The sequence below is a fragment of the Cornus florida genome, unplaced genomic scaffold (genome assembly GCF_030987335.1).
Source record: "Cornus florida cultivar Cherokee Brave unplaced genomic scaffold, ASM3098733v1 CherokeeBrave_3.0.0_Hap2_Chr07, whole genome shotgun sequence".
In the NCBI taxonomy this organism is placed as follows: Eukaryota; Viridiplantae; Streptophyta; class Magnoliopsida; order Cornales; family Cornaceae; genus Cornus; species Cornus florida.
Window position 1 is genome coordinate 72,784,554 of NW_026775577.1, and position 72,089 is coordinate 72,856,642.

A 72,089-nucleotide genomic window follows, 5' to 3' on the forward strand; every position below is an offset into this window, starting at 1 on the left:
ATTTAAACCCCTTAAGCTTAGGTATTTTAGGACCTTTATCTATCTTATTTTTCCGTCCTATACTAATTTCATGTTATTGCCCTTTTTAGGTACTTATCTCAAAAATAAGTTAATTAAGCCAAATAAGAGCTTAAAAGAAGCAATCTCAAGTTGAGTGGAAGAAAGGAGCAAAGTAGAAGGAAAATGAAGTAAAGTGTGGAAAGTCAACAAGTTCGATCGATCTCAACAATTCTTCGATCGATCTAGATGTGGTCGATCTGGACACTTCAAGATGGATCCAAGCCCTTGTCCTTATCAAAAAGATTCCACTATGTTCGATCGATCTAACTTCTCTTTGATTGATCGAAAATATTCAATCTTATCCCCACCTACCACTTTTGTCTCTTTCTAAAAATATCTCAGAGATTTGTCTTTATTCAAAAAGGCGACGCCAATCATGATCGATCTCTACAGCATTCGATGGATCTCACCTTAGTTCGATCGATCTCACCAAAGTTCGATCGATCGAACCTCCTTAAGTTCAAATTAAAACAAATTCTAGCTCATTAAAAGATGGCTCATGGTGTAATCATTGCAAGGACCCTAGTGCACAAATCCAGACCATTGGGTATGACACTTGAGCCTCCTATGTAAGGATTTTGAGCCATTCATATCAAAGGGGGGATTGAATATATCTTCATTACACATATCATATCTCATATCTTGGAGAGGAGGCTTGTAACGACCTTGGATTTTTCAACCCAGTGTGTTCTGTGACGACCTGAACTGGATCCAAGATGCGGAAGTAAAAAAAATGAGACAACGGTCTTCTAAGGCCCAACACATCTCTAAGACATTTTGATGACCTTCCATGAGGTCATGGAACATAAATGAACCAAGAAATGAAGCAAGAATGCCAAACCGAAAAGAAATGAACCAAGGGAAAAATGGCCATTTCACACTGAAATGGGTGCCGCCGTGCACACCATTAGAAAGACAATGAAAAATGAATGAAGTTAGACTCAAAAATCATTTGATTTGGAGTCTGGACAAAAAGGTTATGAAATAAAACAAAGTGGCCTCCTCCGTTTAGAGTTACCACGAACCTATCTCGCTAGAACTAGAATAACTCTCACTATAGGTGGAGTTTTGATGAGTGGTTAGTACCATTGGAAGGCTAACTTCAAGCTCTTGAAGTTAGGCTCAAGAATGAGCTGAATTGGATCAGAAATGAAGGAAATTATGACTTTCTGAAGTCGAAGTAACAAAGCTGACCAAGAAAACTAGAAGGAGAATGTCCCAGGGAGAATCGGTCGACCAAATTGCAACCATCAGCAGGCTGAAACTCAACCATTGGTCTGCCGAACCTCAATTGTTAGCCGGCTGAAACAAGGTTTTTCCTAAAACAACCTACTAGAATGGTCTCGAGGGAATCGTCAGCCGGCTGAACCTCAATGGTCAGCCGACCAAAACCTCTGCTGCTGCTATAAAAAAATTGCTGCAATGGTGTGCTAGGTTCATTTCTAAGGCTCTACATGTTTTCCACATAACCCGAACACGTTTCAAAACACTTTCTAGCCCCGTTCATACATCTAAGACATGCCAAGACAAAGAGGAACTTCAAATGACACCCTATGGATAAATTTTTTTTTAATAAAAAATCATAAAAAAAATTACCCAAAAATAAGTAAAAAGTTGAAACTCAAGAGTTTCATGAAATATGGACACGCACGCAAATGTAAAAAGACATTTAAGACGCGTCCCAATGGTCCGCAGCTTCAAAATGTCAAGAATGCAAAATCTGACCTCTCAATGGCCAAAAATGTCTAAAAATGCAATAAATGGAACCATAATACAAAACCTTGAATGAAATGGTGTTTGGCCCTTGGCCATACCTCGAACATGATCATAGAGACCCTTTGAAAGAAAAAGAATGGAATTCCCACGCCCGATGCAAAAGTTATGAAGCAATGACTTAGCATTTTTCAATACTTTTATATAAAACCTTGGAAACGAAAGTGCATAGAATACAAGATACATGTCATTGGTCTCTGGCCTCATCTTATACATGTTGAATACAATGAAAAGGGTGTACTTATGTACATATTACATATTTAGAATCAAAGAATACAAGTTTGATACATAAGGCTACCAAATGATATTTCATGCTAACACTTGCATGAAATGGAAACTCAAAGCTACAAGCCATCCCAAGGAACGACAAACATCACGAACCAAGTCTTCATACCTGAAAAAATCTCCCAGTAACTTTGGGGTGAGTAAACAAGTTTACTTATAGAGAATGAGCATGCATCGACTTGATTTCTTTCAGATTTTTATATTAACATGAAACAATTCAAAAGGGATCATGCCACCTAATGTCTATGTCAAAGGTTAGACCCAGGGATCATCCTAAGCTACTCATGCAATTGAGATGGGATACACGACATACAAGCATACCGGTTACAAGTGTACTAAGTGAAGATGCAACATGCTATGTAAGTATGCAAAACACAAGTGTACTAAACAAGATCGGAAACACACAACGCAAGTATACAAGACAAGAGTATACTAAACGGAATCGAGGTACAAGAAACAAGTGTACAGTTCCAAGTATGCTAAATAAGATCTAAATACACGAACCAAGCATAATGTCTACGCAAATTAAACAAGGTTAGAAATACTCCATATAACATGACAAGGTCCTTATATCTTCAAGAGATAACATTTGAGATCTAAGAGTTTAGAGAGTTTGCATGTTGGTATAAATCATTACATGTGGACCATGCCACCTAGAATCTAAGTCAAGTTACATGTATAGAATCATTCCTAAGTCATGATAGCATAAAGTAACACGGAACGAGATAACTAAGAAAATTAACGAGATTAAAACAATTCAATTAACACGACCAAGACAAGGCGTGAAATCAAGGAGAATGCATAATATCAATGCGAGTAAATAAGGATGGAACATTTCAAATAATATGAAAAGGGTTATACGCGAAATCAAGAACAAGGCATAATATCTATGCAAGTAAACAAGATTGGAGCATTTCACATAATATGACAAGTTTTAATTCTTCAAGGAATAGCAACTTGAAATTTAAAAAGTGAAATCAACCAATGTGGATACTCAGATATTGCCCGGATTAAAATCGTACTCTTGGGATCACTTTAGGGCTACTAACCCATAGGTACCTTCCCCTTGTGCGCACCATAGAAAACTGTTCTTTTGGGATCACTTTAGGGCTACTAACCCAAGGGTACCTTCCCCTAGTGCGCACGATAGTGTAGGGAGCTCTCTATCTCCCATATTAGAACCAAGTCCTAGCCATGTCATTTCTTGATTGATATCCCTAAGTTTCTAAAAATCAACATGTTGTGCAAGTCAAGATAGCATCAAGATACAAGTAATGCATTAAACACATTTCATGCACAACCGAGATTTTGGAAACACACAAGTCATGCCCTAATTCTCAACTATCATGGCATGTGAAATGTCAAGAAATCATAGTATACATTTACATAGACTACGAACTAGGATTTAAAACACATGGAATCCATTGATGTAAACATACCACTAGTACAAGATTAATGATTTAATGATTTGTTTAACAACACTTGAACAATTAAATCATTCTAATGTAAGGGTGCAAGTTCATCAACTACATTAATGAATCCAAGTTGTAACAAGTCATGATGCATGTTCAAAAGATAAAAGTCCCATGGAATACAAGTTTAACTCATTAGAACCCTAAGTAGAAATTAATTAATTTCTCTAGAAATCAAAGTCGTCCAAAAATTCTCAAAATAATATATGTGAAAGCATATGACATGCGTATCAAGAATATCAAGTCGGAAGTCCAATGGAGTGAATAGTGCACATGGAATAAATTAATTAATCAAATTAATTAAATATTCTCTAAATTTTAAAACATCTCAGATTATTCTCAAATTTACCTATGTTGAAGGGCATGCTAGGGCCTAATATAATATGGTAAAACATATTGATTTCAAGTTAGTTAAGGCCACATGAATTAATTATTTATTCAAGATAAATATTAAATAAAATCTTTTTTACTTATCCAAAAGCTCTAAATTTAATATATGTCAATGAAAAAATCAAGGGGTAATATACTATCATGCCACAAGTTTAAAATATGCTGTAACCCACCGGGAAAATCAAATCTCACACATGAAAATTAAGTAAATAAAAATTTTAGATTTGATATCCAAGCATGTATATAAGTTGTGTAAGCATCCATATCATGTAATACAACAACAAAATAAATTACAACACCCCCTACCTCAATTTGAGATGAAAATCTCAAAAGCCCACCGAAATAAAAGTGCTCCGAATCCGACGATACCGAAGGGTTTTGTCGGGGACAACACGGTGAACAAGAATCCGAAGGAAGCCCCATGAAAATACAACTTGACTTCAAATCAGAACTCAAGAAATGGTCAGAAATGAATTCTAATAAGGGGGAAAGGTAGAGCACGTCGAGGGGAACGATAAACGTTAAGGTCGAAGAGTTTTCACTAAGGAAATCAAGTGGCGGAGAAGAAGGAATGAAGGCAGCCCCTTGGGCTCCCATGACTGCCGGCCAAGAGAGGGGAGAAGATGATGGAATTCTGATTTTTTTTTTGACTTAAGACCCCCTATTTATAGAAAATCTCAAAAAGTGCCCCGAAAGGGCCCCACCAGGTCCGGAAAAGTGAAATTTGAGCAAACGCGCTTAAACAACAAAAATCTTTGAACAAAAAAGATTCAAAATGAGAAAATATGAACAACGGAAAAAACGGCGTCGAAAACTGAGACTCGAGCAGAGAGATATGCCCCGAACAAGTTCGGCGGCAACCGGGTCCAGAAACTCTGAAACTGGAGAAAAATGACCAGAAAGAAATTCTAAGAGTACATGACTCAACGAAATATGAAAATAAATCCCATACTAGGATCCGGGCTCCAGACGAGGCATTTTACAATAACTTTTGTTAATTGCACAGTGGCCCCCTACAAAGAGGGTTAACTACGAAACTGCCCCAAAATGAAAATATCTTCCAAAAGATATTTTCTTAGATACCCCTGAAATAAAATATCTTCAAAAGATATTTATGAAAACACCTTAAGAAAAGAAAAAGATTCTGAAAAATTGTGCATCCATGCCCCTATGGACAACTAGAGCAACCAGAGTACTTTCTTGTAAAAGTAAAGATACGTATTTCGAGAAAACCACTGAAGATGAAGACACGTGAAGTCAAAAACCAAGTCCGAGCAAGAAAAGTGAGGTTGTACCAAAAAGTGACAAACGGGGAAAAGACAGAATAGGGAAAAGGACGAAATAGGCAAAAGGTCAAAAAGTAAATAGTGTCGAAAAACGAAAAACGTGGAAATGACTCGGTCCTCAAAGGAAGTTGTCAATCCGAATGAAAGAGTCTCAGAAACCATTTCCGAGCACTCAAGATGACACTAAGAGATGAGAAACTGAACTCAGAAAAGAAAATTAAACGGAAAAAAAATTTATCCGTAAAATTTCAGAAAAAGGAAAAGGAGGCAAATGACCGGGTCATTACAAGGCTAGAGACTAGAGAGCTTTTACACATATTTGGGAGTTCTTCCATTCTTCTAGGGTTTTCATCAAGAAGGAAGTCATTCCTACAATGAGGATAGCCCTTGAGGGTTGGATGACTACTTTAATGAGTGGCTAGACGTCTACTTGGAGCTAGAGTAGCTCTTAAGTTTGTTTCGTAAACCTAGTGCTTTGCATATTTTTAGGGATTTACTTGTAATAAATGTTTTGATCTTGGATTTTTATATATATATCTAGTGGTTTCTACTTGATGTGTATGGATTAATGCTTCCAATTGATTATCTATTTCTAATCATATGTTTATATATGCTAGAATGGATGATTCATGTGCTTTTCTCTAGATTTAATGGAATTTATGCATGTCTATATGTATAGATGAGTTAATCTAGTGATGATCAAAACATAGTGCTTAATTGAATACTCTTGTAATTTATTTGATGGTTCACACTTGTTTCTTGATGGATTGTGCCACACCTTTAGCTTACTTAGTTTAATTTCCATGTCTTTAGTGTAGATGCAGTGTAGTTGCTTTAGATTCATAGATAGGTGGACAATCTTTTCTTGTTCCATAGTGTTCCATACTTATGAATGCAAAGGGTGTATATTTTTAGATAGTTATGTGTGCATAAATTGTGGTTTCATTGAATGGATTTTGGTCTCATTTGATAGGTTTTGCTTTCCGTTTGAATTGGTTAGACAATCTATATTTATTTGCCATCCATGCTTAGTTCCAATTAATGTCACACACACACACAAGTTACAATTCAATTTCCCCATTGATATACAATTGCTAGTATCTAGTGAAGTCAAGCTTAGTGGTGAGCTCTAGTACCCCAAGTCCTCTCCTCTATATCTTTTTCCCTATTTTCTAAATTGTTACCTTTTACTTGCTTTAATTTCAATTGCATTGTAGTTTAATCAACCAAACAAACCATCTCTTGATCACTCGACCTACTAACCCTATACATTGTCTCCATTGCAAACACGCCCACAATCCCTTGGGACGATCCCTACTTACCCTAGCTATATTATTTTTAGTTAGAGGTAGTAGTGGTATTTATAAATTTAAAACTTGACCATATTGCACATTCACTATCTTTTGTATAAATTTGGAGTCATCGCGACGGACTGCACTAGATTATATTTCAATTTGGGGATTCTTATTGTATATATTCAGTTTCATAAATTAGAAGTGTTTACATTTAATGGATGTAGTTTACATTGAACTGATGTATTTGATTATCATTTGAATATATAATTTTGTTGATTTTTTTTTATCTTGTCTTAGAAATCATATTGACACAATTATACATTTGATTTCCTATAGTGACAATGGGAAAGAATTTATAGAATGGTTATATTGGCATGTAATTGAGTATTTATATAGGTTATGCTTAAGGAAGATGGACCATGTAACACCTTAGATTAATGTAGTCAGGTAGATGGTCCATACCAACTGAAGATAATCTATGATATTTAATTGATTTCATGTGCTGCAACATTCCATTGAAGGACCTTGATAGGCCATGCCTAGGGAAGATGGTTCATACCATAACCTAGTTTAGGTGGATGAACCATGCTAACCAAAGATAGGTTTTTCTTAGTCCTGAAATGTATGATCTTCTTGACGATGTTGTGGTAGTTTTATACTTCTACACATCATTTTATATATATGATTGTCTATCCCCAAGTTGAGTGCAATTTACCATGTTTATGAGGTTGAGGTAAAGTCAATTCCTTAGCCTACTTTCTATAAGTTCAATCCATTCTAATCACATTATTTACTGTTTTATGAAATATAAATTTGTAGGTTAAGTGACAAACCAATCGAACTATCATATCTGTTATTAAATTAGGAAGTAATTTTACAATTCTCTTTGCCATAAACTAGCAATCCTTGTGGTTCAACAACCCTATACAATATCATTAATCTACAATAATGAATGTGCTATTGTTATAAATAGTATTTTTAAGTGGTACACATTTGTGCGCATCAACTTTTGGCACCGTTGCCAAGGATTGCATACGGTTTTGTAATCTGAATTTAAAAATTGCTTTATTGTTTGATTGTATATATATTTTTATGTTTTTGATGTTTTTGTGTAATAGGGACTAAGGACTTTTCAGGAAATTTAATTGCGAAATTTGAAGTCTTAAGGACTTTGGGTAAGTTTTTAAAGTTCCTAGTTTATTCCTTGTTTGGCCCTTGTCGAGGCTATTGCAATTTCTTGTTTTATTTAGAGCATAGGTCCTTGTCGTGGCCAATTTAATCTGTTTTCATTATTGTTGAATTAAGGAGAAAGGGATCAATGTATGTAGATGTATTGGTGAAGGGTTGTTGTGATTGTTGTGTTTGATAGTTGATGGTACGTCGTAAATCATCATCTTTATCACATCTTGAGGAACCAATTTATATTGCGTTACTTGAAAAAACTCTTAGGCAGCAAAGAAATAACCTTAAGGATCCCAAAATTTTAAGAGAATTTGAAATTGAAGTAGACAATATGGCTAATCTCGAAAATGTTAATTCTGAAAATGAAAATTTAGCACCAATGACTCTTAGGGATCATTTTGTACCTTTTACATATTGTGACGACCCTAGTTTTTTAGGCCAGCGTGTCCTATGATGAACCGTAAGGATGATCCGATAACGGATCCGAATGCTAAAGCGAAAATAGAAAACAAGACTCTAAGAAGTTAAAGTGACTTTCCATGAGGTCGAGGAACTCAACAAGAACTGATGCGGAAACAAAAGATCGAAAATATGACAAATAAGCCACCAGGGGCAAAATAGTCATTTCTAAAAACTGTAGATTCGGGTGCCACCGAGCACACCGCTGGAAGGATAACAAAAAACTAATTAAGATGGACTCAAGAATCGCATGATTCGGAGTCCGAACGAAGGAGAAACGGCATGACGAAGAAAAACGAGCACTTAAAGCAAAAAGGGTAAACTGATAATTATCCAGGAAGAACCGAGCACACCGTTGGAAAGACAGCGAAAAATTAGTCAAGTTCAAAAAAAAATTCACTTGAATTGGAGTCCGGACGAAGGAGAAAAGCCCAAAAGAAGAATTGACGTCGCGGCGGCCAGACGAGGGGCCATGGTGCACACAGTGCCTATGCGCGAGCCCACCGGCGTGCGTGCCGGCACCCAAAGACATGGCTGGTGGCAGCCCTTGGCTGTTGCTACATTTTTTTTTTGATCTGCACAGAACTAAGGCTTGAAACGGAGGTCAAGACGAGTGTTCCTGGAAAAACACGAATAAAAAAGCCCCCTAAAATCAAGTTTTCTACCCGACATCGAGGATGGAATCGAAAAAAAATCACTGTGAAATGCCCAAAATGCCCCTAGATCAGAACTGAACAAGAGGGTCATAAAGCTGCTAAATGAAAACTGGAAGGTGAAACTTCACGAGGGATTTCCGGTACCAAGATGACATTTTATGGAAAAACACAAAGAAGAAACCCCCCCTAAAATCATGTTTTCTATTCAACCATGTCAAAAGAAGAAAATAAAACTGATGTGAAAGGTCCATAATGCCCCTAGATTAGAATATGCAAAAAAAATTGCGAAATGAATTCACAAGAGGCTCAAAACACAAACGATAAGGTTTTGCCCGGAAACGACCATGCACGTAAACGTAACTTACCTATTTGGATGTGCTGCAATGGTCCATGACTTAAAAATACCACCGATACAAAATCTGACCCCCCAACGGGCAAAAAGGCAAAAATGGAACTTGGAATGAAAACTCGGAATCCAAAAATACAAAACGGGATCAAATGACCGTTTGGCCCTTGGCCACACTTCATACAAGATTAATAAGAACTTATAAAAGAATGAAAATGGAATTCCCACACCCGATGCAACCATGGTGAAGCAATGACTTGCGATTTTTCAAGATTTTCACAAATATTTCATGAAGTTAAAAAGTACATAGAACACAATATACATGTCATTGGCCTCCGACCTCATCTCATACATATCAATTACATTGAAAGGAGTGTACTTAAGTACACATTACATATATGGAATCAAATATACTTATTTTGACATATAAATCTACAAAATGACATTTCATGCTAACATTTGCATGAAATGGAAACTTGAAAGCTACACGACATCCAAGGAATGCTAGGTTTCACGAACCAAGTCTTCGTACCAGAAATATGCCCCAGTATCGTAGGGGTGAGTAATATAAAGCTACTCATAGGAGATGAGCATACATCGACCTAGCATTTTACAAATTTATCACCTTAAGGTGAAACATGTTAAAGGGGCTCATGCCACCTAATGTCTATGTCCAAGTGAGACTCGGGGAGCATCCTAAGCTACCTTAGAGTCTAAGCAACAAGAATCATGATATACATACGTGTATGAAACGAATCATGGTTGGGATAATCCAAAGAACACGACAAGAAGAATGCTTGAGCATAGATTAACATGAATTGCATTTTCAATACAATTAAACTAGGTCTTGAGTAATCCATACAACATGACAAAAGCATATTTGAATACAAGTTAACAAGAATCACATTATCCATGCAATTCAACAACAAAAGAGCATGTTATACAATGCAACAAGGTTTAAGTTCTCAAAGCCATCAACTTAGAATCTAAAGCACAAAATAATAGTAGTGGTTCATGCCACCTAGCGTCTATGTTATAAATGAATCAATAGGATCAATCCTAAGCTTTATTAGAACGTTAAAACATGATTTTCAATATTGATGTATTTTAACCAACATTGGAACTTCCAATACAACGCATAAAGCATAATTTCGCAAAGTTAACATCGTGTAACTTAAAATGGAACGACAAATAAGAAACAACAAGTTACAACATCATCTAGTTATCAACTTGAAAATGAAATGCGAAATCAAACAAAGTGGATACTCGGACGTCACGCCGGATCAGACCGACAACATAGTTACTTTAGGGTTACTAGCCCATGGGTAACCTCCCTATGTGCGCACTAGACTATATATAGAGGGATTATCCCCCGTACTAGAACCACGTCCCAACCATTGATAAGCGCCGAATATTGTATATTCAAGCGCCCTAAATTACATTAACAAAGTCCAGTTATTAATTATTTTATGTAGATTAACTCCATTTGCATGTTTTTATGCATTTTCAGGTTAAAGTGCAAAAAGGAAGCAAAAATGATGCCTTGTGGAATTTTGAACAAAAAGGATGCCATTTCTGAATTTCTGGCAGCAGTGATCCTGACTTTTGTCGCCATTTTCGACCTAGCAAACTCAAGAACTAATCTTCCATCATAACATGAAAGATTTAGATCTCTGAATCAGCTTTCCAAATCTTCAAGTGGTTCATCATTCGAAGTTCGGAGCAGAGAGTTATGATCTTCGTAACAGAGGTGCGCAGAACTGCCTGGCAGCACTGAAGTACTGTCTTTCTCCCCATTTTCGACCAACCATACTTGAGAATTGGGTCTTCATCAAAACATGAAGTTTTTAAAGCACTGAATCAGCTCTCCAAATCTTCAAACAGATCATCATTCGGAGTTCGGGGCACAAAGGTATAGTAGTTTTCCCAAAATAGGTCAGCGTTGAGCAAGAGGAACATGTTGCACATTGCACTAAGTTAGAGTGCTCGAGATCGCTTTTCGAGTGCTCGAAAATCAGGCAGATTGCACTCGGAAATGGCTCAATTTCAGCCACTTGCACATTGGTTTCCTCAATGCCATCTTCCTTCTTTATGAAGTGGTTGGAGGTGTTCCTTGGAGGAGAGAGAGAGGGTGTGTTGGAGAATAAAAAGCTACCAAAGGCCACACATTTGCTATCTTTGATCTTTAGCAAGATAGAGGAGAGAGAAGAGAGCAAGGAGGAAGGTGTTCTTGAGTGCTACAGTAGGAGCTCAAAAATGGAGATGGAGTCTTCTTCTTCCTCTTCCATTTTTGTATCCATGGATAACTAAACCTCCATCTAGGGAGGTGATGAAACTCCTCCTTGTAAGCATGTCTAGTTTTTGATTTATTTTGGGGAATGAAATGTGTATTTGACTAGTTCCATAATCTAGAGCATGTTACATAATGTAATGGATGTTTTAATGTTCTAAAGATCTTGTTGCATTAAATACTCTTGTCTTAGATGATTTAATCTCATGGTTGTATGGCTTGTAGTTTCATAGTGACAATGAAGCTAAGACTATGGAATGGTTTTAATGGCATGATTTTGAGTAGCTTGTTAATTCATTGCTTAAGAATTTCTTTTGATGGATTAACCTTGTGACTTGTTATCATGTGCTCTCATCAATTGGTTACTTGTTTGACAATCTCTAGCTTAGTGAGCATGTTGAGGATTGCACCATAGTTTAGGTAATTTAAGCATGTGGAGCTTTGATAGGTTGTTCTTACATTTTAATTAATTGAATTTCTTGAAGATGATATAGTAGTCATGAATTGATATTCATCAAGGTCATTTCTACATTAATTCCCCAAATCAATCATATAATTCGCTTGTGTAGAGGTTTGGAGTGGATTCACTTCCCTAGACTTCCTTCTCTAAATCTTCTCTTTTAATCTCCTTCAATTTATTGTTGTATGCATTCTGAATTTGTAGTTAAGTGACAACAAACACAACCTCTATGAACACCCCTTCATCATCCTAAGAATGACTCTAAACACTTAGGTTGCCTTAGACTAGCACAGTCCCAGTGGTTCGACTTACCCGACCAATAGCCCTATTTTACAATGATTTGTGCTATTGCGAAGGTTGATGTATAGTTGATCAACCGATCAATTTTTGGCGCCGTTGCCGGGGACTGCAAACGGTTTATCGACCAAAGTTCTAGGGTTAAATTTAGTTTGATTGTGCATATTGTGTCTTGTGAATATTCCTTGTGTGTTTTGATCATCTTCGTGTTGTAAGATTCTAGGGACTCGAAGCTCGCCGTGGGATAGCTAGCAAATTGTAAGTCTAGAGGACCCCAGGTAAGTCTCGTGACTTCTAGTTTCAAATTGTGAATATCGTGCATGTGTTAAGCTTAGAAGTAGATAAATTGCAAGCCCTTGTCGAGGCTTTTTCAATTGTGTATTTTCAATTCCAAGCATCGGTCCTTGTCGTGGCCATTTATTTTCTGTCTTGATAATTGAGGAGAAAGGAAACATCGTATGTGGAGTTGATGATAAAGATTTGTTGTGATGATGTTGTTGTGAATTGTTGATGTTTGGCCGTAGGTCACTCTCTCTTCCCACACTTGACTCGCCTATTGATATAAATTCACTTGAAAGAACTCTTAGACGGAACCTTAGGGAACCCACTCTTACAAGGGACCTTGAAACTGAATTCAATATAATGGGGGATAACGTAGGAAATCCAGGGAATGAAAGGGCTGAAATTCCTAATGTAGAACCAATGACTCTTAGAGATCATTTCATTCCTACCACCTATGCTTCTCCTTCTTGTATAGTGATGCCAAACATCGATGCAGCTCAATATGAGATCAAGTCTAGTACCATTCAAATGCTTCCATCATTTCAAGGCTTTGATAATGAAGATCCATATAAGCACCTTGATGAGTTCCTTGAAATCTGTTCGACCATCCGGTTGAGAGGTTTTCCGGACAATGCACTTCATCTCCATCTTTTCCCATTCTCCCTAAAGGATAGGGCAAAATATTGGTTGAACTCCCTCGCTCCCAACTCTATTACTTCTTGGGCTCAATTGCAACAAGAATTTCTTAAGAAGTACTATCCGGTGAGTAAAACCAACCAAATGAGGCGTTCCATTCTAAGCTTTTCTCAAGTTGATGGAGAACAACTCCACGAGACTTGGGAAAGGCTACAAGATCTTCTTCGAAAATGTCCTCATCATTTGATCCCAAAATGGCAATTAGTGCAAGCTTTCTATGCTGGCTTGACCGAAACCCATAGATTCATGGTTGATTCTTCTTGTGGTGGGATGTTCATGTCCAAGAATGCGGATGAGGCTTGGACCTTACTTGAGAATTTGAGTGAAAATTTACTTCAACACAATTCTCGTAGGGCTCCGACCGCAACCACTCCAAACAACACCAACCCTTGTCAACCAAAGTCAATAAGGGAGGAATCATCTCAAGTGGATGCCATCGCTCATAAATTCTACCAATTGATGGCACCACATCTTCCTCCTTCATTGTCTCAAAATTCGGCAAGTTCAGTTTGTGCTTCATGTACTAGTCCATTCCATCTCTCGGAAGATTGCCCCACACCGGAGCAATTTCCTAGTCCCAACCAAGAGCAAGCTAATGCCATGTTCTCGCGGCCCGGGAACAATCCATATTCCAACACCTACAATCCGGGTTGGCGAGATCATCCGAATTTCTCGTGGCGGCAACAAGCCCCACAGAATTCCCAATTCTAAAACCAAGGGCGGCAAAATCAGCCCTCTTCTCAATATCAAGGTAGACCTTTCCAAGCCTCTTCAAGCTACCGTCCTCCTTACAATCCAAATGTCTCCAATCAACCTCCTGTGTGTCCAACTGACGAGATAGTAGCTGCAAACAAGCAAATGATGGAATCATTAAATAAGCAAATAATGGATGCCAATAAGCAACTCTTGACATCCTTGCAGCCTACTCTCCAAATGGTTCACTCTCATACTCAATCCATAGCTAATCTCGAAAATCAAGTGGGCCAAATAGCTAACTCGGTGAATCAATTGCTTCAAAAGGACAAGGGCAAGCTTCCCTCTCAACCTTTTGAAAATCCTAGAGGAATGCATGTGATTGACGAAACCCCTCCTCCGAGTGGGCCGACTCATGAACAAGTTCAAGCTATCACCACCCTTCGGAGTGGTAGAGTGGTTGACAACAAGGTCGATGGAGACAAAAGTGAGGAAGTTTCTCCTTTGAAAAATCCAAATTCAAGCTCTTCTAATCCAAATTCTTGTCTAAATACCATTCACGGAAATCCCACACATGTCTCCCCAAATGTGGAAACTACTTATGAGCCAAAAGCTCCGTTTCCTCAACGTCTTCAAGAGTCGACACATTTTGGGAACAAGAATTGTAAAATTCAAGACATGTGGGAAGTTTTCAAGCAAGTGAAGATTAACTTGCCCATCTTGGATGCTATCAAGCAAATCCCTCCCTATGCAAAATTTCTCAAAGATTTGTGCACTCAAAAGCGCACTTCTAAAAATCATTTGCCAAAAAAAGTGAGGTTGACTGAAAATGTTAGTGCTATCATTCAGCACAGCACTCCCCCGAAGTATAAGGATCCGGGTGCCCCCACAATCTCGTGCGTCATTGGTGACAGCAAAATCGAGAGGGCCCTCCTTCACTTAGGAGATAGTGTGAATTTAATTCCATACTCGGTCTACCTACAACTTGGTTTGGGAGATCTTAAGCCGACTTCCGTGGTTTTGCAACTTGCCGATAGATCGGTCAAGCATCCACGAGGTATTCTCGAGGACGTTATCATCAAAGTGGACAAATTCTACTTCCCGGTAGATTTTGTGGTTCTTGATACGGAACCGGTCCATGACCCAAAAAAGCACATTCCCGTGATCCTTGGTAGGCCATTTTTAGCCACGGCTAATGCATCAATTAATTGCCGAACCGGGGTGATGGACATTGTTTTTGGAAACATGCAAGTCAAACTCCACATCTTTCATGCAACTCAACATCCCTCCAATGAGGATGATTGTTTTCTTGTGGATGTCATCGATGAAGTGGTCGAAGAATCTCTCCCCTTCATCCTAAGCAAAGATCCCCTTGAAACTTGCATGTCCCATTTTGACTTCTCAAACTTTGATGTTGATCAAGCCATTCAAGAAGTCAATTCCTTGCTTGATATTAATGCTATCATGGATGTACCTCCTTGGAAAATTCCAAAAGAACCACTTCCCCAACTTTCCACCACTCCTCCAGTCCCATCATTGTTATCTCTGCCACAACTTGAGCTTAAGCCGCTCCCGGCCCATCTCAAGTATGTGTTCCTTGGTCCAAAGCAAACCCTTCCAGTCATTATTGCCTTGGACCTTCGAAAAGACCAAGAGACCAACCTTTTAGCGGTGCTCCAAGAGCATAAAGAAACTATTGGTTGGACAGTGGCAGATTTGAAAGGAATTGACCCCTCCATTTGTATGCACCGCATACATATGGAGGATGACGCAAAGCCTACTAGAGAGGTCCAGCGCCGGTTAAATCCAAACATGAAGGAAGTGGTCATGAAAGAGGTGATCAAATTGCTAGATGCGGGAATCATCTATCCTATCTCTGATAGCAAGTGGGTGAGCCCCACACAAGTTGTCCCCAAGAAATCCAGGCTCACCGTTGTTGAAAATTCAGCGGGCGAGCTCGTGCCACAACGAACCACCACCGGGTGGCGTGTGTGCATTGACTATCGTAAACTCAACTCATCAACTAGGAAGGATCATTTCCCACTCCCATTTATTGATCAAATCCTAGAAAGGTTAGCCGGCCAAAGCTTCTATTGTTTTCTTGATGGTTATTCCGACTATAACCAAGTGGCAATCGCCCCCCAAGATCAAGAGAAAACAACATTCACATGTCCCTTTGGTACTTTTGCCTATCGACGCATGCCTTTTGGTCTATTCAATGCACCGGCAACGTTCCAAAGGTGCATGATGTCCATATTCTCCGATATGGTTGAAAGGTTCTTGGAAGTTTTCATGGATGATTTTTCCGTATTTGGCTCCTCCTTTGACTCGTGTCTCAAAAATTTATCTCTTGTGCTCCAAAGATGCAAAGAGACGAATCTCATTCTAAGTTGGGAGAAAAGCCACTTTATGGTCCAAGAAGGCATTGTTTTAGGACATGTCATTTCTAAGCGGGGAATCGAGGTAGACAAGGCAAAAGTTGAGTTAATCTCTAATCTTCCTCCTCCAAATTCCGTCCGTCAAATCCGTTCTTTTCTTGGCCATGCCGGATTCTATCGTCGCTTCATCAAAGATTTTAGCAAAATCTCATGGCCCTTGTGTAATCTCTTAGCCAAGGATGTTCCGTTCAATTTTGATGACGCTTGTATGGAAGCTTTGATCAAACTTCGCATTCTCCTCTCCTCTGCCCCGATCATGAAACCCCCTAATTGGTCTCTTCCCTTTGAGATCATGTGTGATGCATCCGACTATGCATTAGGGGCGGTTTTGGGCCAACGTGTGGATAAACTTCCGCATGTCATTTATTATGCTAGCAAAACTCTCTGCGATGCCCAATTGAACTACACCACCACTGAAAAAGAATTGCTAGCTGTGGTGTACGCCTTGGATAAATTTCGCTCTTATCTTCTTGGCTCCAAGGTCATCGTCTTTTCAGATCATGCCGCTCTTAGGCATTTGTTAGCGAAAAAAGAGACAAAACCCCGCTTAATTCGATGGATCCTCTTACTTCAAGAGTTTGACATTGACATCCGGGACAAAAAAGGGACCGACAATGTTGTCGCCGATCATCTCTCTCGCTTACTTATTGAGAAATCTTCAGAATTTGCAGCCATCCGTGATTCCTTTCTGGATGAGCAACTTCTTCAAGTTTCACATTCTACTCTTCCATGGTTTGCGGATATTGTCAATTATCTTGCGGTTGGCAAAATTCCAGCTCATTGGTCCAAACAAGAGAGGGACCGGTTTTTCTCCCAGGTCAAGCATTTCTTTTGGGAAGATCCGGAACTATTCAAGTATTGCCCGGACCAAATCATCCGGCGATGTATTCCTGAAACCGAGGCCACAAGCATTTTAAATTTTTGCCATACTCTTGCTTGTGGAGGCCATTTCAGTGCCAAAAAGACCGCTAACAAAGTCTTTCAAAGCGGATTCTTTTGGCCTACCTTGTTCCGGGATGCATACAATTTTTGCAAATCGTGTGAACGATGTCAAAAACTTGGATCCATGTCCCGAAGAGACATGATGCCCCTCACCAACATTTTAATTGTTGAAATTTTTGATGTGTGGGGGATTGACTTCATGGGACCATTTCCATCTTCTTATGGCTATGAGTACATCCTTGTAGCGGTGGATTATGTGTCTAAATGGGTTGAAGCCGAGGCTACCAAAACCAATGATCATAAAGTCGTGATCCATTTCATTCAGTCTCACATCTTTAGTCGTTTTGGTACGCCCCGAGCAATCATTAGTGATGGCGGATCTCATTTCCAAAATCGTTATCTAAAATCCGTCCTTGCTAGGTATTCCGTCATTCATAAGGTTGCTACACCTTACCACCCTCAAACGAGTGGTCAAGTAGAGATTTCTAACCGGGAGATTAAGCACATTTTGGAAAAAACGGTTAGACCGGACCGCAAAGATTGGTTCGTAAGGCTAAACGATGCGCTTTGGGCTTACCGGACAGCTTATAAGACACCCATTGGCATGTCACCATATCGACTTGTCTTTGGCAAAGCATGTCATCTCCCGGTAGAATTAGAGCACCATGCTTATTGGGCCATAAAAAGGTTCAATTTTGATCTCAAACAAGCCGGCTCTAATCGTGCGTTGCAATTAAATGAACTTGAGCAATTGCGTAATGACGCGTATGAAAGCGCAAAAATTTACAAGGCAAAGACTAAAGCTTTTCATGACAAACATATCGTCAAAACGTCTTTTGCCCCGGGACAAAAGGTCTGGCTTTTCAATTCCCGCTTGAAACTCTTTCCCGGTAAACTTCGGTCAAGATGGGATGGTCCATACATTGTCACTACCGTCTTTCCTCATGGAGCAATCGAACTTCATGATCCTGCAAGTGGATCACTCTTCAAGGTAAATGGCCAAAGGCTTAAGCCTTGCATTGACGGCACAATTCTAACCCGAAAAGTTGAGGAAGTCCTCTTGACGGATCCAATTTATGAGGATTAGTGCCTGCTCTAGCTTGGTCTAGCTATCGACATTAAATTTAGCAAAACAAAGGAAGCATTTCTTTCAATTTCCAAGCTTCCTTCTCTTTGAAATTGCTCGTGCCTTGCAAAAATTTCCATGCAAAATTGTCCCATGCAAAATTTCAATTTCTTTCCATGCATGCAAAGCTTCAAAAATCCATCCATGCATTAGATTGGAATAATGTGCAAAGTTTTAAAATTTTCCATGCATGACTTGAATTGAAGCTGCTGCTTGCAATGATTTTTCAATGCATGGGAATGACATGAAAAATTTTCGATGCATAGGAATGGCATGCCAAGTTTAAAAATTTTCCATCCATGCATTGGATTGAGGTTGACAAGTTTTTTTTTTTAAAAAAAAAAAAAAAAAAAAAAAAAACAAAAAATTCCATGCATTAGAGAAAAGTTGCCAAGTTTAAAAATTTTCTACATTCATCCAAGCATTGGCGCACAATTGCAAAGTTTGAAGAATTCTCAAAAATTAATCCATGCATTGGATTGACATTGCAAGTTTTAAAAAAAATTTCCATGAATTGTGTGATGTTGCATTGAAGAGATATTCAAAAATTCCAAAATTTTCAAATTCATTCAAAGTCCGGAAATTTTCCAAAGATGATGCAATTTGAAAATTTTCTTCAGTTCATTCAAGCATTATGAGACAATTTGAAAATTTTCAGAAATTCTTCCATTCCATGGGAATGACATGCAAATTTTTTTTTTTTTTTGTTTTTTTGTTTTTTTGTTTCCAAGTCGCCAACTTGCAAAATTCCTGGAATGATGTTGCAAATACATCAAAATGCATGAAAATGCATGCAATAGTGCTCACTGTCTCCCATGGAATGAGATTGCAAATGCAAATGCATGGAATTTCCATGCATGGACTCCATTTTGAACAGCTTCCATTTCCATGTTGCTCACATTCCATATTCCATTGCAACAAATTCAACTTCCATGGTGCTCACTGTCTTGCATGTTGTCCCTTTCACTCCTTGCTTCAGTCCTCACAGTCGAGCTCACCCCCTAGCCTACTGAGCCATTTTCGAGCACTCTAAATTCTAGTTTGAGTGCTCGAATTTCATGCCCCAACCCACCCACCTCACCTCTCAGCCACCATGGAGGTGCATGCATGTATGCAAGCCCCATGCATGCATCCACCACCTTTCTTCCTCCAGCAACCAACCTCCTCAACTTCTCCAAACCTCTCTCTATCTCGGCATCCAACCCTCATACCCACTTCCACCCTCCCATGCTCGAACCTCCTCTCAACCCCAACCCACAAACCAACTAACCAACCTCCCAACCCCACCTCCACTCTCAGCCACCCTGCAGCCATGCATGTCACAACCATGCACCCCACACCATGCCAACCATCTCCACAACAAACCATCCACCCCATCAAGCTCACCACCCTCACACACCATACCACCATCGATCAACATCATACACCACATCAACCCAACCTCACTCTCTCATGCCACCCTCTCGGCATCTCCAGACCAACCCCAGCATGCATAAAAACCATGCTTGCCACCTATGCAACCACCTTTCTCTCTCTACCCAAACCAAACATCCACCTCACCTCTCTGTAATAATTTCGAGCACTCAAAGCCAAGCTTCGAGTGCTCGAAAATGCTCAACCTCTCAAACCCATGCGTCCAACTCACTGACCCCATTTCGAGTGCTCGAAGTCCAGCTTCGAGCACTCGAACCAAGCCCACTTCCTACCTATTTTACAACCCACCTCACCCCACACACTCACGCCCTCCTCCTCTTTTAAATCTAAGTCACCACCACCCACAACCAACCCCCACCTTCACCTCATCCCCAACCTTCAACTTAACCCACAACCACCACCTTCTCTCCTTCTCAACTCCCAGCTACCCCAACCTCCATCCCTCCATTACTCACCAACTCACCATCCAGGCACCTCCTTTCTTCTTCTTCTCAGGGTATGTGCTCTTCATTTTCTCCTCATTTCTTTGTCTTTCTTTCCATTATAAGGAGTGTGGGGATGCATTGTGGAGGTTGTGTTGAATGTTTTTGATGATTGCTCTATGATATACCTTGTTTTCTTGCCAAAATTTTTGGGTTTCATCATCCGTCCCACTCATTTTTACCTTCTCCTTTTTGTGGTGCACGCCAGGTGTTCGCTAAAATTCCTCAACCAAGTCCACCTCTCTAAATGTCTCGTGCCGGTCCTTCTCGCCCTCCTAGACCCTCTGCGGGTGCCCGTGCTGTCAATCGTGAGCGACCACGTGATCCTTGGGATCGCAAACAACTCAACTACGAGCTTTCTTTTCCGCTCACGGATGCCTTTGATATACTACCCACAACTTCATGGGCTGTAGCCGAATTAACTAACCGGCGTCTGCAGCACATTTGCGCGCCCGTTGCCATGGTTGCCTACCCCCGTGTAGTGCGCCTCATCTACCAGAATCTCCAATGCCCTGAAAAGCCACCCATTTCTCTCACTACATCCATTGATGGCACCACCTATGCTTTCACTATGACTGACATCATTCAGGTTTCTGGTTGCCCTATTGAGTGCCCCGATGACATTGTCAATCGTGAGAATCTCCCTTTATATGAGGAGCCGGATACATTAACTGTGGCGCAGATTGCTGCTGCCATTTGCACTATTGACGATCCTACTAGGCCCCGGTCTTTTATCCGCAAAACCAATCTTCCGGAACGCCTATGGTTCATTGACACTGTCTTCAAGCACAATGTCTGCCCTTTGGTGCATAGCACCGAGCGTCGGGGCCTCCTTCTGCAAGCCTTATATGCTATGGACCAAGGCCAATGGTTCTCCATCCCAGAGCTCATTTGGACCACATTTATGAAGTTTTGGCATGATGCTCATAATACACGGGCTCCGCGAGTTGAAAATCGGAAATTGCCTTTGCCGTTTTTCATCACTCGGCTCCTTCAGCACAAGGGTTTCGTTGTTCCTCCCCATGAACCAAAAGGCGAAAAAATTAAAATTTTTACCCAGCGCCGGTGGATCAATGTTCTGAGCCATTCTGGTACCCCTCCGCCTCCTGCCCCCCTGTTCATCCATGCTCCACCTCCTCCTCCTTCTGAGGTGGTTTCCACCGCCGCAGCCGCTGCAAGGGTAGAGCCTCCGGTCGACTCTCACCAGGACCAGGCTTTCATCCGGGCTTCCATTGCCGGTATTCATGAGCGACTAGATCATTTTGAGAATTCTTTGTCCGCGTGCACTCAGACTCTGTGTGAGACTTCTTCACGTGCTGAAGAAGATCGTCGTCTTGCTGTTGAAGACCGCCGTGTCGCTGCTGAGGACCGTCGTTTGGCTTCCGCTGAACGACGTAAGACTCAATCTCTCCTCCATTCCATCCTCGCCCGTTTACCTTCTGGACAGTAGCTTGTTGCGAGTGTGGACCTTCTCTTTTTGTTTCATCTGTAACTATTTCTCTTGTATCTTTTGTTTTCCTTTTAAACTATAAGAATTTGCTATGTATAGGTTGCTCTAGTCGACATGATCCCTGTACAACTCTTTTTGTCATCATGTAAACTCTTTTTGCAATGCAAATTCTTTCTGTTCTATTAACTTTCGCAATATTCTTTTTCTGTATTTATGTTTGTGCTATTAATGCTGTTTGTAGTTGTTTCTTTTTGTTCTTCATGTTGCTCTCCAGGTTGCGCAGTCCAATTCAAGTTTGGGGGTTTTTTGTCTCAAAATGCCGTTTCCTCCCCCTGGGTATTGTTGTTCCTTTTATACTCTTTGTCATTTTTGTCTCTAACTTGCATCCATGTCCCACATTGAGGACACTGTGTAGTTTAAGTTTGGGGGTGCATCAAAGCATTCTTGGCATATTTTTGGTTTCATAATTTTTGCTAAGCAATGATAGTATAACTTGACACTTGTCGGAGATGAAACATATGTTTAATACCTTGTGTATAGAAGCAATTGAAATTTTTGAAAATAAAGAAAAATTTGAGTTGAAATGATCATGTAGATTCAAATTAGTCTGTATAAATGTTTCAATTAGATTCTTGTTGGATTTACACTCTTATAAGCTTCACAATGCAGAGATGCACATTGGAAACTTAACTGTGAGGCATGCAGCTTGATTAACCTTGACCTTGGCCTAGTTAATCTGATTTGATGAACCTGATAGATGAATATCTTTGGCATGATTTAAGTTAAAAAAAAAAAAAAATGAAAAATGACCAGTTGACGTTCGTAGCCTTTCCAACTCGAGCTATTAAGCCCTTTGGAGTGTCTCTACACTTAACACCCTAAAGCCGTCTGGTTTGGGAGTTGTTGGCCTAACGCTTGCTACAAGGGTTGGTTAGAAAGCTTAAAGGACTTAAACATTGCACGGTCATTCAAAAAAAATTGTAATAAACATGGTTAGCTAGAGTTCGTAGCCTTTCCAACTTGAGCTATTAAGTCCTTTGGAGTGTCTCTACACTTAACACCCTAAAGCCGTCTGGTTTGGGAGTTGTTGGCCTAACGCTTGCTACATAGGTTGGTTAGAAAGCTTAAGGGACTTTAGCATTGCACAACCATTCTATGTTTCGCTTATGAGTTGAAATAAATTGTTAACAAGCAACAAAAGTTGTCTTGAAAATAAAATCATGCCTTAGGGACTTCATGTAAAAGGGAATTCATTGATTTGAAAACTTGTGCCTTGGAATTGGAAAAGAAAGTAAAAGCCGCATGTTGATAATCCAATTCACTTTCACTGGAGTTTGAGTTATTTCCATTTAAGAGATGACAATTGAATTATTTATATGGACTATGATGTTGATGCATGCATGTTGAAATGGTTTTTCCCATTTTTTGTATCAATGCTTCATATATGCAAGGTAGTTTTCCCAATGACCCCATCTCCAGTTTTTGTCTGTTTCAAGTTGTATTTGAGCTATGTATCTATCTCATTTTACCATGGATGATATTTTTGTAGTAGCATGCCCATGGTTGTCTTTTCATTATGTTTTTCAATGTAGTTTTGCTAAGGGACTAGCAAAATGTAAGTTTGGGGGTGTGATAAGCGCCGAATATTGTATATTCAAGCGCCCTAAATTACATTAACAAAGTCCAGTTATTAATTATTTTATATAGATTAACTCCATTTGCATGTTTTTATGCATTTTCAGGTTAAAGTGCAAAAAGGAAGCAAAAATGATGCCTTGTGGAATTTTGAACAAAAAGGATGCCATTTCTGAATTTCTGGCAGCAGTGATCCTGACTTTTGTCGCCATTTTCAACCTAGTAAACTCAAGAACTAGACTTCCATCATAACATGAAAGATTTAGATCTCTGAATCAGCTTTCCAAATCTTCAAGTGGTTCATCATTCGGAGTTTGGAACAGAGAGTTATGATCTTCGTAACAGAGGTGCGCAGAACTGCCTGGCAGCACTGAAGTACTGCCTTTCTCCCCATTTTCGACCAACCAGACTTGAGAATTGGGTCTTCATCAAAACATGAAGTTTTTAAAGCACTGAATCAGCTCTCCAAATCTTCAAACATATCATCATTCAGAGCTCGGGGTACAAAGTTATAGCAGTTTTCCCAAAATAGGTCAGCGCTAAGCAAGAGGAACATGTTGCACATTGCACTAAGTTAGAGAGCTCGAGATCACTTTTCGAGTGCTCGAAAATCAGGCAGATTGCACTCGGAAATGGCTCAATTTCAGCCACTTGCACATTGGTTTCCTCAATGCCATCTTCCTTCTTTATGAAGTGGTTGGAGGTGTTCCTTGGAGGAGAGAGAGAGGGTGTGTTGGAGAATAAAAAGCTACCAAAGGCCACACATTTGCTATCTTTGATCTTTAGCAAGATAGAGGAGAGAGAAGAGAGCAAGGAGGAAGGTGTTCTTGAGAGCTACAGTAGGAGCTCGAAAATGGAGATGGAGTCTTCTTCTTCCTCTTCCATTTTTGTATCCATGGATAACTAAACCTCCATCTAGGGAGGTGATGAAACTCCTCCTTGTAAGCATGTCTAGTTTTTGATTTATTTTGGGGAATGAAATGTGTATTTGACTAGTTCCATAATCTAGAGCATGTTACATAATGTAATGGATGTTTTAATGTTCTAAAGATCTTGTTGCATTAAATACTCTTGTCTTAGATGATTTAATCTCATGGTTGTATGGCTTGTAGTTTCATAGTGACAATGAAGCTAAGACTATGGAATGGTTTTAATGGCATGATTTTGAGTAGCTTGTTAATTCATTTCTTAAGAATTTCTTTTGATGGATTAACCTTGTGACTTGTTATCATGTGCTCTCATCAATTGGTTACTTGTTCGACAATCTCTAGATTAGTGAGCATGTTGAGGATTGCACCATAGTTTAGGTAATTTAAGCATGTGGAGCTTTGATAGGTTGTTCTTACATTTTAATTAATTGAATTTCTTGAAGATGATATAGTAGTCATGAATTGCTATTCATCAAGGTCATTTCTACATTAATTCCCCAAATCAATCATATAATTAGCTTGTGTAGAGGTTTGGAGTGGATTCACTTCCCTAGACTTCCTTCTCTAAATCTTCTCTTTTAATCTCCTTCAATTTATTGTTGTATGCATTCTGAATTTGTAGTTAAGTGACAACAAACACAACCTCTATGAACACCCCTTCATCATCCTAAGAATGACTCTAAACACTTAGGTTGCCTTAGACTAGCGCAGTCCCAGTGGTTCGACTTACCCGACCAATAGCCCTATTTTACAATGATTCGTGCTATTGCGAAGGTTGATGTATAGTTGATCAACCGATCAACCATAATCAAACAACGACATCCCCAAGTTTCCAAAATCAACAAGTTGTGCAACAATGCATATATTAACAAGAATATGCAAGGTAATCAACTATCTACTAAGCACAACAAAATTTGGAAACCTATACAATACATGCTCTAAATCCACAACTAATATGATATGATGAATGTCGAATCTTCAGTGTGCGATTCGTTACACGCGATGCATGAAAGATGTTAAACACGAAGTGTGCAAATCATTACACAAGGCAACAATATATTCAATAAGGAAAACATATTCTCATGAATACAAACATAGCAACTATGTTATCCAATGTTCAAAACATAACCAAATGAATATACAACAAGTTTAGGTCCATGATTTGAATAGAGAAACCACTTCTAAAACACAACTAGATCATGGAGCAAATTGAAAGAATTTAAATAGATAAACACAGTTAAATTTCTAGATTCCGATTCAATTCCAAATAACCTCAATTTAATACATGTTAAAGGACATGGTATGGTCATCACCTATATCCATTCTAAAACTCAATTAGGTTGTTGGAACAACAAAGTAGAACTTTAATTAAATCATGCTAATTTAATTACCAAGTTTCTAAAACAACTTCTAATTGTTCCAAATTAATATATACTAGTAAACAAGTTATGGCCATTACAAATATCAAGTTAAAACCTTAATTAAGCTAATGGGACCACAAAATAGATTTTAATTAATTAATTCTTTTAATTAAAATTTCTAGATTTTCAAACTTAACCAAATACTCTCAATTTAACATATCTTAGAGAACATGCTAAGGACTAATGTAATATCACATTACAAGCTTATTTCATTCAAGTTAAGACCATGTGAATTAAACTTTCACTAAAGTTAAATATAAAACAAAAGTTGCAATTCTCATGCATTAAATCCCAATTTAATATATGTTAACAACTTTACCTAAGCTTAATTTTCTAGCATGCCACAATACAATCCCAAGTTATATATCACCATGAGGATTAAATCTTAAACATGGAATTTAATTAAATAAAAGGTTTCAAAACCTAACCGAATATTCTAAATCAAATATATGTGAAGCTATATGGCATGTAGATCAAGAATATCAAGTCGAAATTTGAATGGAGTGAATAGTGCACTCGGGGCAAATTAATTAATCAAATTAATTAATAATTACTAATTTTCAAAACACCTCCAATTACTTTCAAATTCAACTATGTTGAAGAGCATGCTAAGGCCTAATATAATATGCTAACACATATTAATTTCAAGCTAGTTAAGGCCATGTGAATTAATCTTTCACCTAAGATAAATATTAAATAAAATCTTTAATACTTATTCAAATGTTCCAATTTTAATACACGACAATGAGCATATCAAGGGGCAATATAAAATCATGCTACATGTTTAAACCAAGTCATGAGCAACCGGGAAAATTAGATCCCATACAAGAAAAATAAATAATAAAATCTCTAGATTTTATATTTAATCATGCAAACAAGTAGTGTAAGTATCACAAGCACGCTATATAACAAGAATTTAAACCTAAAACATCCCCTACCACAATTTGAGATGAAAATCCCAAAGGCCCACCAAAATAAAAGTGCTCCGAATTCGACGATACCGAGAGGTTTTGTCGGGGACAACACCGTGAACATAACCCCCATCAAAGACCCATCAAAATCATAACTTGACCTCAAAACCAAACTCAAGAAATGGTCAAAATTGAATTCTAATTAGGGGGAAAGGTAGAGCACGTCGAGGGGAACAACAAACATTAGGGCCGAAGACTTTCCATCAAGGAAAAGTGAACCAAAAGAGGAGAGAGAAGATGGCAGCACCCCTTGGGCTGCCATGGGAGCTCCAGGTCGTGCATGAAGAGGGGAGAAGATCAAAAAATGAAATATCTCAACCCCCTTTTATAGAAATCTCAAAAAGTGCCCCGAACGGGCCCCGCCGAGTCCGAAAAAGTAAAATTTAAGCAGATGCACTCAAATGGCAAAACTTTGTGAACAAAAAGGATTCAAAATGATAAAATATAAACAACGGAAGAAACAGCGTAAAAAACTGAGTCCCGAGCAGAAAGTTATACCCAAAACAAGTTTGGCGAAAATTGGGGCCAGAAACCCTGAAACTGGAAAACATCGACCAGGAGGAAATTCCTAGAGTACACGACTCAATGAAATGTGAAAATGAATCTCGTACGAGGATCCAAGCTCCAAACGAGGCATTTTGCAATAACTTTCGTTAATTGCACAATGGCCCCTACAAAAAGGGTTAACTACGAAACTGCCCTAGATTGAAAATATCTTCCAAAAGATATTTTCTTAGATGCCCCTGAAATAAAATATCTTCAAAAGATATTTACGAAAAACACCCCAAGAAATGAAAAAGAATATGAAGAATTGTGCATCTATGCCCCGATGGACACCAGGAGCAATCAGAGTACTTTCTTGCAAAAGTAAAGATACGTATTTCAAGGAAACCACTCAAGATGAAGGCACCTGAAGTCAAAAACCAACTCCGAGCATGAGAAGTGAGGTTGTGCCAAAAACTGACAAACGGAGATAAGACAGAATAGGGAAAAAGACGAAATAATGCATAGTGTCCAAAAAACGAAAAATGCGAAAATGACTCGGTCCTCAAAAGAAGTTGTCAATTCACATGAAAGAGTCTCAGAAACCAATTCTAAGCACTCGAGATGACACTAAGCGACATGAAATAGAGCTCAGAAAAGAAAATTAAATGAAAAAAATTCATTCGTAAAATTTCAAGAAAAATGAAAGGAAGGCAAATGACTGGGTCATTACAACCTACCCTCCTTAAAGGAATTTCATCCCCGAAATTAGGAACATACCAGAGAGAACAGAATAATGACCGAACAAAAGGTCAAATTAAAGGACAGCTCATAATACACTGAAGGACAAATCCTGAAGTCTAAAGATCAACTGAAGGAACGCGATACCATGAACTGAGACGACACCTCATACGAACTGGCACGTTAACTCAACGTCAACCACCGAGAGAATCCCAAGAAAACAAAACATCAAACATGGTGAAAGAAGAGAGTGACAAGGCAGTACGAACAGTGACTAGAACCCGCCCACACTTACTCATCAGCACGGTAGCATGACAGTATAAGGCACTAGTTCATAACATGCCCCAACCAGGTCAACTCTGAGAAACCTATTGATACGGATGACATCAATGTCGAAAACGATCATTACCAAAAGCATCGTGGGAACCAAGCATCTGCGAGAGTTGGGGTAGCTAATCCCAAACTCTAACAACAATGACACTGGCACCATTATGCTTAAGGCCTTAGATCTAAAAGCCACGATGAAAAGGAATGAAACGGTACCTCCCTGGCCCACGTCTCACCCCACCAAATAAGGAAAAAGAAATGAATCGCAGTCGTCTACGCTCACATGAGCCTTACTCGCATCAACCAACAGAACAGACAAGAAGGTTCCCTACATGGGTCCTCACAGAATGAATTTCTCCTATCCAAGGAAGAAACTCGTGAAACAAGAACGCATCTAAGGGATACGACAGATCCTAAGAGACAATGCAAAAATCTGACATAAAGTAAACAAGTAGCATGCAACATAGCATAACGATCTACTCACACAAGTAGTAAACAAGTTGCCACATAAGCAAATAGGCATGTTATCAAATCAAACATGTTATCAAATCAAACATGTTATCAAGAAGCATGTTATCAGGAAGCATATATACACAAAAGCATGCTCAACCAATGATAAATGTCTCAAAACACCTGAACATGTTATCATACAAGATATGTTATCAAGATACAAATGACAAATCAAAGCAAAACAACATGAGCATGATATGCACCCAAAACCCATCGTCCAAAGTATTCAAACCCGGATGCTCTGATACCACCGATGACGACCCTGGTTTTTTAGGCCAACGTGTCCTGTGATGAACCGTAAGGATGATCCGATAACGGATCCGAATGCAGAAGCGAAAACAGAAAACAAGACTCTAAGAAGTCAAAGTGACCTTCCATGAGGTCGTGGAACTCAACAAGAACTGATGCAGAAACAAAATATCAAAAATATGACAAATAAGCCCCCAGGGGCAAAATAGTCATTTCTAAAAACTATAAATTTGGGTGCCACCGAGCACACCGCTGGAAGGATAATGAAAAACTAATCAAGATGGACTCAAGAATCGCATGATTCGGTGTCCGAACGAAGGAGAAACGGCATGACGAAGAAAAACGAGCACTTAAAGCAAAAAGGGTAAACTGGTAATTATCCAGGAAGAAACGGGTGCAACCGAGCATACCGTTAGAAAGACAGCGAAAAATTAGTTAAGTTCAAAAAAAAGTTCACTTGAATCGGAGTCCGGACGAAGGAGAAAAGCCCAATAGAAGAATTGACGTCACGGTGGCCCGACGAGGGGCCATGGCGCACACGGCGCCCATGCGCGAGCCCACTGGTGTGCATGCCGGCGCCCAAAGACATGGCTGGTGGCAGCCCTTGGCTGCTGCTACATTTTTTTTTTTGATCTGCCCAGAACTGAGGCTTGAAACGGAGGTCAAGACGAGTTTTTCTGGAAAAACACGAAGAAGAAACCCCCCTAAAATCGAGTTTTCTACCCGACAACGCCAACAGAATCGAATAAACTCACTGTGAAATGCCCAAAATGCCCCTAGATCAAAACTGAACAAGAGGGTCATAAAGCAGCTAAATGAAAACTGGAAGCTGAAACTTCACGAGGGATTTCCGGTACCAAGACGACATTTTCTGGAAAAACACGAAGAAGAAACCCCCCCTAAAATCATGTTTTCTATTCAACAATGTCAAAAGAAGAAAATAAAACTGCTATGAAAGGTCCATAATGCCCCTAGATCAGAATATGCAAAAAAAATTGCGAAATGAATTCACAAGAGGCTCAAAACACAAACGATAAGGTTGTGCCCGGAAACGACCATGCAAGCAAACGTAACTTACCTATTTGGACGTGCTACAATGGTCCATGACTTAAAAAAACCACCGATACAAAATCTGACCCCCCAACGGGCAAAAAGGCAAAAATGGAACTTGGAATGAAAACTCGGAATCAAAAAATACAAAACGGGATCAAATGACCGTTTGGCCCTTGGCCACACTTCATACAAGATTAATAAGAACCTATAAAAGAATGAAAATGGAATTCCCACACCCGATGCAACCATGGTGAAGCAATGACTAGAGATTTTTCAAGATTTTCACAAATATTTCATGAAGTTAAAAAGTACATAGAACCCAATATACATGTCATTGGCCTCCGGCCTCGTCTCATACATATCAATTACATTGAAAGGAGTGTACTTAAGTACACATTACATATATGGAATCAAATATACTTATTTTGACATATAAATCTACAAAATGACATTTCATGCTAACATTTGCATGAAATGGAAACTTGAAAGCTACACGACATCCAAGGAATGCTAGGTTTCACGAACCAAGTCTTCGTACCAGAAATATGCCCCAGTATCGTAGGGGTGAGTAATATAAAGCTACTCATAGGAGATGAGCATGCATCGACCTAGCATTTTACAAATTTATCACCTTAAGGTGAAACATGTTAAAGGGGTTCATGCCACCTAACGTCTATGTCTAAGTGAGACTCGAGGAGCATCCTAAGCTACCTTAGAGTCTAAGCAACAAGAATCATGATATACATACGTGTATGAAACGAATCATGGTTGGGATAATCCAAAGAACACGACAAGAAGAATGCTTGAGCATAGATTAACATGAATTGCATTTTCAATACAATTGAACTAGGTCTTGAGTAATCCATACAACATGACAAAAGCATATTTGAATACAAGTTAACAAGAATCACATTATCCATGCAATTCAACAACAAAAGAGCATGTTATACAATGCAACAAGGTTTAAGTTCTCAAAGCCATCAACTTAGAATCTAAAGCACAAAATAACAGTAGTGGTTCATGCCACCTAACGTCTATGTTATAAATGAATCAATAGGATCAATCCTAAGCTTTATTAGAACGTTAAAACACGATTTTCAATATTGATGCATTTTAACCAACATTTGAACTTCCAATACAATGCATAAAGCATAATTTCGCAAAGTTAACATCCTGTAACTGAAAATGGAACGACAAATAATAAACAATAAGTTACAACATCATCTAGTTATCAACTTGAAAATGAAATGCGAAATCAAACAAAGTGGATACTCGAACATCACGCCGGATCAGACCGACAACATAGTTACTTTAGGGTTACTAGCCCATGGGTAACCTCCCTATGTGCGCACTAGATTATATATAGAGGGACTATCCCCCGTACTAGAACCACGTCCCAGCCATAGTCAAACAACGACATCCCCAAGTTTCCAAAATCAACAAGTTGTGCAACGACGCATATATTAACAAGAATATGTAAGGTAATCAACTATCTACTAAGCACAACAAAATTTGGAAACCTATACAATACATGCTCTAAATCCACAACTAATATGATATGATGAATGTCGAATCTTCAGTGTAAGATTCGTTACACGCTATGCATGAAAGATATTAAACACGAAGTGTGCAAATCATTACACAAGGCAACAATATATTCAATAAGGAAAACATATTCTCATGAATACAAACATAGCAACTATGTTATCCAATGTTCAAAACATAACCAAATGAATTTACAACAAGTCTAAGTCCATAATTTGAATGTAGAAACCACTTCTAAAACACAACTAGATCACGGAGCAAATTGAAAGAATTTAAATAGATAAACACAATTAAATTTCTAGATTTCGATTCAATTCCAAATAACCTCAATTTAATACATGTTAAAGGACATGGTATGGTCATCACCTATATCCATTCTAAAACTCAATTTGGTTGTTCGAACAACAAAGTAGAACTTTAATTAAATCATGCTAATTTAATTACCAAGGTTCTAAAATAACTTCTAATCGTCCCAAATTAATATATACTAGTAAACAAGTCATGGCCAATACAAATATCAAGTTAAAACCTTTATTAAGCTAATGGGACCACAAAATAGATTTTAATTAATTCTTTTAATTAAAATCTCTAGATTTTCAAACTTAATAAAATGCTCTCAATTTAACATATTTTAGAGAACATGCCAAGGACTAATGTAATATCACATTATAAGCTTATTTCATTCAATTTAAGACCATGTGAATTAAACTTTCACTAAAGTTAAATATAAAATAAAAGTTGCAATTCTCATGCAACAAATCCCAATTTAATATATGTGAACAACTATATCTAAGCTTAATTTTCTAACATGCCACAATACAATCCCAAGTTGTATATCACCATGAGGATTAAATCTTAAACATGGAATTTAACTAAATAAAAGGTTTCAAAACCTAACCGAATATTCTAAATCAAATATATGTGAAGCTATATGGCATGTAGATCAAGAATATCAAGTCGGAATTCGAATGGAGTGAATAGTGCACTCGGGGCAAATTAATTAATCAAATTAATTAATAATTAGTAATTTTTAAAATACCTCCAATTACATTCAAATTCAACTATGTTGAAGAGCATGCTAAGGCCTAATATAATATGCTAACACATATTAATTTCAAGCTAGTTAAGGCCATGTGAATTAATCTTTTACCTAAGATAAATATTAAATAAAATCTTTAATACTTATTCAAATGTTCCAATTTTAATACACGGCAATGAGCATATCAAGGGGCAATATAAAATCATGCTACATGTTTAAACCAAGTCATGAGCAACCGGGAAAATTAGATCCCGTACAAGAAAAATAAATAATAAAATCTCTAGATTTTATATTTAATCATACAAACAAGTAGTATAAGTATCACAAGCATGCTATATAACAAGAATTTAAACCTAAAACATCCCCTACCTCAATTTGAGATGAAAATCCCAAAGGCTCACCAAAATAAAAGTGCTTCGAATTCGACGATACCGAGAGTTTTTGTCGGGGACAACACCGTGAACATAAACCCCATCAAAGCCCCATCAAAATCATAACTTGACCTTAAAACCAAACTCAAGTAATGGTCAAAACTGAATTCTAATAAGGGGGAAAGGTAGAGCACGGCGAGGGGAACAACAAACGTTAAGGCCGAAGACTTTCCATCAAGGAAAAGTGAACCAAAAGAGGAGAGAGAAGATGGCAGCACCCCTTGGTCTGCCATGGGAGCTCCAGGTCGTGCATGAAGAGGGGAGAAGATCAAAAATGAAATATCTCATCCCCCTTTTATAGAAATCTCAAAAAGTGCCTCGAACGAGCCCCGCCGGGTCCGAAAAAGTAAAATTTGAGCAAACACACTCAAATGGCAAAACTTTGTGAACAAAAAAGATTCAAAATGATTAAATATGAACAATGAAAGAAACGGTGTTAAAAACTGAGTCCCGAGCAGAAAGTTATACCCAAAACAAGTTTGGCGAAAACCGGGGCCAGAAACCCTGAAACTGGAAAACATCGACCAGGAGGAAATTCTAAAAGTACACGACTCAATGAAATGTGAAAATGAATCTCGTACGAGGATCCAAGCTCCAGACAAGGCATTGTGCAATAACTTTCATTAATTGCACAATGACCCCTACAAAAAGGATTAACTGCGAAACTGCCCTAGAATGAAAATATCTTCCAAAAGATATTTTCTTAGATGCCCCTAAAATAAAATATCTTCAAAAAATATTTACGAAAAACATCCCAAGAAATGAAAAAGATTCTGAAGAATTGTGCATCCATGCCCCTATGGACATCGGGAGCAACCAGAGTTCTTTCTTGCAAAAGTAAAGATACGTATTTTAAGAAAACCACTCAAGATAAAGGCACGTGAAGTCAAAAACCAACTCTGAGCATGAGAAGTGAGGTTGTGCCAAAAACTGACAAACGGAGATAAGACAGAATAGGGAAAAGGACGAAATAACGCATAGTGTCCAAAAAATGAAAAATGCAAAAATGACTCGATCCTCAAAGGAAGTTGTTAATTCACATGAAAGAGTCTTATAAACCAATTCTGAGCACTCGAGATGACACTTAGCGACGTAAAACAGAGCTTAGAAAAGAAAATTAAACGAAAAAAATTCATTCGTAAAATTTCAAGAAAAATGAAAGGAAGGCAAATGACTGGGTCGTTACACATATACATCTCCATCATGCATTGTCATGACCAATGTTGAGGCTCATCATTATGAGATCAAATCTACCACAATTTAAATGCTTCCAACATATCATGGGTTTGATAATGAGAATCGTTATAAACATCTTGATGAGTTTTTGGAAATCTGCTCCACCATCAAGATGAGGGATTTCCCCCAAGATACACTTTATATGCTTCTCTTCCCATTCTCTTTGAAAGACGGAGCAAAATATTGGTTGAACTCTCTTGTTAAAAATTCCATCACTTCATGGGTCCAATTGCAACAAGAATTTCTTAAAAAGTACTATCCTGTGAGTAAGACCAATCAAATGTGTCGATCCATTCTTAGCTTCTCCTAAATTGATGGGAAAATATTTTATAAAACATGGGAGAGACTTTAAGATTTTCTGAGAAAGTGTCCGCACCACTAAATTCCAAAGTGGCAATTGGTGCAAGCCTTCTATGATGGTTTAACAGAACCACATAGATAATTAATCGATTCTTTATGTGGGGGCATGTTTATGTCCAAAAATCTAGATGATGCATGGACTCTGCTTAAGAACATAAGTGAAAATTCTATGTAGCATAGTTCTCGTAGAGCCTCTACATCTAATGTGGTTAAACCCTTGAATCCGTGTCAACCACGGACTCTTAGGGAAGAATCTTCTCAGGTGGATACCATAGCCCACAAAGTTTTTCAACTTGTGGCACCACATCTCTCATCTTCTCAGAATTCTTCATCAAGTGCTATGTGTGCACACTGCACAAGTACTTTTCATAATGCAGAAGATTGCCCCACACTGAAGTAATTTTCTGAAGATATGCCATAATAGGCCAATGCCATGTTCTCTCGCTCAGGAAATAATCCTTATTCCGATACATATAATCCGGGTTGGAGAGATCATCTAAACTTCTCGTGGAGGCAACAAGCCCCACAAAATTCATCATTTTAAGGTCATGGACAATCAAATCAATCTAATTCTTAATCCATGAACCGACCATTTCAAGCTTCTTCAAGCTATCATTGTCCTTCATATAATGCGAATTTTTCTAATCAAAATCATGTTCTTTCTCAATAGTCTCAATTGGATGAGCTAGTAATCTCCAATAAGCAGATAATGGCTACTCTTAGTGGTATGCAATCAACTGTGTAATTGGTTAATACTCATTCCCAATCAATAGTCAATATTAAAACCCAACTGGGATAAATGGCTAATTCAATAAATCAGTTTCATAAGAAGGATATAAAAAAACTTTTAGCTCAACCTATGGTGAACCCGAAAGGGCAATATATGGTTGATGAGATCACTCATCCAAGTGGATCAAATCTTGAGCAAGTTCAAGCAATCACCACACTTCAGAGTGGAAGAATTGTGGACAATAAGGTTGATGAAAAAATTGAAACTCTTGCTCCCAAGAATTCAACTTCTTCATTCAAGAATCTGAAAGATAGTTTAGAAATTTCAAATCTGCCAATCCAAAATGTTGAGACATCTTATGAGCCCAAGGCTCCTTTTCCTCAACGCCTCATAGAGTCTACACATTTTGGGAAAAAGAGCGATAAAATTCAGGAAATGTTTGAAGTTTTAAGCAAGTAAAGATCAACATTCCTCTCCTTGATGCCATTAAGCAAATTCCACCTTATGCAAAATTTCTTAAAGATTTGTGTACTAAAAAACGCACTTTTAAAAGTAATATTCTTGAAAATTTAAGGTTAACTGAGCAAGCAAGTGCTATCATTTAGCATAATACACCTCCGAAGTTTAAGGATCCGGGTGCTCCGACAATCTCATGTGTCATTGGCGACAATGAGATAGATAAGGTCCTCTTTGACTTAAGATCAAGTGTAAATCTGATTCCTTACTCAGTATACTTGCAACTTGGCTTAGGAGAACTTAAATCCACTTCAATTGTCTTGTAACATGCGGATAAGTCTGTAAAATAACCTCATGGTATCATTGAGGATGTACTCATCAAGGTGGACAACTTCTACTTCCCAGTAGATTTTGTGGTTCTAGATACTGAACCAGTCCATAATTCAATAAAACAAATTCCTGTGATCCTTGGTCGGCCTTTCTTAGCTACAGCTAATGCTTCAATTAATTGCCGAATCGGGGTGATGGATATTTCTTTTGGAAATATGAAGGTGAAGCCCAATATTTTTAGTGCTTCTCAACATCCTCAGCGGGAATACGAGTGTTTCTCTCTTGACATCATAATCTCTTCCATTTATTTTAAGTCAAGACTCTCTTGAGACTTGCTTGGCTCATTTTGACTTCAAAAATTATGATATTGATCAATCTATTAGAGAAATTAATTCTTTGCTTGAAGCCAATGCAATTTCGGACTTTTCTTCTTGGAAAGTGCTAAAGGAACCTCCTCCATTAATTTCTAGCACTCCACCTGTCCCTTCACTGAAATATCCACCTAAACTTGAGTTAAAGCAGCTCTCAGTTAATCTCAAGTATGTATTTCTTGGTGAAAACAAAACTCTTCCTGTCATTATTGCATCAGATCTTTCTCAAGACCAAGAAAACGGACTTTTAGCGGTGTTGCAAGAGCATAAAGAAGTTATTGGTTGGTCGGTGGCTGATTTAAAAGGAATTGACCCCTCCACTTGCATGCACTGCATTCTTTTGGAGGAAGAAGCTAAACCTTCCCAAGAAATGCAGCGTCAGTTGAATCCTAACATGAAGGAGGTTATCTTGAAAGAGGTAATCAAGCTATTAGATGCGGGGATCATCTACCCCATCTTGGATAGAAAGTGGGTAAGCCCCACTCAAGTTGGTCCAAAGAAGTCCAACCTCACTGTTGTTGAAATTTCAGTGAGAGAACTTGTGCCACAACGCACCACCACTGGTTGGCGTGTGTGTATAAATTACCGAAAACTAAACTTTGTAACTAAGAAAGATCATTTTTCACTCCCATTCATTGATCAAATCCTAGAAAGGTTAGCTGGCCAAAGTTACTATTATTTTCTTGATGGTTATTTTGGTCATAACCAAGTGACTGTAGATCCACAAGATTAAGAGAAGACCACCTTCACTTGTCCTTTTGGAACTTTCGTTTATCATCGCATGCCCTCTGGGTTATGTAATGCACCGGTCACTTTTTAGAGATGCATGATGTCCATATTTTCTGATATGGTTGAAATATTTCTTGAAGTATTCATGGATGATTTTTCTGTCTTTGGATCTTCTTTCAACTCTTGTCTCCATAATATATCACTCGTGCTTCAAAGATGTAAGGATACAAATCTGATATTAAGTTGGGAAAAGAGTTACTTCATGGTATAAGAAGGGATTATCTTGGGACACATTATCTCTAAAAGAGGGATTGAGGTTGATAAGGCAAAAGTTGAATTAATTCATAGCCTTCCTCCTCCCTCTTCAGTGGTACAAATTTGATCTTTTCTTGGCCATGTTGGATTTTATCGCCGCTTCATCAAGGATTTTAGCAAGATATCTCGGCCTTTATGCCATATTCTTGAAAAGGACACTAATTTCAACCTTAATGAAGCATGTTTGGAAGCTTTTAAGAAGCTCCGTTCACTACTCTCTTCTGCCTTAATCATGAAACCACCTAATTGGTCTCATCCCTTTGAAATCATGTGCAATGCATCCGATTATGCATTAGGTGCTATTTTAGGCCAGCGTGTGGATAAAACTCCTCATGCTATTTACTACGCTAGCAAGACTCTCTCAGATGCTCAAATAAATTATACAACAACTGAGAAAGAGTTGCTAGCAGTTGTCTACACCTTGGATAAATTCTGTTCATATCTTCTTGGATCCAAGGTCATCGTTTTCACGGATCATGCCGCGTTAAGACATCTACTTGCGAAGAAAGAGTCCAAACCATGACTCATTCGTTAGATACTCTTACTCTAAGAGTTCCACATTAAGATTAAAAACAAGAAAGGAACTGATAATGTGGTCGCAGACCACCTCTCTGGGCTTCTTATCGAGAATACTTCTGATTTTTCTCCAGTTCATGATTACTTTTTAGATGAGCAACTGTTCTAGATTTCTCATATGCCGCCTCCTTGGTTTGTTGACATTGTCAACTATCTTGCAGTTGGAAAAATTCCATCAAAATGGTCTAATCAAGAGAAAGACCGGTTCTTCACCCAAATCAAAAATTTCTTTTGGGAAGACCTGAAATTGTTCAAGTATTGCCCGGATCAAATAATCCGGAAATGCATTCCTAAATCTAAAGTCCAAAACATCTTGAAATTCTGCCACACTCTTGCATGTAGAGGACACTTTAGTGCTAAAAAGACTTTATCTAAAATCCTTCAAAGTGGATTTTATTAGCCTTCATTATTCAGTGATGCTTATAACTTTTGTAAATCTTGTACGTGAAGTCAAAAGCTTGGGGCCATGTCCAAAAGGGATATGATGCCAATGAATTCCATTCTAATTATCAAAATATTTGATGTCTGGGAATAAATTTTATGGGACCATTCCCATCGTCATATGGTTATGTTTACATTCTCCTAGCAGTGGACTATGTATCTAAATGGATAGAGGTTGAGGCAACTATAACCAATGACCACACTGTAGTAGTCCAGTTCATTCAAACGAATATATTCAGCTTGTTTGGTACACCTAGAAAACTATTAAGTGATAGAGGGTCTCATTTCTACATTCGTTATCTTCGATCTATTCTACTTAAGTACTCTGTTACTCACAAGGTTGCCACGCCTTACCATCCTCAATCGAGTGGTCAAGTGGAAGTCTTAAATTAGGAAATCAAAAATATTCTTAAAAAGACGGTTTGACCGGACCGCAAAGATTGGTCTTTACGACTGAACGATGCGCTTTTGGCCTATCGAACTACGTTTAAGATGCCAATTGGCATGTCACCATACCAGCTTATTTACGATAAGGCATGTCATCTTCCAGTTGAATTAGAGTATTGTGCCTTTTGGGCCATAAAAAGGTTCAATTTCAATCTTGATCAAGCTGGCTCTAACAGAAAATTGCAGCTTAATGAGCTAGAAGAAATCCGAAATGATGCTTATGAAAATGGCAAAATTTAAAAAGTAAAGACAAAAAAATTCCATGAGAAATATATCATCAATAAGTCTTTTACTTCAGGTCAAAAAGTTTGGCTTTTCAATTCCCGATTGTAACTTTTCCCAAGGAAGTTTCGTTCACGCTGGGAAGGACCTTTTCTAATCACTTCTGTATTCTCCTATGGTGCAGTGGAGCTGCAAGACCCAAAGAATGGGAATCTTTTTAAAGTTAATGGTCAGTGGCTTAAGCCTTACATTGACAACCTAGTCCCGGTCGGATATATGGATTTCATCACATTGATGAATCCAATTTATGAGGACTAGAAATATTTCCATATCGACATTAAATTTAGCACTTCAAGGAAGCAAATTCTTTCCATTCTAAGCTTCCTTATATACTTGTTACCATGAACCAAAATTCTCTACAAATGGCTTAATATAATTTCCACTTTGTATTCTTCAAGAATCATTTACATGTCCATTCAAGTGGCTACAGTGGGTTTCTATAGTCATACAAAGGATTGGAAACATTTTTGGGCATCTTTGATCAGCAATTCATTAGACCAACTAAAGCATCTCGCATTCGGACTCCATTTCTTGCGTCCGGACTCCAATTACTGAAGACACCGCGTTTGGATGCCAAAACGTGCGTCTGGATGCCACCATAGGTGTTCGGACGCCAACTCCTGCTACTTCTCGCGTCCGAAATCCAAAATGTGCATCCAGACGGCATTCTATCATCATCAGCCCCTACCACGCTTACATTCCTCATCCTGAGCGCCACTACAGTCCACATCCGGACGCCATGTTTCGTGTCCGGACATGAAAGCCTATAAAGCCAACCCGAGCCCAATTCAGGATTTTATAAACTTTATTCCTTCATCCCTCATTCACAACCTACACTTCCCAACTTCTAACCCTACCTTCCCACACCATCTCCAAATCTTATTTCACTATCTCCATCTCCATTTTTCATCAATTAATCATCTTTAATCAGCCTCTTCCATCATCATCTTTCAATCAAAGAGGGTAAGGTTTCAAACTCCAAATTGAGGTAAGTTCTTTTCTCTTCTATATTTCAACTCTTAATTATTTCATGGTGATTAGAACTTAATTTTGTGGGAAATTAGTTTATTAAGTGAGGATTTGAAGTCTTTAATTCTAGATGCATGTTTGTTGGATTTAAATAATCCAATTTTAACAAGTGTTCTTTACTTTTCAGTCTTTCACACCACGTGTTCGACAAAAAGTCCTGAACCAATTTCAATCACTCACATGGCCTCTTCCTCTACTTTTAAGCGTCCTCGCACATCCAAGGGGTTTTCTGAGGAAACTACTAATCCGAATTGGTCTAAATGGCCCCTTCAATTTGAAACTACATTCGATGTTAGGAACGTCTTTCGTAGGTGTGCCGACACAGACTGGGCAGTCAAAAATCTCAGGAAATGAGGCTTAGCATCAATATTTCAGCCATGTCATAATGTGGATCATCCTCGCTTAGTTCGTCGGTTCTACCAGAATCTTTCATACAAACCTCAGGAACCAACCAAGTTTTCAACTGCAATTGATGGCATGTTTTCATTTACATTGGATGATATTGTAGTTGCATGTGGATATCCCATTAACTCCCAAGTTGATGTGGACGGTCAGCCTCTCTATGTCCCTTTCTCGGATATCCTTGGCTTATTGGATGACTTAACAGATGTTTTAAAAGAAATAGCACATAACAATCTCACAAGCTCAGTAAGCACATCGCCTAAAAGGTCTTTTGTTCCACCCAGTATTTGGTTCATTGATGTTCTACTAGCCACGAATTTTCTTCAAATTGGAAAACCTACAAAAAATAGCAGTGTCCTTTTAGATTGCCTTTTTTTTGGCAGAAAATGACTTTTGGTTTTCTGTTCCCACTTTGATTATGAATCAAATTCTAAAGGTTTATAACAAATTGATTGTTCACAAAAAGGAAAGCTCTTTGACTTTGTCCTTCCCATTTCCCTATTTAATCATGAAGATGATTGAGGACCAAGGATTTGTGATTCCATGTGATGAGCAATGGGTGACTTCAAAGAAAGTTTATAATTTCAAAGATTTGAAGGAACAACTTACTACCCACAATGGTGAAGTCATGAAATGATCATGCTCTTGGGGGAGCTGACACTTCGCCCTCTATTTTGAGGGCGGACTGGTTTTTTTCTTTAGTTTATCTAGTTCATGCTATTTATTTCTACTTTGAGTGTTTTGAATAATTCTAGGATTTGGGCCATATTTGGCATAACAATTGTGGTGCACTTTTTGATGTGCACATATTTTGGTTTTCTTTCCCGGTTTTGAATAAAGCATGACATATTACTTCATCTTTATATCTTTATATGTCTATGCTTTTATGCTTGGTACCCAGTTTTTGTGAACAGATTATCAGAGCCAAGTTTGGGGAGAGTAAAGTTTAGCTTTCTGACTGAGACTGGTTGCACTGAAGTTCATATATCGCACTTGGTAGTTTCTCTCCTTGTTACACTTTTTTGCCTGTTTAATTTTTATATACATGTTTTCATACATTGAAGACAATGTATAATGTAAGTTTGGGGGTGTTGAGAGTTGCTATTTACTGGTGTATTGTTATTGTTAGATATGGTTGAATTGTATATATATATTTGATTTGTTTTGAAAAAATAAAAAAATAAAATAAAATAAAATTATAGGCGAATGATTTTTGGTGTTATTGGAACTAAGTTTTGGGGGGGGGGGGGGGGGGAATCTATGTGATTAATACAATCTATATGCTTATATAGGATATCAAGTAATGATTAAAAGTTGCTAGCATGATTTAAATGTTTTATTTTGGAGTCTTTCATCTCTAAGTGACTTCACAATACACATTGAGCACACCGAAAATTACATTCCCTTCTTTGTGGTTTTACTCAATTGGCTCCCTGAATTAGTAAGTCGGATGAATGAAACAATCCTTGGCATATATATATATATATATATATATATATATATATATATATATAAATGATGAATAAAACTTCATTCTTTCAACATGTCAACTGATTAAAAAGGAAGATAATGAAAGAATAAAAAATGTAGATTAGTTTAAGTTCGTAGCCTAACCATTCCGAGTCATTATACCCTTAGGAGTGTCTTTACACTTAACGCCCTAAGACCATCTGGTTTAGGAGTCGTTGGCTCAATGGTTGTTACATGAGGTGATTAGAGAGCTTAAGGAACTTAGACATTGCACATGGTCATGCATTAAAAAAGTAAAAATTAAAAAAAAAAAAAAAAAAAAAAAGAAAAAGAAAAAAGACAAAATGTGTTTAAATAAATTCATGCCTTGGATTATGATTTCAAAAGATAAGTTAAGGATGTGGAAGACTTTGTATGAGCCATAAAAGGGTTAAAAGTGTATCATAAAGAGAAAATCACATTCTGGTTCACTTCTAAGGAACTTGAGATGAAATTCTATTATAAATGAGATGTTGAAGATCATGTATGTGGACTAGTTTGTTGATGTATGAATGCTGGGAATTGAATATTGTTTTGAGATGTCACTGTATGCATACTTGCTGTAGTCTTCATGATAGAGTTTTTCCCTAAAGTCACATGTTTCAATTTATACTAGAATGAGCCTTGTTGCTTAGTGTTTGTGGGTATCATTTCTGGTAAACCCTTACGAGACTTCACTTGTCCTCTAGGGATGCCTAGGGGTTGAAAAGGCTTGTTGCATGTGCTAAATACAATCATCACTTCCATGAAAGAGGAGAAGTTTGTGTTTCAATTTTGTTTTGCTAAGGGACTAGCAAAATGTAAGTTTGGGGGTCGGATAAGCGTCAAATATTTCATATTTAAGCGCCTTTAATTGCATTAGTTAAGCCCATTATTTGATATGTGTATATAGATTAACTACATTTTTATGTTTTTGTGTCTTTGCAGGTGTTATTGCTAAAAAGGAATAATAATAAGGTTTTAAGGGTTTTTGAAGCACAAGTCATATCGGGCCTACATTTCAAGTGGTTTTCAAGGAGAAACGACCTGAATAGGTGATGGATGTAATTGGAGCTAAAAAAGAAGAAGCAGCTAAAGAAGTATGGCTCACATCCGGATGCAAGACTTGGCATTCGGATGCCACCCTTCAGTACCTCGCATTCGGATGCAAGAATTGGCGTCTGGAGATCAAGCCATCAAGGCCTCGCGTTCGAACGCAAGACCACAAGCCCCCATTTTAATTAAGTCCGATTTTATTCTATCTTGAGTGGAAATTCGAATTTTGAACATATTGTTTTTTTCTGAAACTCATGTGAGGATAAAGGAGGGGGGAAAGGCTTTGTATCAAGAGTGGTTTTTTAGTTAGTTTTGGTTTTTGAAAAGATATTGTTAGGGAGAGGACTTTCTTAGGGTTCTTATGCTAAGCTTTGCAACAATGGTGAAAGGAGAGATTTTCTTCTCTTCTTCAATCCTGGAGGTTACTGCCATATCCATAAGAGGTTAATTTCCTTTCTAAGGAGTTGATGTAACCTAGACCAAGTAAACATGTGTTAGATTGTATTTCAATTGGGGGATTTTTATTTTATATATTCAGTTTCGTAAATTAGAAGTGTTTACATTGAATTGATGTAGTTTACATTGAATTAATGTATTTGACTATCATTTGAATATGTTGATTTGTTTATCTTGTCTTAGAAATCACATTGATACAATTATACACTTGATTTCCTATAGTGACAATGGGAAAGAATTTATGGAATGGTTATATTGGCATGTAATTGAATATTTATATAGGTTATGCTTAAGGAAGATGGACCATGCTACACCTTAGATTAATGTAGTTAGGTAGATGGTCCATACCAACTGAAGATAATCTATGATATTTAATTGATTTCATGTGCTGTAACATTCCATTGAAGGACCTTGATAGGCTATGCCTAGGGAAGATGGTTCATACCACAACCTAGTTTAGGTGGATGAACCATGCTAACCAAAGATAGGTTTTTCTTAGTCCTGAAATGTATGATCTTCTTGACGATGTTGTGGTAGTTTTATACTTCTACACATCATTTTATATATATGATTGTCTATCCCCAAGTTGAGTGCAATTTACCATGTTTATGAGGTTGAGGTAAAGTCAATTCCTTAGCCTATTCTTTATAAGTTCAATCCATTCTAATCACATTATTTACTGTTTTATGAAATATAAATTTGTAGGTTAAGTGACAAACCAATTGAACTATCATATCTGTTATCAAATTAGGAAGTAATTTTACAATTCTTTTTGCCATAAACTAGCAATCCTTGTGGTTCAACAACCCTCTACTATAGCATTAATCTACAATAATGAATATGCTATTGTTATAAATGGTATTTTTAAGTGGTACACATTTGTGCGCATCAGTTACAGAAACTCCGATGTCGGTTTTAAATCACCTATGCCTAGTTAAACATAAACTGAATATGGAAGAAGGTTCACACTTGCCCCTAAATCAAGAAGAGCCCGATTAATGACATGATCACCAATAATGCAAGAAGTGGTTGGTGAACTGGGGTCTTTGAATTTTGGGAGGGTATTGTGTTACAAAATGGAACTTACTTGCTTGGTCAAAACAACTTTTTTCGGCTCTTAGCTTTTGTTCTTCCTCTTAAGGGTGCAAAGATCTTTCAAAAAAATTTGGCATAAGCCAGAATTTGTCTAATTGCGTCCAATAGAGGAAGATTGATTTTCACTTGCCTAAACACATCAATTATCTCATTTGCCTTGCTTTGTTGCTTTTCAAGAGAAGTGGATCCTTTTAAGGCATTCGAAAATAGAGCCTTGGGCCCAAAAAAATTTTCAAAATCATTTTTTAAATCTTTCTCAACAAAGGTTTCTTTCACATGCAATGACGGAGGAATAGAATGTGAGACGGGATGGGGGTCAACTTTTGGTTGCACAGGTTCACTCTCTTCATTGTGAACACCAACTTGATTATCAACAACTCTTTCACTTCACAAAGTGGTCACCGCATTCACATGTTCAATTGTGTGACCTTCCGATAAGGAATTGGTCTCCACAACAAATTGTTACTTGTGTGGTGGATTCGAAAGCATTTTCCCTTTTTCCTTAGCATTCAAGGTACTAGCTATTTGGCCGACTTAGATTTCTAGCTTTATAATTGATTGGGAATGAGAATGAAGTAGTTGGGTATTTGCCTCTAAAGTACCCAAAGCGGTTAGAACTTTCTCTTCGAATGCGGAACTCCTTGAATTCCCTTAAGAATATCAAAATTGATTTGGAAAGTGAGAGTTTGAAAATTGGTTTCCATGTGGTGTTTGGTAAGATGAGCGGTAGCCTTGGGAACCTTGGCTTTGCATTGGGGGGGGGAACATACTTTCCTTGGAAACCACTTTGGGGAGGGTTTGAGCCTTCCCCTTGGCTTTTCCAAGAGAAGTTTGGATGGTTCCTCCACCTGGCATTATAATGAGTGCCATAGGGATTATTCCCTTGGTTGACAAAAGCAGCATTTACTTATTCATGGTGTTCACTTTGCACATGTCTATGGGGACAATTAGAAGTAGAATGTAAAACACTAGAACAAGTCATGCAAAATTCATTGGAAGTATAATGAGTATGACTAGGGGAGGAAGACACTTGATTCGCCGAATTTTGGTTGACAAAAAATTAATCAAACCTTTGGGATAAAAACTTCACTTCGGCAGCTATATCATTAGAATGGTTAACTTGATACATGCCAACATTATTCCTTCCTCCTACATTTCTACCATTTTTGGATGATAAAGATCGATGCATTGAATTCCCACTCATACTCTCATACAAACGCCATACATCATCTTCATGCCTATTAAGATAAGACCCACCTAAGACACTTCCTATCCAAGTCATTCAATCGCTCCCGTGCTTCATGAAACATTTCCCCTTCCTCTTGAGCAAATTCTCGAATTGAAGTTCTCATTGCATTGGTCTTTGAAATCGGATAGTACATTTTCAAGAACTCTTGTTACATCTCTGCCCAAAGAGTTATTGCAAAGGGCCTTAAATTGTTGAACCAATTTTTTGTTTTATCTTTAAGGGTGAAAGGGAAGAATTTTAACCACAAAGCCTCTTCCGGCATGTCCGTGTATTTCACGGTGGAACACACTTCAAGAAACTCATCCAAATGCTTGTAAGGTTTTTCACTTGGTAGCCCATGATAATTGGAAAGCATTTGAATTGTTTGTGATTTAATTTCATAGTGGTGTGTTCTAAATGGAGGTAATTGAATGCATGTTGGTGCATTATACTCATTTGGCATATAACGATCTCTCAAAGTAAGAGGAGGATTCACAACCTGGGGCTCTACACGAGCACCATGATTTCCTTTAACAATAGGAGGTGGAGGTGGAACAAAAATTGGCCGAGGCATTCCCATTGGAACGTGGCCTTGTTATTATGGAATGAAGGGTCTAGGCATGCCTAATGGTACTTAAATATTATCATGATGGTGATACACATTATGTGAAGGATGCCTTGTTGGTCTATGTGACCAAGGTCCTCCACATGGTCCTCATTATGTTCCTCTATTGATGAAATAGAGTCATTAGAATTACCCTTTCCCCTAGGATTACGAACAATGGATTCAAGATTCAAGTTAAGTGGGACATGAGTAGGATTCAATGACCTGCGACTATGCATACACAATCAAAACAAACAACAAGTCAACAACAAGCACGTATCAAACACTTTTCCTTCGCAACAAATCAATCAACAAACCTCCACATACGTTGATCCCATACTCCCATGCTTTCAACAATATGTAAGAAAAATAAATTGCTTCCACGCGGGCTCACGATTTATCTAAGAAATGAAAATTACCTCCACGAGGGAGGACGATTTAACTAGAGAGAGAGTTAGAAAAGCTCACAAAGGGTCCTTAAGCAACTTCAAATTATTTTTCAATTTTTCTTTGTCTTACTTTGCTTTACAATTTTTTTTTTTATATGTATATTTAGCTTTTTATGTTTTTGCTTTGCTTAGCTTAGCTTGCTTCTTTGCTTTAGAATCCTTTTGCTTCACTTTTTTTGCTCAAAGCACCTAGCTAATCAAGAACAAACACAATAAGTAACCAAAATGAAATAAAATAAAGATAAGATCGAAAGAGTACTAATTCTTAATTGGTCCTAAAATACGACGTTGGCAATTCCCTGGCAACAGCGCCAAAACTCGGTATGTCGTCAGACCAAAGCATAAAAGTGGTGGGTGAAATGTGAAGTGTTGTGACGACCCTAGATTTTTCAACCTAGTGTGTCCTGTGATGACCCGAACCGGATCCAAGATGCGGAAGCCAAAGAAGCAAAATGGCCTCAAGAGATGTACGTCATCCTTAGGCACCACGATGACTCCTTATGAAGTCACGGAATTCAAATGAATAAAGTGCGGAAGCAAGACAAAGACAAGTCCTTAGAGATGTATGTCATCCCTAGGGTACAAGAATGGACTCTCAAAGAATTTCGAGACTCAATGGAAACAAAATGTTGTGAAGGGCATCAAAACCCTACAAGAGAAGAGCCAGGGGTAAAATGGTCATTTTACCCTAAGAAGAAGGAATTTAACTTTCAACAAGTCAAATTAGATCTAAAATATCCTAAAACATCCTTTGGTAACTTCACATGAAGTACTAAGGCCGAAGGAAGTGAAATCCCAGATGAACCCTATCCTAGTTCAAAGCAAATCCGACACCCTCGCACTAAAACAAGGATATCTCGAGCTAGGACAAAGTTCTAAAACTAAAACTGATACCATTAGAAATAAAATGAAAAATTAATGAAATTAGACTCAAGAATCACCTAATTCGGAGTTCGGACAGAAAAGATATCAAGTTCTGAAGTCGAAGGCCTATCCCGGTACGAACCAAATTCTGACACTACCTTACTAAAACTTAAATATCTTGAGCTACAAGAGGAATCTGAAGCTTTAATTGGTACCATTGGAAAGCTTGTTTCGACACAGTCAATTTAGACTCAAGAACGGACCAATTCGAAGTTAAAACGAGTGCGATATGGCCCGTTAAAAAAAATTGTCTGGAGCAGGAACAGTGTTCACGGACGCCCGCCAAACATGGCAGATTCTCATGGGCGCACGCCAGAACATTGTGGGGGCCCACCAAGTGATGTAGAGGGGTGGTCTGGAACCTCAAAAATTGCAGGAACAGTGCTTTTAGCAGCAAAATGAACTTGCGACGAAGTTTTCGAGGTCTAGATGACATTTTTCGGAAAAACACAAAAAGGAAACTACCCCTAAAATCACATTTTCTATCTGACGGAATTGAGAACAAAATTTATTTTCCAAAAGAAATCCCCAAAATGCCCTTAGATCAGTTTAGGCTCAAAACGGCGAAAATGCAACTTTGCACCAAGCATACATCTGACCCCAAATGCACTTCTAAGCTAAAACGAATATGCACGCACACGTAATAAATGATTTTGAGCTTGCGGGAATGATCCGCGGCTCACAGAAATGACCGAGTCAAAATCCAACCCCACAACGGCCAAAAAGCCGAAAATGAACTTGAAATGGAAATTTTGAAATCCAAAATCAACAAATGACTTCAAATGACCATTTGGCCCTTGACCACACTTCATACATGACTAATGAGATCCAACGAAAGAATCAAAATGGAATTTCCTCACCCAATACAAACATGGTGAAACAAAAACTCAATAATTATTAACATTTTCATAGTATTCCATGAACTCAAAAATTACATAGTATTCGAAATACATGTCATTGGCCTCCGGCCTCATCTCATACATGTCAAATACATTGTAAAGAGTGTACTCATGTACACATTACATATATGGAATCAAATATATACATTTTGACATAAAAGACTATAAGTGGCATTCCAAGCCAACATTTACAAGAGTTAAAAACCTTCAAGTCTAGAGTCATCCAAGCATAATGAGAATGTCAAACCTTGATTCCTGTACCTAAAAAATGTCCCCACTACGTGGGTGAGTAACATAAAGCTACTCATAAGAAATGAACATGCATCGACCTAACTTTTTACAATTTTATCACCTTAAGGTGAAACATGTTAAAGGGCTCATGCCACCTAACATCTATGTTAAGGATGAGACCCAGGGAGCATCCTAAGCCACCCTAGATCATTTCTAGCATAATTCACACCGTCCATGCAATTCAAACAACATAAAAGCATGTTATACAAGGCAACAAGACATAGATTCTCAAAGTTTTCAACTTGAAATCTAAGATACGAAAACAACAAGAGTGGGTCATGCCACCTAACGTCTATATTCAAAGTGAATCTATAGGATCATTCCTAAACTACATTTGAACATCAAAACACAAATTATGATATCGATGCAACTTAACCAACATTGGAACTTCCAATACAATGCTTAAAGCATGATTTCTCAAAGTTAACATCTTCTAACTTAAAATGGGAAATCAAACAAAGAACAACAAGCTACGATATCATCCAGTTATCAACTTGAAATAAAATACGAAATCAAACAAAGTGGATACTCGGATGTCACGCTGGATTAGACCGACAACATAGTTACTTTAGGGTTACTAGCCTATGGGTAACCTCCCTATATGCGTACTAGACTATATAGAGGGACTATCCCCCATACTAGAACCACATCCTAGCCGTAGCCAAACAACGACATCCCCAAGTTTCCAAAATCAATAAGTTATGCAACAACATATATATCAATATGTATATACAAGATAATCAACTATCAACCACGCACAACCAAATTTGTAAACACATACAATACATGCTCAAAGTCCACCACTACTATGGCATGGAAGATGTCAAAAATAAAATGTCCAACTCATTACACAAGACAAGAATATATTCCATAAAGAAAACATGATCTTATGAATATAAATATAACAATAATGCTACTCAATGCTCCAAACATAACCAAGTGAATATACAACAAGGCTAAGTCCATAATCCTAATATAAAAGCAACTTCTAAAACATGCTTGAATCCATGGAACAATAAGATATAGTTTAATTAAATAAAAGCAACTTCTAAAACATGCTCTCTAGATTTCAATTCATTTCCAAATGGCCTCAAAATAATATATGTTAAAAGACATATCATGGTCATTACATATATCAAATCCAAAAGTGCAAAATGGGCAAGATACCATCATGTAGAATTTAATTAATCCTAAATTAATTAAATCTCTAATTTTCAAAAGTCACTCAAATGATCCCAAATAAATATATAACAAGCACTAAGTCATGGTCATACTATATATCAAGTCCAAAATGGGATACAAGCAATATACAATTTAATAGAATTTAAATCAATTTAAATTCATTAAATCTCTAGATTTGAAAACCTATCCAAATCATTCCAAATTAACATACAACAAAGATCAAGTCATGGCCATGCCATATACCAAGTCAAAAGTGAGTTATAAGCAAACTACCATTAATCATAATTTCTCAAATTTATACAACACAAGCATACAAGTCATATAAGCATCAAAAACATGCAAGATAACAAACATATAACCCTATAACATCCCCTACCTCACTAGAGAAGTGTCTCTCTAGAATCCAAGGCAAAATCAACACAAAATGGCAAACCATTCTAGGGTTATGAAGAGGAGGATGAGGGGAACAAAAAGTGTTCCAAGATTCATGGTCTAAGGTGAGTGGAAGGCCCTCAAAAATCAAGGTCAAAGCTTATGGCTTCAAGCTCCATCCATGGAGGCTAGGGTTTGTGATGAGAAAGAAATGACATAAGGTGAAAAATGGGTGAGTGGAGGAAATAGAAATCCTCCACTCACTATGTGTTCCTACACCATGGTCAACACACACAACTATGGTCAATTGCACAAAAACCCCTCCTTAAAACCATAATCCCAAAGTATCCCAAAAGTAATTTGCAAGACTTAACCCCAAGCCTACACTTGTCACTCATCCAAGGCTCCATCCTAGGCTTAATCTCAAGCCTACACTTTTCAACCATCCAAGCCAACAAGTGCACCAATCGTAAGCCAACAAGTGGTTGAATCTCCTCCCTCCACATGTCATCATCCAAGGCATCAAAATGTTTCTACACAAATGTCAACAAGTGGACCAATGAGAGTGTGATATTTGTCACACTTTTCAAAAATTGCAAAAAGGTCATTTTCTAAAATATCTTCCAGATTAAATTGCAAAATAGTCCCTAAAATGAAAAATAATTACTTTACAGTAATTACACAAAAGCCTCAAAAGTTTAGAAAATTACAAAAAATGTTATGCACTTATACCCTTTACAAGAAAAGTAAACACTTAGCATGCTTTTCTACAAAAGTGAAAGTACACATAGTATGGTATTTAAATACCGCGGATGCATGCAAAATCGGAATCAAATCCGAACACGAAAAGTGGGGTTATGCCAACAAAGTGACAACCGAGAAAAGGACGAGAGGTGAATAGTGCCAAAAAATGAAAATGAGGAAATGACTCGGTCCTCATAAGAAAGTTGTCAATCCAAAGGAAAGAGTCTTGGAAACCATTCCTGAGCACTCGAGATGACACCAAAAGACGAAAAACCGAACTCAGAAAAGGAAAAACAACGGAAAAAAAATATATATATATATATCCGTAAAATCTGAGAAAAAGAAAGGAAGGAAAATGACCGGGTCGTTAAAACCGTCCCACCTTAAAGGGATTTCATCCCCGAAATCTTGCCCCAACAAAACAAAAGGCAGAACCAGGATAACTACAAAATGTACATCTCCGAGTATCCAACACAACATGCTACGAAAACAAATCCCAAAAGCGAAAGACAACATACAACCCAATGTCATTCGCACCTACGTGCTCACGATAGGAAAACCTCTTCAAAAGAAAAGTGACCTCACGACCACATGACAAGTTAAAGGTCACACACAGAACTCAAGGTCAAGCAAAGGAATGGAAAACCACAACCGTAAGCATCCCTCCTGACGAACCATCATGCGGATCCAAAAACATCCACCAAAAAGGACTCCAAAATAACCACGTATTAAATCAGGGTATTGAACAAAGACGACATGGCAATACGAATAGCAACCAGAACCCGCCCACGACATACTCAAATGTGTGGTAGCAATGACAGTGCCTAGTGCCCACTCACACTTACTCGTCAGTAAGGTAGCATCGATGGCAACTAGCACTCGCCCACAACATATAACTTGTACGGTAGCATGATAGTACAAGGCACTAGTTCATAATCTGCCCCCACTAGGTCTACCCATGAAAACTCTAGATACAAATGACATCAATGCCAAAAATGATCAATACAAAAAGTACCACAGAGACCAGACATTTTGTGAGAGTTGAGATATAGTCCAAAGACGTCCGGCCGGACCATCCTGGCCAATCCCAAACTCTGACAACAATGCCATAGGTATCGCTACACTTAAGGCCTTAAATCCTCAATATAACAAAGCTGACAACTCCAATGTTTCAAAATACTTCTATAACAACATCAATCAAGAGTCCCAATCCTGAAAAACAAGTCAAAACATCCAGAAACCAAAATGAATCTCATTACAAGACATTTGATCGAAAGTCCTACATATCTCCTTGAAACAGATCAACTACAAGACTACACCGAAGTCAAACATCGAATTCACATCCCTATCACGGATAACTAGATACTCAAAACACACGTCCACCAAGTGGCATACATATCAAAATTCTGACAATAATCAAAATCACGAAATGAGTCTCTCAAAACCATACTTGGCAACACCAAGTTAAGTTAAAATTCCTCAATTTTCATCCATAAACAATCACTGGAACAACGATTCCTCAAAATTATACCTAGTCACAACTAAGATGAGACAACTCCACAAACAAGCCATACCCAACAACAATCCTTCAAAACTCCTCCTAAGAGTCAACCATATCAAGATTTCCAAAACTGAAACAAGTCTCCAAAAGACATACTTAAAAAAGCATCGAGCTCACCTCACGAATCAAACAAATCCTCAATAATATGGACAAAAGTCCCTGAAAAATGATCTCACACCAATTCACTCACTTTGAGCACCACAACCCGTCAACAACCACAGCAAAAACTCTCAAAGGGAAGACACGGAAGAAAGGGAACCACCAGTCCTAAGAAGGACAACACCATGACTCAGTCTTTGAAATGAAAGACACAAGGTCAAAGACTTCACCCCCTACATGGAAGTAAGTCGACCAAAATCAACTAAATCCTCACCAAGGACTCAAGACAACAATGGTGATCCCCACAGACCAGCCAACCCCAAGGCTGTGTACAACGCAATGAAGAGAAGAGACTCACTCCCAGTGAAGCCCCAAACATGAACCAAGAAAAGAAGAGAAATCCCCTTCTCCCACAAGTGTCAACACGACGAATACAAAAATAAAGCATTCTTCCCACCTTAGGAAAGTGGACAACTTAGGAAAAAACAGATGTGACAACTCCTCTACAGGGAATCTCACAACGAATTTAAACACACTACGTGCAACTGAGGGAAACAAAAAGGAAACCAAACAGGAAAGTCATGCATCTGACAAGGAATGCAACTCCCAAAAATAATAATAATAATAAATCTACTCACATAGATAAAATCAAGGTCACATGTAGCATGTCTCCACGTAAGCACAAAATCATGTCACTAAAGTACAGTAACAATATGGCATCTTTAAGCATATAAATAAGGCATGTTAATACCACACAATAAGAAAGCAATGTGGACATACTTCCACCTACTCATGCATCACAATATCATAATTTATACTACTAACATTGTAGTAAACGAAACTACAGAAGATAAAAATGATGCAATAATGAACCCTATGGATATCGTGTCCTAGAATGTCTAGGTAAAAGGAAGGACCAGCCCTAGCCATAAATTGTCTCCAAAAACCTAATGTGACAACAACCCGTCTCAAAACAAACGTGAGCCCTTACCATAATGGTAAGACTCTCACAATCTAACTCCGAATCTAGAGGTGACACTACAAGTGACACTAACAGTGCAATGCTCTCACTACTCGAAACATCAATCAATCAACTTGACCCCAAAAGCATCATCACACAAGGAGAACTTAAAAAAAAAAAAAGGGCAACTATAGCCATACCAACAACAACCAAATCAATCACTATGACTAATCTCCAAAATAAACATCATTATCATCGTTCAAAAGGACAATGCCTATCATAACAAAACCAACACTGATTCCATCCGAACTGCACTTGTAGCTAGCCAGTACTGTAGCATGACAGTGCCATGCACCCGCCCACAAACGTACCCGCCCATGAAAATTGCAATCTCAGAGGAACCATCCCGAATAACCAAGGATCCTAAGAGGTCCATAACCCCAGCATGTCCCAAAACCAACAAATCCATGATCAATCCAAAAGCACTAAGGCTATGCTTAACGATTCAACTCACAAGAGCCCAAACAAAAGGTGACCTTCCACCTATCCCAAGCCAACTTTAAGTCAGCAACAACCTAAACTACCTTGAAACTGTGATTACAATCACCATCAACCTCAACTCATGCCTCAATGACCAATCCCATGCCATGCCAAATATGCAAAATAGTTATGCATACACAAATCTAGTCTAGCATACTTCATATGTCAGCTCTTTACATTAGAATCAAAATAAACTGAACAGATAGCATACCACATATAGCACATAAACATATAAGCATGATATCAACCAAAACATGTTATCATGAAGCATGTAAACACATAGAGCATGGCTACAAAAGCATGATATGCACCCAAAACCCATCGTCCTAAGGTTTTCGAACCTAGGAGCTCTGATACCACCTGTGACGACCCTAGATTTTTCAACCCAGTGTGTCCTTTGATGACCCAAACCGAATCCAAGATGCAGAAGCAAGAGAAGCAAAATGGCCTCAAGAGATGTACGTCATCCCTAGGCACCACGATGACTCCCTATGAAGTCACAGAATTCAAATGAATAAAGTGCGGAAGCAACACAAAGACAAGTTCTTAGAGATGTACGTCATCCCTAGGGCACAAGAATAGACTCTCAAAGAGTTTCGAGACTCAATGGAAACAAAATGTTGAGAAGGGCATCAAAACCCAACAAGAGAAGAGCCAGGGGTAAAATGGTCATTTTACCCCAAGAGGAAGGAATTTAACTTTCAACAAGTCAAATTAGATCTAAAACATCCTAAAACATCCTTTGATAACTTCACATGAAGTACCAAGGCCAAAGGAAGTGAAATCCCAGATGAACCCTATCTCGGTTCAAAGCAAATCTAACACCCTCTCACCAAAATAAGGATATCTTGAGCTAAGAGAAATTTCTCAAACTAAAACTGGTACCATTAGAAAGAAAATGAAAAATTAATGAAATTAGACTCAAGAATCACCTGATTCAGAGTCCGGACAGAAAAGATATCAAGTTCTGAAGTCGAAGGCCTATCCTGGTTCGAACCAAATTCTGACACTACCTTACTAAAACTTAAATATCTTGAGTTACAAGAGGAATATGAAGCTCTAATTGGTACCATTGGAAAGCTCATTTCGACGTGGTCAATTTATACTCAAGAACGGAACAATTCAGAGTTAAAACGAGTGAGATATGGCCTATTGAAAAAAAATTATCTGGAGCAGGAACAGTGTTCGCGGGCGCCCGCCAAAGACCCGCGGGGGCCAGCCAAACACGGAAGATTCTTGTGGGCGCCTGCTAGAACACTGCGGGGGCCCACCAAGTGAGGCAGAGGGGTGGTCTGGAACCTCAAAAATTGCACGAACAGTGCTTTTAGCAGCAAAATGAACTTACGATGAAGTTTTCGAGGTCTAGATGACATTTTTCGGAAAAACATGAAAAGGAAACTCCCCCTAAAATCACATTTTATATGTGATGAAGTTGAGAAAGGAATTTATTTCCCAAAGGAAATCCCTAAAATGCCCTTAGATCAGTTTAGGCTCAAAACGGCGAAAATACAACTTTGCACCAAGCATACATTTGACCCCAAATGCACTTCTAAGCTAAAATGAATATGCATGCACATGTAATAAGTGATTTTGAGTGTGTGGGAATGGTCCGCGGCTCGCGAAAATGGTCGAGTCAAAATCCGACCACCCAACGGCTAAAAAGGCGAAAATGAACTTGAAATGGAAATTTTGAAATCCAAAATCAACAAATGACTTTAAATGACCGTTTGGCCCTTGACCACACTTCATACATGACTAATGAGATCCTACAAAAGAATCAAAATGGAATTTCCTCACCCAATGCAAACATGGTGAAACAAAAACTCAATAATCATCAACATTCTCATAATATTCCATGAAGTCAAAAATTACATAGTATACGAAATATATGTCATTGGCCTCCGGCCTCATCTCATACATGTCAAAAACATTGTAAAGAGTGTACTCATGTACACATTACATATATGGAATCAAATATATATATTTTGACATAAAAGACTATAAGTGGCATTCTAAGCCAACCTTTAGAAGAGTTAAAAACCTTCAAGTCTAGAATCATCCAAGCATAATGAGAATGTCGAACCTTGATTCCTGTACCTAAAAAACGTCCCTACTACGTGGGTGAGTAACATAAAGCTACTCGTAGGAAATGAACATGCATCAACCTAAATTTTTATAATTTTATCACCTTAAGGTGAAACATGTTAAAGGGCTCATGCCACCTAACGTCTATGTTAAGGGTGAGACTCAGGGAGCATCCTAAGCTACCTTAGATCATTTCTAACATAATTCACACCGTCCATGCAATTCAAACAACATAGAAGCATGCTATACAAGGCAACAAGACATAGATTCTCAAAGTTTTCAACTTGAAATCAAAGATACGAAAACAACAAGAATGGGTCATGCCACCTAACGTCTATGTTCAAAGTGAATCTATAGGATCATTCCTAAACTACATTTGAACATCAAAACACAAATTATGATATCGATGCAACTTAACCAACATTGAAACTTCCAATACAATGCTTAAAGCATGATTTCTCAAAGTTAACACCTTACAACTTAAAATGGGAAATCAAACAAAGAACAACAAGTTACGATATCATCTAGTTATCAACTTGAAATGAAATACGAAATTAAACAAAGTGGATACTCGGACGTCACGCCGGATCAGACAGACAACATAGTTACTTTAGGGTTACTAGCCCATGGGTAACCTCCCTATGTGCGCACTAAACTATATAGAGGGACTATCCCCCATACTAGAACCATGTCCTTGCCGTAGCCAAACAACGACATCCCCAAGTTTCCAAAATCAATAAGTTGTGCAACAACATATATATCAACATGTATATACAAGATAATCAACTATCAACCACGCACAACTAAATCTATAAACACATACAATACATGCTCAAAGTCCACCACTATTATGGCATGGAAGATGTCAAAAATAAAGTCTGCAACTCATTACACAAGACAAGAACATATTTCATAAAGAAAACATGATCTTATGAATATAAATATAACAATAATGTTACTCAATGCTCCAAACATAACCAAGTGAATATACAACAAGGCTAAGTCCATAATCCTAATATAGAAGCAACTTCTAAAACATGCTTGAAACCATGGAACAATAAGATATAGTTTAATTAAATGAAATAATTAAACTCTCTAGATTTCAATTCATTTCCAAATGACCTCAAAATAATATATGTTAAAAGATATATCATGTTCATTACATATATCAAATCAAAAGTACAAAATGGGCAAGATACCATCATGTAGAATTTAATTAATCCTAAATTAATTAAATCTCTAATTTTCAAAAGTCACTCAAATGATCCCAAATAAATATATAACAAGCACTAAGTCATGGTCATACCATATATCAAGTCCAAAATGGGATACAAGCAATACACAATTTAATAGAATTTAAATCAATTTAAATTCATTAAATCTCTAGATTTGAAAACCTATCCAAATCATTCCAAATTAACATACAACAAAGATCAAGTCATGGCCATGCCATATACCAAGTCAAAAGTGAGTTATAAGCAAACTACCATTAATCATAATTTCTCAAATTTATACAACACAAGCATACAAATCATATAAGCATCAAAAACATTCAAGATAACAAACATATAACCCTATAACATCCCCTACCTCACTAGAGAAGTGTCTCTCTAGAATCCAAGGCAAAATTAACACAAAATGGCAAACCATTCTAGGGTTATGAAGAGGAGGATGAGGGGAACAAAAAGTGTTCCAAGCTTCATGGTCTAAGGTGAGTGGAAGGCCCTCAAAAATCAAGGTCAAAGCTTAAGGCTTCAAGCTCCATCCATGGAGGCTAGGGTTTGTGATGAGAAAGAAATGACATAAGGTGAAAAATGGGTGAGCGGAGGAAATAGAAATCCTCCACTCACTATGTGTTCCTACACCATGGTCAACACACACAACTATGGTCAATTGCACAAAAACCCCTCCTTAAAACCATAATCCCAAAGTGTCCCAAAAGTAATTTGCAAGACTTAACCCCAAGCTTACACTTGTCACTCATCCAAGGCTCCACCCTAGGCTTAATCTCAAGCCTACACTTGTCAACCATCCAAGCCAACAAGGGCACTAATCCTAAGTCAACAAGTGGTTGAATCTCCACCCTCCATATGTCATCATCCAAGGCATCAAAGTGTTTCTACACAAATGTCAACAAGTGGACCAATGAGAGTGTGACACTTGTCACACTTTTTGAAAATTACAAAAAGGTCATTTTCTAAAATATCTTCCAAATTAAATTACAAAATGGTCCCTAAAATGAAAAATAATTACTTTACAGTAATTACACAAAAACTCCAAAAGTTTAGCAAATTACAAAAATGGTTATGCACTTATACCCTTTACAAGAAAAGTAAAGACTTAGCATATTTTTCTACAAAAGTGAAAATACACATAGTATGGTATTTAAATACCACGGATACATGCAAAACTGGAATCAAATCCGAACACGAAAAGTGGGTTTATGCCAACAAAGTGACAACCGAGAAAAGGACGAGAGGTGAATAGTGCAAAAAAATGAAAATGAGGAAATGACTCGGTCCTCACAAGAAAGTTGTCAATCCAAAGGAAAGAATCTTGGAAACCATTCCCGAGCACTCAAGACGACACCAAAAGACGAAAAACTGAACTCAAAAAAGGAAAAACAACGGAAAAAATATATATATATACGTAAAATCTGAGAAAAGGAAAGGAAGGAAAATGACCGAGTTGTTACAAGTGTGGCCAAATTTGAATTTATAGAATGCCATTAGCACTACTAACTATTAAGGTAGCTAGAGTAAGTAGGGATCGTCCTAAGGGAAAGTAAGCGTATTTTTGAAATCAACGTTGGATTAGTAGATAGAATGATCAAAAGAGGGTTTGTTGGTTGAATTAGACTATACTTTAAGCTAAAGAAATGCAATGTAAAACAACTAAAACAAATGAGGTGTAGAGAATATGAGAGAGGAGTCTTGGGTCATAGAGTTCACCACTAAGTATAACCTTCCTAGACAATCAATATTTGATGGATTAGGGGGATTGTGTGTTGTAAATGAAAGTGTGTGCCATTAATTGAATTATCAAGCGTGGATGGCCAAGTAAGCATACATTGTCCAGTCAATTTAGTGAATAGCACAACATATCAAATTAAGTCATGAATGTGATACCCCTGGATTTCCGGATTCGGGTTGGCCAGGCCCACCCCCGATTACCCGAGGATATCAAACCAATTAGTAATAAATGAACACAGAATACAATTAAGAAAACAGGAATAAATAAATTGCTGAAAAAAACTAAATGATAATCCAAATACTGAAACCTCAGAATAAAATTTTATTAATAAAGAATTATTCCGATACATCTAAATTCTCCATTTCTAATACAACCCAGGAATCCATCTGGTGGACCCATAATAAACACCAACACCGAAATCAACAACTGAAGAACTCCAATGATAAATCCTGAAGAAACTCCTACGTCGTTGGAAGGATGAGAAGCCGTCTTTACTCAGCACGAACAAACTCTAAGACCTGGAACGGTCCGTTACCTGAAAAATAAAAGTGGGTCAGGCCCACGAACAATTTCTATCCTAACTACAATCCAAACATAGACCCGATACGCAGATACATCCTAGATGTCTCAACCATATCTATATAGTCCGTAATAGATAAATATATATCCACACTACAGGACTCTCACTAGACTATGTTGGGGGTCTCAACTTGAATAGAAGGCAACATGCAAAACGCACCTGAGTGGGCATGACTACCTAAGCCTAACAGGGTATACCTCAACCAACACAGCTAGCTACGCATCCTACTGCATATACGGTCCCTAACCATCGACTATGAGACTCAAGCTCAGATTACGGTACCATAATTTATATATATAAATTCCCATCCAAACCAATGTAGTGCCACTCAACTGCTTGTTGCCATGACACGACATAAAATTAGGATTTAAATTTTTTAATTAAATCCCTATCATTCCTATTAACATAAAATATAAATAACCATCCAATATGTCGTTCAACTGTTTTAGTTGACAGGACATGAAACCATGTAGGATTTAACTATTTTAGTTAATCCATTCCGTATGTATGAATGGGTTGGAATTAGCGTTTTGATCTAATCTGTCCCTCCGTATGTCACCGTCCCATACCGGTACATACCATGCATATGATCCGTAAATGATGCATTAACTCAATTAGTATACCAAATACAATCTACATAAATCCATGCAGCTGATAAAACAGAATTTAAACATTTCATCAACTAAAAACCATAACAAAATCCATGTAATAGATGAGACAAAGTTTAATAGTTCATCCATTCAAAATCCAGAACCTATCCATGTAGTTGATAATTTAATTTATTTAACTTAAATTTCAACTAATCTATAACACAGTCTAGCAGTTGACAACATTAGCAATCAGTAAAGTGTCAATTATAAATCCGAGAATGATATAATTTAAACTAGAAAACCAACCACGCATATTACATTCAATTATATTTGCGTACAATCATACCAATCCTTTAACTTGCTAGATTCACAACAAGCAGTTAAATATTCCCTATCCGGTTACAGTATGTGATTAAATAACTAATAATCTAGGGACTGATATATTACAAATCTGATACCTAACAAAGCATATTATACTAAATTACATTTAGAGTATAATCATACCAACCCGTAATACTTGTTGGAACAACAACCTACAGTTAAATCATTCACTTCCATGGACAACATACAATTAAACGATTAAATTTCCTGAAGTCAATTAAGTATAATTGCAGAGACTAACCATCCTAGGACTTTAGCAGATTATTTAAAATTATTTAGAAGCCCCTTTCCACCTTCAGATTCACCCCGCAGCCCTTGAACCTAAAAAAAAATCAACAGAACTACACATACTGTGTAGTTTTTAGCATGGAGCCGGCTCCCCACAAGAGGGATCCGGCTCTCCCTAGCCTAGAGCCGGCTCTCCGTAGCCTAGAGCTGGCTCTCCCACAAGGGGAGCCGGCTCTCCTTGCCCTAGAGCCAGCTTTCTCCTCTCACTATTTTGAGAGCCTGCTGCTACTTCTGCAACTTCTACGGCCTTTCTTCTTCGTCTCCGTCCACTTCAACCCATTCTGTTTTTCATCAAAGTGATCCTAACAGTCTAATATACATTTAGTGATATCCCAGTTATTCATTCAAACCAGTTTGCATTAAAAAGAACCATAAAACCATTGCCGATTTTATTACATTTTAGTATTAGGCAATTTATTTCAACTTGCAGAAACAATACCGATGAATCTAAAAACATACAGGCAAGCAATATAACACTTATTAAGCATGTAGTATTTAGTTAATATCCAATTAAGGTCTTAGAGATCATCTAGGGATGCACAGAACACAGGACAAAGGGATAGAGACAAAATAGAACTTGCCTCTATGGCTTTTGAATAAAAAACCTTGTCGCCGTCTTCCTAGATTTTCCAACGACGTCCAATTCACTGTTAATCTCCTATTACTCCACCTTCCCTTCTCCTAGGTCCATCCTTTAATCCACAGCCGAACACTGATGGTAAATCCCTCTGTTTTCCTTACAATCTCTCTCTCTGTTTTCTCTCTATAACTCTCTGTTTGTGAACGAGTGTTTGTGAATGAAGTTTTATTGATTCCTAACCCTAAGCCGATGTTTAATGATATATTTATAGGTTTAGAAAACTAAAACCCTAATTCTAATTTTGATCCCAGAAAGAAAAGAACAACCACAAAAGTTATAATCCAAGTCGGCTAAATACGTGAGAATATACACGTAACCCTAAAATTATAACATATATTGAATTATGATAAACAATACTAGTTTAATTATTAATAAATACCAATAATTAAAACTACCCTATATACATATATACCCATATATACATGTATATACTTCCATGGGTAAAAACTGTACCCATTTACATTATTCAAACAGTACGTTAGTCCTATCCAAGTCCAACCTCGTTTTAAAGATAAATAAATAAAATAACACATTTAGCTACACATTCAAATGCCACCTAAGCATATAATTCAATTAAAACAAACAATACAATTAACCAATTAAACATTTAGACAATCAAGCAAATAGTAAAAATGTAATTTAAAACCTTTAAACAATAAATTAAAAACACTTAAGCACACAGAAACAACTAAAATACAATAAAATAAAATAATTAATTGCCAACTATATCCTTTTGAAACTAGGGGTATTACAATTAATCTTTCCATAAGTCCACAATTAATGCACAATCATTAAATTAGAGAACTATACCACTTGCATTCATAAGCATGGAACATCAAACAACAAGAATGGATTATCCACCTATCTAAGAAAGCAAGGCAATTACACTACAACTAAGCTAGTGACATGAAATTAAACTAATTAAACTAAGGAGGTGACACAATCCATCAAGAAATAAGTATGAACCATTAAACAAACCACAAGAGTAATCTATTTAAGCACCATGCCTTGACCATCACTAGATTTATAATATTAACATACATAGACATGCATCAATGTCACAAAATCTAGAAATAAACACGTGAACATGAATTCTAGCATACATAGAAATATGAATAGAATTAAATGATCAGTTGGAAGTATTAAACTACACAAATCATTGTAGAAACAAGATTTATATATATAAGATATCAAGACAAGAAATACAACACAAATCCCCATTAATTACAAAACATCAAAGTCTAGGAGGCATGCTTAGGGCTATCTCTAGCCCCAAGAGAATTGTTTAGCCACTCATTGATATTGTCATCCAACCCTTAAGAGCTATCTCCATGGTAGAAATCATCCTCCTCCTCTTATGTTCTTGGTAGAAACCCTAGATGAGTGAAAGAACTTTCCCAAATTGTATGTTTCTCTCTCTAATCTCTAGCCAAGTCTCTCTCTCTCTAAAAACTAACCTCTAGCCTCTTCTTTGTCTAAAAATAGCCCAAAATCCTTATATAGGTAGCTCAAATGTCACACCCAATGGTCAGACCTCGTGCACTAGGACCTCAAAATAATTGCACCACGAGCACACCTTTAATTTGGCTTGAACTCTATTTTTCACACAATTTGAGGTAGTTCAATCGATCACAAGGTTGCTCGGATCGATTGAACTATGGTGGCGTACTTTTTGGATGAGGATGAGGCTGAGATATTTTTGGAAAAAGGACAAAAATGGTAAGTGAGGATAAGATCAAAAGAGTTCGATCGATCGAAGGAAAGGTTGGATTGATCGAAAGGGAAATTTTCCTGAGGATAAGGACAAAAGTTTCGATCCATCATGGCAGGGTTGGAACGATCATAGTGTGATCAACCATAGCTTGGTTCGATCGATCATAGAATGCTTTTTCCACCACTTTGCTTCCATTTTGCTCCTTTCTTCCACTAGGCTTGAGATTGCTTCTTTTAATACTCTAATTCAGCTGAATTGACTTATTTTGGGGATAAGTGCATAGAAAGGGAAATAATAAGAAATTAGAGTAAAATGGAAAAATAAGATAGAATATGGTCCTAAAACATTCAAGCTTAAGGGGTTTAAATGTGCACTTTTCAGCGCTTATCAGCTATCACAACATTAGGTCAATATCGAAAACACAATCTCATCTAAACAATCCCTAATTAATATATATAAAATAACATAGTATGGCTATTACATAAACCATCTCAAAACTAAATAAGGTCATTGGAACAACAAAGTATAATTTAATTAGAATACTGTAATTAAATCTCAAGATTCTAAAGTAACTCCAAATGGCCCCAAATTGATATATACTAGTGAACAAGTCCTAGGCATTACCAATATCAAGTTAAAAACTCATTCAAGTCAATGGCACTATTAAATAGATTTTAATTAATTCTTTTAATTTAAAATCTCAAGATTTCTAAACTTATCCAAATGCTCACAATTTAACATAGGTTAAAAAACATACCAAGGCCTATTTTAATATCACATTACGAGTTGATTTCATGCTTGTTACAACTATATGAATTAAACTTTCACAAAAGATAATTATTAAATAAAAGTTGCAATTCTTATTCAAATAATCTCAATTTAATATATGTTACTAAACATACCAAGGCCTAATTTACTAACATGCCACAATTTAATTCTAAACTATATACAATCATTAGAATTAAATCTTAAATATAGAAAATAATTAAATTAAATTCTAGAACTTGAACAAAAGCATGCATACAAGTTGTATAAGCCTATAAAACAATCAATACAACATTTAAATAAACCTAAGGCATCCCCTACCTCAATTTGAGATGAAAATCTTAAAAGCTACCAAATGGAAACCGCTCCGAATCCTATGAAACTTCGGGGTTTTTTTGGGGACAACAAGGTGAACAATAAACCTCAAGGAAGTCCTACCAAAATCCTAACTTGGCTTCAAACCCGAACTTGAAAAACGGCCAAAATGGGATTCCAATCAGTTGAAATCGAAGGCCTCGTCAAGGCGAACATTAAAGCCTCAGGTATTACTGCGTTTTACTAAAGGGATGAGGTTTAAAGGAGGAGAGAGAAGGTGGCAACCCCTTAGGCTACCATGGAATCCGACCAAGAGAGGGGAGAGAGATGAAAAAATCTAATTTTTTATTTTCGAACCCCCTATTTTTAGAAAAACCCAAAAAGTGTCCCGAACGGGTCCTACCGGGTCCGAAAAAGTGGAATTTGAGCAGACGCGCTTAAAAAGCAAAACACCGTAAATAAAAAAGAACCAAAATAATAAAAAAATGAACAATGGAAGAAACAATGTCAAAAACCGAGTCCCGAGCAGAGAGATATGCCCTAAACAAGTTTGGTGCTAATCGGGTTCGAAAACTCGAAAACTGTAGGGTTCGACCACAAGACAATTCTAAGAGTACCCGACTCGACGAAATATGAAAATGAATCCCGTACGATAATTCAAGCCCTAAGGAGACACTTAGCTATTAAATTTCATTAATTGCACAAAGGCCCCTGCACAAAAGGATAACTGCGCAAGTGACCCCAAATGAAAATATCTTCCAAAAGATATTTTCTTAGAAACCCCTAAATCAAAATATCTTTGAAATATATTTATGAAAAACACCCCAAGAAACAAAGATGTTTCTGAATAATCTCTTCATCCACGCCCCTATGGGAAAAAGAAACAACCAGCAAGCTTTTCTCCAAAAGTTAAGCTACACCTTTAAAGGAAACTAATAAGAATGGAAGTACGTGAAGTTAAAAAACCAACTCTAAGCACGAAGAGTGAGGTTACCTGAAGGGAAATTTCAAGGAAAAAAAAATTAGCCAGTAAAAATGGAGAAAAGGGAAAGGAAAGAAAATGACTGTGTCATTACAACCTACCTTCCTTAAAGAGATTTCATCCCCGAAATCAGGAATATTCCTAGAAGAACTAAACAAGGACCGAACACAAGCTCACACCGAAAGATGGATCATAAAGCACCCATGGACAACTTCAAAGGCCTCAAGATCAACGAAGAGACACAAAACCACGAACCGTGAGACACCTCTCCAACGAATTGACATACTAACCCAATGTCAACCACCCCAAAGAAGACCAAGGCGACAAGACGTTGAAGTAAGGAACACAACTAGAAACAATATGGCAATATGAACAGTGACTAGAACCCGCCCACAACGTACCCAAGGTGTGGTAGCATCCACAGCATCAAGTGCTCGCCCACACTCACATTATTAGCTAGGTAATACAAGGTAACATCGACGGCAACTAACACTCGCCCACACACAACATATATGGTATAAAGCCCTAATTCGTCATCTGCCCCTAACAAGCTTACCCGTGAAACCTATCGATACAAATGACATCAATGTCAAATGATCGTTACCAAAAGCACCATGAAAACCAGGCATTCTGTGAGAGTTGCAATATAGTCCAAAGATGTCTGGCCGAACCATTCTGGCCAATCCAAAACTTTGACAATAATGTCATAGGCACTGCTACGCTTCAGGCCCTAAATCATCAATATAAGAAAAATTGACAATTGCAAGTGCAGTACAGGAATGATAACGAAATGAACAAATTAACGCAATTAGTTATGAAACACATACACATGCATACACACACACACAGATATATATATATATATATATATATATATATATATATATATATATATATATATATATGCAAGTATACATTCACAAGTATACTAAGAAATATCGAAATGGAAACGCAATATATGTATATGTACAAGTATACATTCACAAGTATACTAAGCAGTACTAAATCTATAGTAAACAAGTATACAGGCTCAAGTATACTAAACTAAAACGAACTGAAATATATAACGCACATGCACACTAGGTACAAGAATACTAAACGTAAACGAAAATCCATGAACCAAAAAACTAAACACATAGTGTACAAGGGCAATCAAATATACTACCTATCACATAGGGGTCAAGCATCAGAGACACGCTACACATCACTTATAACGCTAGTATGACAAGCAGATATAGTAAATGAAAAACACATCATCTATATCATCACATAACTAACAAATAGTCACATCCCCTAATATGTTTATAAGGCATGCTCAAAACAACAAGGCATTCAAACATGTAGGAATGACTATGCAAATAACAATCCCGCAAAATCATAAGAAAGAAGGGATGAAATGCCTCTCCAAAGGACAAACTTACCGAAAGTGAATCCCAAAAACCCGGATGAGTCCAATCCCTCATCGTGAGGAAATGAATCATCTCCTAGAATGAACACTAAGGTCCTTGAAACAAAGAGTCTACAAGTTTTTCCCAAGACTGGCTCAAACCCAAGGTAGAATCCTAACGCTACACAAAACAAATAACAATAATGTAACGAATAGTTCCAACACTAACCATTACGAGACACCAACAAAAGAACTCAACTTAAGATGCCGATAAGTTCGATGGGAACTCTACAGGATTCTATCAGAACCCTAAATGTAACCCCAAGTCTCTAATGACGAGGGAGAGTAATTAATTCCACCAATGCAATTAATTACACGAAAACACTCACATCCCAACCTTAGCTCATAAAAGCTGTCCAAGGCAACACAAGAAGAGATCTTAGGTTAATGCACCTATCAAATCCGTAACCACCACTCTAAGAAGAAGAGACACAAAAACCTCGCCATTGAGGCTCACTAAAATAAACCTCCCATTTCCTCAAGGAATGACCCGAGTCAATCACGATTTATCATCCCATGATGCTAGAAACAAGACCCAATGGCGTCATCACATCAAGGTCACCACAAAACCCCAAGAGATGGTACCAACACCCCTGACACTCCCCGACCACGTCGTAAAGCTACATGGAAAAAGGAAATGAAATGGTGCCTCCCTAGCCTACGTCTCATTCCTCTAGACAAGGACTGTGACTCTACACTCACATGGGCCTTACTCACATCAAACGTCAGACCAAGGTCTTGAAACACCTAAACCAACAAAACAGACAAGAAGATTCTTGACATGGGGTCATTACAGAATGAATTTCTCCTACCTCAAGAGAAATTCCACAAGACAAGAATGTATCTAAGGGATACAATGGACTCCGAGAGACAATGCCCTAGCATCAACCTCTACCAACCAAGCTAGAATAACGTATAATGCCAAAACAAAACATAGAAAATAACAGCTACCAAGTAACATAGCAACGGACTACATACTCACACAAGTAGTAAAGAATTACATAAGGTATGTCAATGTATGCATCATACAATCTTACTAAGAATAACAAGCACATATAACACGCTAAAGCAAACAAGCATATTCAACATGCTAAGCAAACAAGCGTAAAATAACAAGCTAAGACAGCTAAGCATATACAATGTACTGAAGCCGACAAGCATATATAGTATGCTAAGGCAAACAAGCACATACAACATGCTAAGACCTACAAGTATATACAATGTACTCAGAAAGACTAGCACATACAATATACTGAAGCAAACAAGCATATATATCATACTAAGATAGTTAAAGTAAACTTCTAAACATACGTACACATAAGCACATAAACATGTTATCAAGAAGCAACTAAACATATAGAGCGTGGCAACACAAGCATGATATGCACCCAAAACCCGTCGTCCTAAGGTTTTCGAACCAATGAGCTCTGATACCACTTGTGTCAGCCCTGGATTTTACAAAACCAGTGCGTCCTGTGATGACCCGAAACGGATCCAAAATGCAGAACCAAAACAAAAACAAGTCTTTGGAGATGTACACCATCCCTAAGATACAAAAATGGCCTTCCAAGGAGTTCCATGACTAAGCGGAAGTAAGACCGAAGTTAGGGTTTCAAAACCCTTCAAGGAATGGATCAAAGGCAAAATGATCATTCCAAAATAAAATGGGTGCCACCGTGCACACCATTGGAAATACAATGAAAAATCAACAAAATTAGACTCAAGAATCGCTTGATTCAGAGTCCAGATGATAAAGATATGAAAATAGGACAAAGCGGCGTCCTCCGATTAAGAGGTACCACAACCTTATCGAGCTCTTGAAGTTAGACTCAAGAATGACCTAATTTGGACCTAAGATGAGTAAGTTATGACCATTTGAAGACAGGTCATCATGGCAACCAGACTGAGTTGACTCTGTTGGCAACTGAGTCGTCTCCCTTAGGCCGAGAGCACCAAAAATGAATAAAATGAGGTGTAAATGAACCCAATTGACTCCTTTAAGAACCAAGTCGGCTCTATTCGACTGAGACCATAAAAAATGAAAGAAATGATGCTAGAATGAACTAAGTCGACTCTTTTGAGAACTGAGTCGGCTCCCTTAGACCAAGAGCCTGCAAATTAAAGAAAATGATGCCCAGGTGAACCAAATTGACTCCCTTGTGAACCGAGTTGGCTCGTTTGAAGAAAGAGACAGCTCCTTTAAGAACCGAGTCGGCTTCTTTGGACCGAGAGCATGCTGCAACAGATTTTCTTAGAAAAAATGAAGAAAACAGAAAACTGAAATAGGATCGGGATTTGCGAGACTAAGACGATATTTTTCGAAAAAATGCCGTGAAGAACCCCCCCCCCCCCCCCCTAAAATCACATTTTCTATGTGACAGAGTCAAGGTCGAAATTATTTCCCGAAGGAAAACCCCAAAACGCCCTTAAACTAGAACATGCAAGAAAATTAAAAAATGAGTCCAGAGGAGGCTCATTTCACCAAGGAAAGGGTTTTTTCCGGAAACGATCATGCATGCAGACGTAATTTACCTATTAAGACGTGCTACAATGAACTATGGCTTAAAAATACCACCGATGCAAAATATGACCTATCCAACACCAATGCAGGAAAAATGCCTTTCAAAGGCAAAAAAATGCAACAACCGGACCTAAATGCAATCAAAAGACCATTTGGCCTTTGGCCACACTTCATGCATATTGAATGAGTCCTAGTGGATGTGCTCGTGCACACTTTGAACCACCCGATTTGAAAATAAACTCTTAAAAGTTCAGATTTTCCTATTTTAGCCCAAAAATGCAATTTATGAAACTCAAATGTAAAACCTAAAACAAAATGGTGCTTGGGCCTTGGCCATGCATCATATATATTAAATAAATGCTAAATAATGAATTTCATACCCAATGCATACTCCGGTGCAAAAATGACATGTTAAAACGCATGGTTTTCATATTATTTCCATTTAAGGCAAAATTCTATATTTAGTACATTTATGTGATTTCAAAAGAAGTTTGGCCCTTGGCCACACATCATATACATAAAATGAACGTCAAAAAGTGTGCTTAGGCACACATTACAAGTTCCAAGGCAAAAATGATATTTTGGCCTAACTATACAATACACTTAAAAAGTGAAACTTAAGCATGCTAACACTTGCATGTGAACAAGAATATACTTAAAAGAACTTCAATCCATCAAAATGACCTAGGGATGTTGTGCATCCCGAATCAAGGCATCCATACCTAAAAACAACCCGATAAATTTAGGGTGAGTAAACAAGTTACTCGTAGGGAATGAGTATGTATAGACCTAACTTTTTACAAGGTTATTAAATTTACATGAAGCAATTCAAAAGGATCATGCTACATAATGTCTATATCATAAGTGGGACTCAGGGATCATCCTAAGCTACTCAAGCAATTGAAATGAACTACGACATACAAGTATACGTGCTCAAGTATACTAAACAATGTTAAAACATGTTATTCAATACATAAGCATACATGTTCAAGTATACTAAACTATACTAAAACAAGTTATGCAATATCTAAGCATACATACTTAAGTATACTAATGATATAGAGAAACTCTTAAATCTAGTATACAAGCACAAGTATACCAAGCTAAGCAAAGTAAGTGTAAAACAAGTATATTGGCATAAGTATACCAAAATGAAATCCGACTCTACAAAACAAACACACAAGGCGTAAGTATATGAATTCAAGCACACTAAAGGAGATTCTAATACACAAACAAGAATACAGGTTTAAATATGCTGAATGAGATCTAAATACATAAAGCAAGTATACGGTTTCAAGTATAGTAAATGAGATCCAAATACACAAGGCAAGCACCAATTCACAAGCTACAAGTAATCTATGATTAACTACTTGGAATTGAATGCGAAATCAAGTCAAATAGTGGAAGGACTAGGAATACTTGGTTACTAACCAAGCAAGTTATTCCGGGCTATTACTCCCATAAGGTACTACCTAGTGCGCTATGTATAAGTGATTCTGGTCGATTACTCCCACAAGGTATTACCTAGGTGCACTTCATATGATAAAGGAGACTCTTGTCGCCGTACTAGAGCCAAACTCTAACCATCACATGTTCATTTTCTTTACAAGCCTTCCAAAATCAAAAATTTAAAACTTATGCAAAATCAATAAGTTAAGCCAAACTTATACAAACTTAAATAATGTCTAGGAATCAATTTATATGCACAAGTAAGGTTGAATCCACGCAAACATTGTCCTAGAGTTCAAGTCTACAATGACCTTCACAATGTCGAATCTTCAATGTGCAATTCGTTACACGCTAACACAATATTATGTCAATATCGAAAACATAATCTCAGTTAAACAATCCCTAATTAATATATGTAAAACAACAAAGTATGGCCATTACATAACCATCTCAAAACTAAATTAGGTCATTAGAACAACAAAGTATAATTTAATTAGAATACGGTAATTAAATCTCAAGATTCTAAAGTAACTCCAAATGGCCCCAAATTGATATACACTAGTGAACAAGTCCTAGGC